At 37.3% G+C, this 72,089-nt stretch overlaps 1 protein-coding gene and 1 long non-coding RNA gene across 4 annotated transcripts; both read left to right on the plus strand.

Moving 5' to 3' along the window:
• Positions 1-11,597: 11,597 nt before the first annotated feature.
• On the plus strand, positions 11,598-12,294 carry LOC107828747 (uncharacterized). The gene is made up of 2 exons (XR_012701456.1): positions 11,598-12,024; positions 12,115-12,294. It is a non-coding gene; the product is annotated as an uncharacterized LOC107828747 (long non-coding RNA).
• A 22,450-nt stretch (positions 12,295-34,744) lies between these two features.
• LOC107780394 (putative F-box protein At1g47765) lies at positions 34,745-45,887 on the plus strand. Of its 3 annotated transcripts, none has more exons than XM_075234988.1 (4): positions 34,745-34,770; positions 39,522-39,890; positions 40,207-40,262; positions 44,560-45,887. In XM_075234988.1, exons 2-4 carry the CDS (start codon positions 39,644-39,646, stop codon positions 44,992-44,994), a joined length of 738 nt encoding a protein of 245 aa, XP_075091089.1. In that variant the 5' UTR covers positions 34,745-34,770; positions 39,522-39,643; the 3' UTR covers positions 44,995-45,887. The 3 variants fall into 3 exon arrangements, 2 of the variants coding, with proteins under 2 accessions (XP_075091089.1, XP_016456412.1); XR_001646809.2 differs by lacking the exon at positions 34,745-34,770 and adding an exon at positions 44,310-44,377 and having other exon boundaries at positions 39,510-39,890; XM_016600926.2 differs by lacking the exon at positions 34,745-34,770 and having other exon boundaries at positions 39,511-39,890.
• Positions 45,888-72,089: the final 26,202 nt, after the last annotated feature.

Genomic DNA, 72,089 nt, shown 5'->3' on the forward strand with positions numbered 1-72,089 from the left:
TTTGGCAATGGCAAAAAGGGATACATTCTGGGAGTAGGAAGAATTGGGAAGTCACTCACCACTCAATTGAAAATGTGTACTATGTGAACGGCTTGAAATTTAAATTACCAATGAGTTCATCAATGGTTAGCTTTTGTAGATCCTTTGCCTCCGTGATAGCATTTATTTTGCTTTCCCAGGAACCAGGTAATACGTTGAGTATTTTCCTGATAAGTTTGTTCCTTGGAATGATTTCTCCCAGGGAATGGAGCTCATTGATGATAGAGGTGAAACGAGTGTGCATGTCCTGAATGGACTCATCGTCCTTCGTCCTGAAGAGTTTATACTCAGTGGTTAGCATATCAATCTTCGACTGTTTGACTTGAGTTGTCCCTTCGTGTGCTATTTGGAGAGCTTCCCAGATCTCATTGGAAGATTAACAAGCCGAAATCATGTTGTATTCATCTGGCCCAATGCCACAGATGAGGATTTTCTTTGCTCGAAAGTTCTTCTCTATAGCCTTGCAGTTAACATCATTGTATTCCTTCCTAGACTTGGGAACTGTCACTGCTGGTTCCCAGTGGTTTTTATAGGAACGAAAGGACCGTCTCAGATAACATCCTAGAACTCTGAATCTTCAGCCATGATAAAATCATGCATCCTTGTCTTTCACCATCTATAGTATTGGCTATTGAATCTTGGTGGTTTGTAGGTGGATTGACCTTCTTCGAAGTTTGGTGGAGCAGCTATGAGGATCCTTTCTAGGTGTTAGCCTGATAGAAAGAACCTACTATGATACCAATTAATAGACACTAAGGGTCCACCAAACTTATATAGAGAACCTCTATTAATTCCCACAGAATACACTTACACAGCTGTAAGTAAATAACACAATAGAGTTTTACGTGAAAAACTCCCAGCTCACGGTATTAAAAACCACAACCTACCCTTGTAGGATTTTAACTTCACTACTGAGCAAACTTCAGATTACAAACTATTATAACCTAGGAATTAACCTCTTAATCCCTCACTAACTTGTAATAACTCTATTACAAGCCCATTTTATAATAACTCTATTACAAAGCTTACAACTCGACTAACTTTAGCCAAGACACAAACACATGATTTATGATTTTACAAAGGTTTCTTATACAATGCTTCTAACTAAGCTAAGTAGGAATTACAAGTAAATCACTTTGACAAAGATGGTATACAACTAAGGATATATGATGACTCAATGCAGGAAACTGGTCCTTCGTTATATTGCTCTTTGTTCTTGACGTCTTGAATGTCACTTGCGGGTTGGCAATACACTTGAGAGAGAGCTTGATGAATTCTAGAGTATGAAAGTGTGTTGTTTTTTACTTTGTTTCATGTTAATATTACATAAGTGACATTACTTGAATGATACAAGCATGTTTGGTACAAAAGACATTCCCCATAAAGTGACTGCTCTACTGTTTGCACTGTTGCGTGTGTGCAGAGGAACAGTTGCAGTCACTTTACAACTGTGGGGAGTTGATTGGTACTGTCAGCAAGGGAACTGATGTCGATCTGTTCCCTCTGTTGTTTCTTGGACTCTGAATGTTAGAACATGTTCCAAACTTGAGACTTATTGATCTTTGAGCACTCAAAGGATGTGGAACATGTTCCCCATTTGGTTCTCAACAAAGTTTGTTAAATCATCAAAACATAGTAAGACACATAACTTATCATTTAACCAACATATTTTAAATTTTTAGCAAAAGGTCCTATTTCCAAAACTTTTCTTAACGAGGTCAAATTATAAATAGTAAACTAAAAAAATTTCCACGCTATTTCTTTGGGAGACTCCCGCGAAGGTCCAAAATAGAGAACCAAAATAAGATAGGGGAAAAAGAATACAAAAGAATCTTGTTTACTGAATTTAATGCCTAGACATTATTTTAAAGAAAAAAAAGGGGAAGATTTTCACTAAGTTTTAAGAGATGAAAAAAAAAGGAATGTTTCTTATAAGTATATTGAAAATGTTTGTCCTTTTTTTTGCCAGGTATAAAATACACGAAGACCCCAATAAACTTGTTCAAAAAATAGGTTTGAACACTTAAACTAAACGAGCATTTCTTTACCCCCTAAACATATTTGGAGTGAATTATTTTCTCCCATAATAGTTGACGTGGCAAAAAAAGAAAAGAATTTTTTTTAAGCGCGCACATGATAAAAAATATGAAAAGGTGGGCCCTTTTCCTTTCTAACTTCTCCTTCTTCAACCACTCCCCTTCGTTCTCCTTTTCCCCCTTTCTTCTTCAGTTTTTGTTTCTTTCTTCTTCTTTTTTTCTAAGTTCTTTTTTTCATTAAACATAGTAGAATATTTTGAATTAATGTGCAGACTTGTACTAAACTATAAGACAAAAGAATTAATATGACCTATTCATATTTTGAACCCAACATTTTCACTCAGCTCTGTAAATGACGAAACAAGAGAATGAAGCCGCAGTGAGGATTAGCGCTACAACAGAGGTCGTCGTAGTCGACTTACCTCACTGCAATAAATCATTTAACATCTTCAACAATAAAATGTGGCGGTGTCTCACACAACGGGTGGAAGTGAAATGGAAAAAAATTAAAGGAGCATTTCGGATATGAATTGAAAGGAGAATCGATTGGAGACATATCTGTAGGTTGTGTGATTGTTTTGCTGAAGAAAGAGAAATAGATTGAGATTTTGTTTGAATCTAAATTTTATACTCATTTGATTGAAGAGAGAGATGTTGGTTATATTATTATTCAAGTATTTAAGTTGTTAATTGGGATTATTAGTGTAAAAATATAAGTAACAAAAAAGAAAAAAGAAAAAGAGTAAAAATTACCAAAGATTGAAGATTTCTGATGTGGCGCTGACATGGTGCTGACGTGGAGCGCATGCGTGAAGCATCTTATATTATGAGACTGATATTAGTGCTTCATGGGGGGAAAGTAATTCACTCCAAATATGTTTAGGGGTAAAGAAATTATCGGTTAGTTTAAGTGCTCAAACCTGTTTTTTGGACAAGTTTAATGGGGACTTTATGTATTTTGTCTTCTTGTTATGAAAAAGTTGACCAGAGCTCACAGTAATATAAGGCATAAAATCGTCACTTGAAAATAATATTTAGATAGTTAAAACGAATGTTTTAAAAGGTGGGGGCGTGAGGCGAGACGTTTTCGAGGCGAGGCGTAAGCCCTGAGATATGGAGCGAAAGTCCCACGGATCTTTAAATTTTACTAATTTCAAGAATTTTAAAATAGTACTCCCTCCGGTCCATAATAAGTGACAATTTTACCTTTTTATTTTGGTCCAAAATAAGTATCCATTTACATAATCAAGAAGGAATTAATTTTATTTTTTCAAACTTTGCCTTTATTTACATATTACAATGTGTCAAGATAACAATTAATTATGGTTAGTTTAGTAATATATCTTTTTTTCTCTAGGAGTTCGTATTTTCTTAATAGGTGTGCCAAAGGTAAAATGATTATTGATTGTGGACCGAAGGAGTATAAAATAAAAAATAATTATAAAAATTACATTAAAATTACAAAATTATAACAAATAATCTATTTAAATATTTATAAATTATAATTCAACTATGAATAATACGAAAAGTATGACATATATCATAATATGCAAATTAGCTGCGATGTCGTTACAATTCAAACATCAAAAGTAATATATTCGATGCGAAATCTTATATGTATCTCTTAAGGAGTAATGAATTTTGAAAGAATTTCGATATTATAATTTTGATATTTTTTTTTAAAATACTCCTTTTATTTAATATGCTTTTTATTTAAAAAAGAATTTATATAAAAATATAATTCACAATTTAAATATGATTCTCTAGCATCATTTATTTTTAAGTTTCAATAGGTTAATAAAGTGACACATAATTCACCATACTATACCATGATAACTAATTATTTGTAAATAGTTGCTAGCTAATACTGAGCTATTAAATTAATAAGTATTGTATCTCGTAAACGTGAAAAAAAATATTTAGAAAAATAATTATTTAAAAATTTATGGACTATTATATAATAAAGACATAACAAAAGTTAATAAATAAATACTTTTAAATGAAAGATTTATTTAAAATTTACTATTATAGCAGTCTTATTGGGTAACGTGCAATAATTTTTATTTTAATTATGACATAAAATACTCTCAACTTAATGATTTATGATTAAGAAAAAAATAATTCTTAATAGTCAACGATTTATTAAGAAAATTTGTGAATTTACAATGTTAGTTACACACAATTGTATAAAGTTCTATTAGGCGAGCCCAGTACGCTAGGCGTTGGGCGTGTCCGGGGCGTAAGTCTCACGGAACTAAGCCTCACACATAAATTCAGGGACGTTTTACGAGTGCTCCGTCCCAAAGCGAGCCCAGGCGAATCCCAATTCTGTCTTTTCAAAACAGAGGTTAAAACTACACGCAAGTCATTAAAAATTTAAAAATATCCTGGTCTCATAGTTTTAGAAGTACTTTTAAGAAGTGTTTTGACTTTCTTACAATTGACTTTAGGAAATCGTAAGTTGGGATTGGATGAAACAGGTAGATTGCACCTATTATCAGTCACATTTATTTGTTGTCTCATCAATAGTGCCTTCATAATTAATACTAGCACTGACTCACAATCTTTGACAGTGTACAAAGAGTTTCACACTATGATTTTGTCACTGCAAAATATCTTTTCTTTTTGTCCTGCTTTAAGGCAAGCCTTTTGATACACAATTTTCCATAAGTTACAGCGGTGCATTAAATGACATTTCCCTTTTTTATTAGAATTTCTAACATGGGAAACTATTTCTCACATGCCAGATCAGTATATATTCAAAAGTACAGAAATGAACGCATATTAGAAAGTTAGTGACAATTTCAACTTTCTTAGCAGGCGTTTTGACATAAAAATTATAATTTTTTTTTTAAAAACTGATATTTTGAATTAAGTTGTTAAATAATATTTAAAATTTAAAATTATATTTTGATATATTTTTTACTGAAAAAATATTGCACTTTTGTGAGTAGAGAGTTCTTTTTTTTTTTTTGGAAAAACTCATTTTCGAAAAATTTCTAAAAACTTACAAAATTTCATAGACAAATAAATTTTTGAAAAAAAATATTGTTAGGATCGGGAACCCGGGTAGTGCGAAATTTAGCCAAATAATGGTATAATGACAATAACAAAGACAATATAATAAAGGGAATTAAAGAATATAAAGAAGACACAAATTAAATGTGGTTCGGTCAAGGTGACCTACGTCCACAAGCGGAGATGAGCAATTCCACTATACCAACAAGAGTACAAAAGAGAGTACAAAATTAGAGTACATACTCTAATTAATCCCAAATACCCAAAGACAATAACCTCACAAGATCACTCCAAAGAAAGGGTTCACACAAGTGTTTCCCAACACTCACTCTCTTGCAAAATACTATATAATGAAATAAAGGAGGAGAAAGAAAGACAAGAGTGAAAAACTCTTGAATTGATGTGTTTTCAAATGAGAAACTCCTCTATTTATAGCAAGAAATTCTTGGCCTAATAATGGATATTATGTCATGGCAAATGTCATGATCCACAAATTTGTTATAATGAATATTATGTCATGGTAAATGTCATGAACCACAAATTTGTTACAATGGGTATTATGTCATGGCAAATGTCATGAAAATTTGGTCATATTACAAATCTCCACATTGGCCTAATTTCGACTTATATATAGTAAATTTGCTCCACATTCTCCGCAAAAACCCTAATGGGCAAAATCATTCTTCATAAATGCCAATCAAGTTCAGGCAAAGCTTGAACTTGGACACTAGAAGAGGTTTTGTGAACATGTCAGCAGGATTGTCTCTAGTATTGATCTTCTGAACAGAGACTTTTCTTTCAGCAATGGTTTTTCGGATGAAATGATACTTTATATCAATGTGCTTCGTCCTCTCATGATATATTTAATCTTTAGTCAAGTGAATGGCACTTTGACTATCACAAAAAATGGTAATACCATTTTGGTGTAAACTGAGTTCCGCAATAGACCCTTCAACCATAAAGCTTCTTTGATCGCCTCGATCACTGCCATATAATCTGCTTCGGTAGTAGATAAAGCTACTACATGTTGTAATGTACCTTTCCAACTAATAGCGCAACCACCGATGTAAAATACATAGCATGTGAGTGATCTTCTTTTGTTAGGATCACCTGCATAATCTGAGTCTACAAAACCAACCAAAGTGTTAGTATTTCTCCCAAACTCCAAATATGTGTTTGAAGTACCTCATAAGTATCTGAGAATCCATTTCACAGCATGCCAATGTGCTTTACCAGGGCAAGCCATATACCGGCTTACCACGCTCACTGCTTGTGAAATGTCTGGACATATATAAACTATTGCATATATAATACTGCCGACTGCACTGGAATAAGGAACATGTGCCATGTACCTCTCTTCTTCCTCTGACTGCGGGGATTGAGCAGCTGATAACTTAAAATGAGTAGCAAGAGGGGTACTAACTGGTTTAGCATCTTTCATGCCAAATCTCTCCAATACTTTCTCCAAGTACTTCTTCTGGGTCAGAAATAGCCTGTTGGCTTTTCGATCTCTTTTGATCTCCATGCCAAGGATTTTCTTTGCTGCTAACAAATCTTTCATCTCAAATTCACTTTTCAGCTGACTTTTCAAGTTGTGAATTTCTGTTAAATCCTTAGCAGCAATGAGCATGTCATCAACATATAATAATAGGTACACAAATGAACCATTATTTAACTTCCGAAAGTAAAGACAACTATCATACATGCTCCTCGAATAACCATGACCCAACATAAAGGAATCAAACCTTTTATACCATTGTCTTGGAGACTGCTTTAATCCGTACAAAGATTTATTCAACAAGCAAACATGATCTTCTTTTCCTTCAATTTCAAATCCTTCGGGTTGATGCATGTATATTTGTTCCTCAAGTTCACCATGTAAGAAAGCTGTCTTAACATTAAGTTGTTCTAATTCCAAATCATACATGGCAACGAAGTTAAGCAAGACACGAATAGAGTTATGTTTAACAACATGTGAGAAAATATCATTAAAATCAACTCCTTGTACCTGACTATAGCCCTTTGCAACTAATCGTGCCTTATACCTCGCATCTTCAACCACTGGAATGCCATCCTTTTTCTTGAAGACCCATTTGCAACCAACAATTCTTTTTTCTGATGGCGGCTTCACAAAAGATCAAGTACCATTCTTGTGGAGAGACTAGATTTCTTCATTCATTACAATTAGCCACTTGGCTGAGTCAACACCAGAAACTGCTTCTGAATATTTTGATGGTTCTCCAATTTTTTCAGTTTTCTATGCAACTGAAAAAGCAAATGCAACATAATCTACAAACCTTAATGGTTGTTTACCTTCTCTTCTTGGTCTATGTTTGGCTATAGAATACTCCTCTTCTTCTGGTTCAACTTTAGGAGTCTCAACTTCAGGAATTTCAGCTTCTGTCTCAACTTCAGGAGTTTCAACTGTATTTTGCTCCAAAGTTGATGAGCTTGGTTTAGAAGGAATGCCAATCTCAATCTCCACCTGGTTCTGTGTACACTTTCTTTTATCTGTATCACAAGAACTAGAAGACTCTTTTCTATAATGTAACATAGAGGATTCATTAAAGGTTACTTCTATGCTAATTATAAATTTTGGTGCCATGGAATCAGGATACCATAGTCGGTATCTTTTCACCCCAGATGCATACCCAAGAAAAATGCACTTTTTATCCCTTGGCTCTAATTTTTCAGCATTTACATGCATGTATGCATGGCAACCAAATATATTTAAATCAGAATAACTAGCAGGAGTACCTGACCATACTTCCTCTGGAGTCTTAAAGTTCAAAGGTGCAGAAGGAGCTCGGTTGATAATATAACAAGCTGTAGAGATAGCTTCTGCCCAAAAGGCGTTTGTCAGCCCAGCATTTGAAATCATGCAACGAGCCCTTTCCAAAAGAGTTCTATTCATCCTTTCTGCCCACACCATTTTACTGAGGTGTCATTCTCACAGTACGATGTCGAGCAATTCCTTCATTCTTGCAAAATTCGTTGAATTCATCATTACAAAATTTCAAGCCATTATCCGTTCTAAGCCGCTTAACCTGTTTTCCTGTTTGCTTCTCAATCAAAAATTTTCATTGTTTGAAATTTAAGTAAACATTACTTTTATTTTTCAGGAAATAAACTCAAACTTTCCTTGAATAATCATCAATGAAAGTTAACATATACCTGGCACCACCTTTTGATGGGGGTACGTGAAGGACCCCAAAGATCTGGATGAATGTAATCCAAAGTACCTTTTGTTCTATGAATCGCTGGAGATTTGAAGTTGACTCTTTTCTGCTTTCTGGACACACAATGTTCATAAAACTCCATATTTCTGGTACTTTAGCCACATAAGAGACCTCTTTTGCTGAGGATGGAAAGACCTTTTTCACTTATATGCCCCAATCACATATGCCACAATTTGGTGATGTCAGAATCTGATTTATCTGATATTGAAACTCGCAGCAATTGTAACAGTAGATCCCAAAAGAGTATACAACGTACCAGATCTGCGTGCTTTCATGATCACAAGAGCACCATAAGAAATTTTCAGAACTCCACCTTCACCTGTATACTTGCACCCAAGAGATTCTAGAGTGCCCAAAGAGATGAGATTTTTCTTCAAGTTAGGAACATGTCTAACATCGGTGAGAGTTCTCACCATACTATCGTGTATTTTGATTCGGACTGTACCTTTTTCAATAACTTTGCAGGCAACATTGTTGCCCATCAAGATAACTCCACCTCCAATAGATTCATATGTGGTAAATAAATCCCGGCTGTGACACATATGATAAGAACAACCCAAATCTAAAATTCACTCATTGTTAGATTTGAAACTATTATTAGTTGCTAAAAAAATAGTTCCCTCAGTCTCATCAGTAGCTACACTTGCTTCGGCAGTGTCAATATTTTTGTGCTCATTTTTCTTTTCTGTATGCGTTTCTTTGTTTTTCAATTTAAAGTATTCAGAAATAATGTGACCTTTCTTATGACAATATTTGCACATGACATTTCTGTATCTGGATTTTGACCTTGATTTAGGTTTCTCACTACTTGAATCTTTCTTATTGGATCTACCTCTTATGAATAAGCCTTCCCCTTGGTTCCCACTAGTTTTCCCAGTAATATCTCTATTTATTTTTTCTTTTGATTTCAAAATAGATTTGATATCTTTATAAGAGATATTATCCTTTCCATAAAGCACAGTATCTCTTATATGTTTAAACGATTGGGGTAAGGAAACAAGCAATAACACAACTTGATCCTCATCTTTGATTTCAGCATCTATGTTACTTAAATCCATAACAAAAGAATCAAAAGTATCAAGATGAGTAAGTATAGAGGTACCTTCAGCCATACGAAAAGTGTAGAGTTTTTGCTTTAGGTAAAGCCTGTTTTCTACTTCTTTTTTTTTTTTTTTTTCTTCATATATAGGGTTTTAAGCTTTTCCCATATGCCTTTGGCTGAGCTTTCTGCTGCAACTTCATGCAAAACCTCATTTGAAAGATTTAAAATAATACATGTTTTTGCCTTTTTGTCTATGACGGCAAACTCCCCGTCCGTCATTTTATCCGGCATCTTCTCCTTTCCTTGCAGTGCCAAATCTAAGCCATCCTGAATTAGGATAGCTTTCATCTTTAATTGTCACATTCCGAAGTTTGCACTTCGGTCAAATTTCTCAATATAAGACTTTGTTAGAGTCATTTTGGCTATTTAAACTAACCCGGTTAGATCTGGCTCTGATACCAATTTGTTAGGATCGGGAACCCGGGTAGTACGGAATTTAGCCAAACAACGGTATAATGACAATAACAAAAGACAATGAAAGTTGATAATAACGACAATTAAAGAATATAAAGAAGACACAAATTTAACATAGTTCGGTCAAGGTGACCTACGTCCACAAGCGGAGAGGAGCAATTTCACTATACCAACATGAGTATAAAAGAGAGTACAAAATTAGAGTAAATACTCTAATTAATCCCAAATACCTCAAGAGATTAACCTCACAAGATCACTCCAAACAAAGGGTTCATACAAGTGTTTCCCAATACTCACTCTCTTACAAAATACTCTATAATGAAATAAAGGAGGAGAAAGAAAGCCAAGAGTGAAAAGCTCTTGAATTGGTGTGTTTTCAAATGAGGAGAAACTCCTCTATTTATAGCAAAAAATCTTTGGTCTAATAATGGATATTATGTCATGGCAAATGTCACGATCCACAAATTTGTTATAATGGATATTATGTCATGGCAAATGTCATGAACCACAAATTTATTACAATGGATATTATGTCATGGCAAATGTCATGAAAATTTGGTCATATTACAAAAATATATTTTTTTTTATGGACGAACGAGTCCTTAAATACAATCCAAGAGCAAAATGAGAAAATAAGTTACTCAAAAAAATAACGTTTGAAAACAAGAGAGTTCACTCAAGAGGTTAAAGTGTGGAGGTAGATGTATCATATGGTGCAAGAGCAAGAAGAGTAAGAGCAGTCTCTAAACATTTCAGTTCAAAACATACCGTGGAATCATCTTAACAAAATTATCATATAGATTACCCTATTAGTTATTTAGTTATTATGCATTATCTATATATATACGAGAGCACAATAATAATCAACGATTCGACTCGATTAATATTACAGACTTCTTATAGAGGTTAGTTTGTTTTACGACCAAAGCAAACAATATGAAACTCCAATATAATTGCGCGAGGAAATAGGGTGGCAATTAGGAGCCAGCTTTTAAGATAGACTAGAAAAATTGCAAGTCTTGGATCTGCCAGAATGAAATAATTATGTGTTGTCTGTATATATGTACAATCCCTTTAGTATATTGTTAACTCCCATGTGAGTTGCTTTATTGATATGCATAGAAAACTATGATAGTTATAGCAAAGAGGAAAAAGACCAAATGTTTCTTGGCACGAATTGTAGGTATGTTATTATAAATGGGTGAAAGATCATTCATGACCACGAAAGTTGAGAAATTCCTTGAACATAGGAATTAATTTGTCATAACTTGATATGTACACATATACATGTGTTGATAATGACTTATCTATAGCTTAACCAAAAGAAATAGACTAATGACTGTTAACGATTGTACTCGTTATATCATATGTGAGTTATGGACACTAATTTTATGTGGATGCCAAAATATTGGTTCCAATTCCTCATGTTCCCTATTTATTATCAATCTGATTGTCAACTAATTTATGTCCAAAAGATCACTTAGGCCAATCCTTTGCCAGAAAATTATATTGTGTTTGTAAGGTTAATTTTTCTTAATATACAGATAACAATATGGTAAATTTCTTTAGTTTCATCTTTTAGTGTTAATTTTTCTTTCTCGCTAGGTAAAAATTCTAACTCCGTCGTTGCGACCATCCAGCCACTAAACACCAAGTCCAACCCCATATAACATATTGATATTGTAACACCAAATATGAGCCTCAATATTTATAATGATACAACCCACGTCCACTTTCTCCTTTTCCACTCTCCATTATTGCATACGTCCATACACGTCTTTATCATGCATCATTCCTTTTTATATTCTTCTCTAAAATCTTGTCTCCTTTTTATATATGTACCCCTCACTTTGAATTAAAAGAAATGCACACCATGTCTGAAATCTCATTATCTTCCTCTTCTCCATGTTCATGGCAAGATGAAACTGCAATAATTTCCTCTCCACTGAAAACTCAGTTGGTTTCTAAGTCAGTATCAGAAAGGCTGCTCTCAAAGTTTTCTGATTTATCAGAGTTTGATTTTGATTATTCAAAGAGCGGTTTGTGGTCTCCTCCAATTCAAAGAAGTCATGTGTTATTGAGCTCACCAGCTGCCCAAATTCTATCACACAGAGAAATGGCTGCTAAGTTAAATAAAGTCTTGAAAAGACATCAAAGAAGAAGGCGTTGCTTCAATGTATGAATCTTCATTCTTTCTCCCTTCTCTGCTTTAATGGTATGTTGTTGATAATTTTCTATTAATTTTTGGTTGATTTTCTATTTGTAGGCGTGCTTATGTTCTCCAAAGAGATTTTGATCTCAATGTCAAAAGAAGTCCTGCAAGGTCTTCGATTTATTGAGAGTTTAAGAAAATGCAATGAAGATCTCTAATTTCTAACTATTATCCAATTCAAAATGTACATGTGTGTGTGTAATTATTATATAGAGGAATGGTTAACTTTCCAGTTTTCGTTGCTTAAAGACTATTTTTTTATTTTTTTTATTTTGTTGGGAACGGGAATTATGATTCTCCATGCATAAAGCTTTAAAAAGAACAAAAGGAAAGCCAGAAAGAATTATTAAAGTGGGGATATTTAGACTATTTTTAGCATATAGAACTGTTCCATTACTTGTGAGTTGTGAATAAGTTTTCTCCCCAAATTTTTTACCCCAGCAATTTGGTCTATACTCTATACACCATCATTATCATTAAAAATTAAAAAAAATCATAAAAGGTCTCCCCACACTTTTAAGAATAATAAACAAACCCCTAAAATTTTCTCGGATTTGCAATAACCCACTTGTACGTTCTTTGCAAGAGTTCTGTTACCCCCAAGATACAAGTATGTAACTGTAAATCCAAGATAAGTATAAAGGGCTCTTATGCATTTTCCCAATAGAAAAAAAAAAGAAAGGCTTGTCACTTTTACTCGTCAGAAATTATTTACATTCGGTAATAAAAAATATGTATAAAATTTTGTATAATTTAAGAGAAAATTCAAAAAAAAAATATATATATATATATATATAAATATACGTGCATCGTCCGTTTTAGGTTGTGATTTAACTTACTATAAAATAAAAATAAAAAGCCTTTGTCTTAGAACCAACATGAAGGGACATATAAAATTCTAGCTTTTGTTCAATAGAACTCCGGCAAAATAAGTATACTATGTAACTGCAAATTCAAGACAAGTTTAGAGGGATATTTATGCCCTTTCCGAAGAAAAAAAGCAAAGGCTTTGACGCTTTGTCTGGAGACAACATGAAGGTGCATTTAAAATTATAGCTTTTGCTCAATTCCACATGCAATTCCAAGAACTTTGGCTCTTATTCCACATGAAATTCCAAGAAGTAACAAAAGCAATTAATTACTACAGACATGTATGTTCTGGAGTTCCAAAGCTCTTCTCCGCCAACGGACAAATAAGTGCTGGTGTACACTGCATATAACTCCTAGATCAGGATTCATGGCTTCTTTGCAAAATTTTCCACAGTTTTGCAGATAAAACTCTGTTGTATTTTGTCGTTTATATTTATTGAAAGACTTACATTTTAAAAAGTGAACATCTCTATTTAGCCAATGAAGAAATTAAATAACTAGTGTTAGTATGCAATCATTCTCTCGCCAAAAGTACAAATGTTTTCCATTATTCTTTCCTACTTGTATCATATCTTAATTTTCAACTCAAGCTTGTTTTTTTCCTACTACTATCCTGTATTAAATTGACAACTCATACTCGTGGGGCAACATATGCATGTGCAACTGAATCAACTTTTGAATTTTTTACCCCCAGATTCTGTGGTGATCGAGCTTCAAGCAGATGAGAAAAAATTTAACTAGTACTATTACTTCTGTGAAGATTCGAAACTTGTTTTCCAAGCTTAATACTCCAACTGTTCAACCCAAAATTTAAAACTTCAATATATGTATACGGTATAAACTGATTTCGGCTTTCATACGTCTGATCGAGATCGAAACATAATGGATCGAAAAAAATCTTCATAATATCAAAGATGGGATCCGAAGAAGGTACGAACGAGCTTCGATTTTTGGGGACAGATCAAACACCGAGTTCGAAGTCATTATCGAGCTCGGGTCCGAATCGAACTATGATGAGATGTTATGAGATCGAGCTTAAGGGGCAAAGGCCAACCGATACTGAGCCCGAGTCATTACCAGACCCCGAGTTAGCATCGAGCTCAAGTCCGCATCGAGCTCTAAAAACAACACCGACCAACACTGAGTCCGATCAAGCTCGAGCTCACAGACAAGAGCCGTTATAACCGCACTAAGGGAGAGAATCTCGGCGGGAATTAGGAAAAAACTGATTTATCATGGGCTCCCCAGTATGTATTTTTAATTATATCTAAACTAGGATCCTCCACTATAAAGAGGATGACTACATGTCTGTAAAGGACAGGTTTTGCTCACATTGTAACTAAAACACCATACACTCCTATATTGAAGAGTTATTCCTTTTAAGCTTCATAAATTGATTCATCTTGCTTAGTCCTCAAAATCATCTTCTTTCCAGTCTTGTTTATTTTGCATTCTTTGCAATCCGTATTTGATATTTCTATTTGTCCTTATGATTTGTATTAAATTATACCACATATCCTTAGAACTATGTACAAATTCAACTCTATCCGTTTTTCGGGTAAACAGTTTGGCGCCCACCGTGGGGCTAAGGATAACAGTGGTTGTTTGATACGAATCTACAAAAACACACCATTTTGCGCTTGTTTCCGGAAGTGTCTTTGATTTCGGATTAGCAGCGACTAACTATCGATTAAGTGGCCTTACCTATCGACAATGAAGCTGGTTTTCAAAATGAGAACAACAACTTGATACCCAGTATCGAAAGACCGCGTGTCCACGCCGTCAGAGCTCAAATCGAAGTGCCAATAGACATTAATTCGCATGTGGCCATCGAGGCGAACCTACATTCTGAACCTGAAAATAGTATTCATGGGGGCACTCGATCTGCAGCTCGAGACACCCATAACGTCGAGGAAAACAGTGTCATCTTAGTTATGATTTTCGAAATGTTGCAAACTCAACAGGCAACAATAGCTCAATTACAGAGTCAAACCCATATACCAAGCAGGCCAGAACCCAGCTAACCTCGAGAAAATGCCCATGCAGCGGAACCAGCTATAATAAGATCAAATGAGCAAGAGTCGGGGACTAATACCGAAATTGCTAAGATGTTCGAAGAACTAACCAAACGAATAGAATCGGGAGAAAGAAGGATCGAAGCAAACGACAAAAAGGTAAAAACATATAACTCCAGGATTGATCAGATCCCGGGGGAACCACCGATATTGAAGGGCTTAGATTCTAAAAAATTCATACATAAGCCTTTCCCCCCAAGCGCGGCTCCTAAACCGATCCCAAAGAAATTCCGCATGCCCGAGATTCCTAAATATAATGGAACTACCGACCCAAACAAACATGTCACCTCATACACATGTGCCATCAAAAGGAACAACCTTGAGGATGATGAGATCGAATCCGTATTACTGAAGAATTCGGTGAAACCCTGTCAAAGGGAGCAATGATATGGTATCATAATTTACCATCTAATTCTATCGATTCCTTTGCTATGCTTGCAGATTCCTTCGTAAAAGCTCACGCCGGGGCCATAGAAATTGAGACAAGGAAGTCGGACATATTTAAGGTAAGACAAAAGGATAACGAGATGCTAAGGGAGTTCATATCTCATTTTCAAATGGAACGAATGGATCTGCCACCGGTCATAGACGATTGGGTTGTTCAGGCTTTCACTGAATGTCTGAACGAACGAAGTTCGCCGGCTTCACGACGGTTGAAGCATAACCTGATCGAGTACCTAGCTATTACTTGGGACGACATGCATAATCGGTACCAATCAAAAATTAGAGTCGAAGACGATCAGTTGGGGTCGGAACCCGCTACTCGAAGGGATATCAATCGAGAACAAGGTCCGATCAGGGACCGATACCGACTATATAATGGGAACCACAGAATCAATGAATCGAGACGTAACCCCGGACAAAGCAACAAAAGAAGTGATCGAGGTCAAGGATCTTGGGGGATGATGAACAGGAATGGGTTCGACAGGCCTACCCGATCTAAAGTAGCACTACGATTATCGGAGTATAACTTCAACATCGATGCATCCGCCCTCGTGTCGGCTATCGGATGCATCAAAGACAGTAAATGACCTCGACCCATGCAAACCGATCATGCCCAGAGGAATCCCAATCAAATGTACGAATACCATAGCACCCATGGCCACAGAACGGAAGATTGCAGGCAACTAAGAGAGGAGGTAGCCCGGTTATTTAATAAAGGGCACCTTCGAGAATGTTTAAGCGACATGGTCAAGAACCATTTCAAAAATAGGGATTTCGGCAAAAAACACGAACAAGAAGAACCATAACACGTAATCCACATGATCATCGGCGGCGTCGATACCCCTCAAGGGCCATTGCTTAAACGCACTAAGACATCGATTGTAAGAGAAAAGCGACCTCGAACTCAGGAATACGCACCCATAGAAACTTTGTCCTTTAACGATGAAGATGCAGAAGGAGTCATGCAATCTCATAATGATGCACTAGTAATACCTATACTTATGAATAAAACTAAAGTTAAGCGTGTGTTAATTGATCCAGATAGCTCGGCCCACATTATTAGATCGAAGGTGGTAGAACAACTCGGTCAATAGAACCAGGTCATACCCGCAACCATGGTTCTAAACGAGTTCAATATGGCATGTGAGACCACCAAAAGCGAGATAATTCTGTCGATAAACGTGGTCGGGACCATCCAGGAAATGAAGTTCCTCGTAATCGAAGGCGACATGAGGTACAACACCCTTTTTGGAAGGCCATGGATCCACAACATGAGAGTTATACCTTCGACCCTACACTAGGTTCTTAAATTCCCAACACCGAAAGGGAGTCAAAATAGTGTACGGAGAACAACCGACCGCGAGGGAAATGTTTGTAGTCGAAGAAGCAATTCCAATATCCTCACCTTCGTCAACAAAGGGATCAGACTCAAAAGGGGAACGAGATGCCAAATAGCAATCACAGACGTCGGCTTCAACCCAAGCAGAAAATCAGAAGGTCGAGGTAGATGATGATCAAAGGATCCCTAGATCTTTCGTGGTTCCCGATGATTTCGACGCTACCCAATTAACGATTGAAGAATTGGAGCAAGTCGTACTAATCGAGCATTTTCCCGAATGAAAGGTATACTTGGGAACGAGATTAACCCTCGAACTCAGGAAAAGGCTTATTCAATTTCTTATCGATAACATAGACTATTTTGCTTGGTCCCATTTAGATATAACAGGGATCCCACCGGATATAACGACGCATCGGCTAAGCATGGACCCTAGGTTTATACCGGTAAAGCAAAAGAGAAGACCCCAGTCCGAGGTAAAGCACACATTCATAAAGGACGAGGTAACTAAACTTCTTAAAATAGGGTCTATTCGGGACGTAAAATATCCCTAATGGTTAGCCAATGTAGTTGTAGTCCCTAAAAAATGGAACAAACTTAGAATGTGTGTAGATTATAAGGGTTTAAATAAGGCATGCCCCAAATATCCTTTTCCGCTGCCTAACATCGATTGCATGATCGATGCCACGCCAGGCCACGAGGTCCTTACTTTTCTCGATGCCTATTCCGGGTATAATCAAATCCAAATGAACCCGAAAAACCAGGAAAAGACTTCATTTATAACCAAGTATGAAACATATTGTTATAATGTGATGCCCTTCGGGCTAAAAAATGCGGGCGCTACTTACCAACGCTTAGTAAATAAAATATTCGAAGAACAAATAGGTAAATCAATGGAAGTTTATATTGATAACATGCTAGTTAAGTCCCTACGCGCAGAGGACCATTTGTCTCATTTGCAGGAAACATTCGAGATTTTGAGGAACTACAACATGAAGCTCAACCCCGAGAAATGTGCTTTCGGGGTTGGGTCGGGCAAGTTCCTCGAATTCATGGTATCAAATCGGGGAATCGAGATCAACCCCGATAAAATCAAAGCCATTGAAGACATCGCCATCGTGGACAATGTAAAAGCAGCCTTTGTTACCCCTAGGTAGAGTGAGTCTACTTAGCGAACTGGCAGGACGCGGAGATCTATTGATCAATATGAATCTTGAGAGTGGATGGTTGATTGCCGCCTCGCTTCATGGGACGGACTTTCGCAGTCCTCCTCCATCTAATCTAACCCTACCTCGTTCGCCCAGGCCTGCCGGCACAATAAGAGAATGATTTTTTGGGAATCTGCTCCCATGTTGTGGCTACCTAAGGAAACTCCGATTCGATCCGCCCCCTCGGTTGGGAGGCATCTACCTCATCCCGATCACAAGGAGAGGTGCCCGACATCGTCACGAGTAAGCCCCCTTTCTTTTTCTTTTTTTTATGTTTTTCAATCGCCTTTGTTTATTGTGAATCCGTTATTACAACCTTCTTTTTTGATGTCAAAGACCAGAAGCTACGCGCAAATTCTCTTCTTCCACTGAGTGCTCGGGGGATAGAAAGCGAGTTGTCGGCAAGCGTGACGAGAGGGCGAGGTTCAAAGGAGGAAAGGCTTAGGTAGATTGCCGGGTATGAATTCGATTCTAAGTCGGAGAATGCTCCGCCCGTGTAGGAGTTTAGGAAGGCCAAAAGTAAACAAAGAGCGGTAGAAGAGAATAAAGTGTTGCGCCCATTCTTTTCTTTCATAGCTGGAGCAAATAGAAGGAAATGTCGTGCAAGCCGAAGACTTTGACAGGTGTCGGTAATCAGATGTTTGGATGTGAGCTATACTCCGCGAGGAGCCAAACGGGCGTATGGCCGACAGATTCAGTGGGGCACCCCCCTTATAGCAGGTATGCAACCAACCCTTCTTCTGAAGACTATCTATAAGTAGTATTCAAAAGAAGAAATTGAGGTTTGATACCATTTGTGTTCAAAACATAAGGATCCAGAATATTAAAATATACTGATCACTGACCAGGATCATATAAAGCCCGGTATTCCCAGAAAGGATAGTCGTGCAGAGGCTAACGAGACGGATTGATGATTTAGGCTGATTCATTTCAAGGTCGTCAGATCGAAGTCATAATTTTTTCTCTCTACTAAAAAAGAAGAATGATTTCGCTTGGACTCCGGAATGCCAACAGGCATTAGAGGAATTGAAGCTATATCTATCGAGCCTACCACTGCTTCATACTCCAAAAACAGGCGAAAAAATTTGCTTGTACTTGGCAGTATCAGAAATTGCGGTAAGTGGTGTCCTAGTTCGAGAAGAGCAAGGTACGCAATTTCTCGTTTATTATGTAAGTCGAACCTTAGGAGAAGTAGAAACTAGATATCCACACTTAGAGAAATTGACACTTGCGCTGATAAACGCCTCTAGAAAGTTAAGACCATACTTTCAATGTCACCCCATATGCGTATTAACCACGTACCCGCTTCGTAATATTTTGCATAATCCGGAACTATCGGGCCGATAGGCCAAATGGGCCATCGAACTCAGTGGGTACGATATCGAATATCAACCCCGTACGACCATCAAGTCTTAAATTTTAGCGGTCTTCGTGGCCAATTTCACGCCTACCCTCGTACCCGAAGTCGAAAAGGAACTCTTGTCGAAATCGGGTACATCATCGGGGGGTATGGATCCTTTTCACGGATGGGGTTTCGAACGTGAAGGGGTACATGCTAGGCATCATTTTAAAGCCGCCTACGGGTAGCACTATTAGGCAATCTATCAAAACTATTGGAATGGCTAACAACGAGGCCGAGTATGAGGCCATGATTGCAGGTCTCGAGTTAGCTAAAAGCTTGGGAGCAGAAGTCATTAAAGCCAAATCTGACTCTTTACTGGTGGTAAATCAAGTAAACAAAACATTCAAAGTTCGAGAGGATAGAATGCAAAGGTATTTGGACAAACTGCAAGTCACTTTGCACCATTTCAAAGAGTGGACTTTACAGGATGCACCTCGAGAACAAAACAGTGAGGCCGATGCACTTGTAAATTGGGGATCAACAGTCGACGAAGACGAAATCAACTCGGCTACTGTCGTTCAACTCTCGAGATCCGTAATCGAAGAAGGTCATGCCGAGATAAATTCTACAAGCTTAACCTGGGATTAGATGAATAAGTATATTGATACTTGAAGAATGGAAAGCTCCCATCAGACCCTAAAAATTTGAGGTCTCCGCGAACCAAAGCTGCTCGATTCACATTGGCTGCAGATGGAACGTTATACCGAAGAACATTCGATGGGCCATTGGCAGTATGTTTAGGTCCTGGAGACACCGACTACATCCTACGTGAGATTCACGAGGGTACTTGTGGAAATCACTCCAGTGCTGATTCATTAGTCCGAAAAATAATTAGGCAGGGTATTATTGGATCGATATGGACAAAGATGCGAAGGAGTTTGTTCGAAAATGTGACAAATATCAAAGGGTTACACCAATGATCCATCAGCCCGGAGAGCAACTTCACTCAGTCCTATCCCCATGGCCATTCATGAAATGGGGAATGGCTATCGTCGGCCCTCTGTCGTCATCCCCAGGTAAAGCTAAATTCATTTTATTTATGAATGACTATTTCTCTTAATGGGTTGAAGCACATGCGTTCGTAAAAGTAAGAGAGAAAGAGGTTATAAACTTTATATGGGATCATATCATATGTCGATTCGGAATACCCGTCAAAATAGTGTGTGACAATGGAAAACAGTTCATTGGAAGCAAAGTGACGAAATTCCTCGAAGACCACAAAATAAAAAGGATATTATCAACACCGTATCACCCTAGTGGGAACGGACAGGCCGAATCAACGAACAAAACTATCATTCAAAACCTAAAGAAAAAGTTGAACGACGCAAAGGGAAAATGGAGAGAAACCCTACCCGAAGTTCTTTGGGCATATCGAACAGCATCAAAATCTAGTACGGGGGGCAACCCCGTTCTCCTTAGTATATGGCTCCGAAGCTTTGATTCCGATCGAAGTCGGGGAACCCAGCGCCAGGTTTCGATATACTACAGAAGAGTCAAATAACGAAGCTATGAATACTAGCCTCGAATTATTGGATGAAAAATGAGAAGCTGCTCTCGTCCGATTGGCCGCCCCAAAACAGCGAATCGAAAGATACTATAATCGAAGAACCAAGCTTCGTCATTTTAAACTCGGGGACTTAGTGCTAAGGAAAGTCACCCTCAGCACCCGAAATCCAAACGAAGGAAAATTGGGTCCAAACTGGGAAGGACTGTATCAGGTTCTCGAAAATGTCGGAAAAGGATCCTATAAGCTCAGTATTATAAACGACAAACCACTATCAAATAATTGGAATGTGTCACACCTAAAACGATACTACTACTAAGGTACGACTCTCCCATATTCATTTATATTTCGAAACTAACCCTTGCATGAATCCGATCAGGAGCAAGGATGGATCCTACAATACGATGCCCTAGGTCTGAAAGCACGCATTGTACTCTTTTTTCCTTAGACCGATTTTTATCCCAAATGGGTTTTTCAGCAAGGTTTTTAATGAGGCAACCATTGATCGTGCTAACTTAGAAACAATTCGACAGTATCCGAGGCCTCTTTACAATCGACCTCGAATACTGTGGGGGAATTATATATCAAGTTCGATGCAAGAAAGTTACTTCATAACAACAGGGTCCCGATAGAAAAAATTGTAACAGCTAAATGGTCAAAGCGAACCATGCTCATATAGTTAGCCCGAGCCCTAACACAAAACACGAACACATGTATAATGACTTACAAAGAAAATTTTCTTCTTCACCGATATCTTATATCCAAGAAAAGTTTCTCTATTTTGATATTTATTATGCAAATAGGCTTAAGGACTGACCATTATCCCTTAAATCGGGGACTGCCAACCGAAAATCAACGAGTTCGAGCAAGCACTCACTCAATCACTAAGCCTACGGGCGACTCTTACTTTGAGTTCGAAAAATCACTCACTCAATCATTAAGCCTATGGGCCACATTACTTCGAGTTCGAAATCACTCACTCGGATACTAAGCCTACGGGCTACTCTTATTTTGAGTTTGAGAAATCACTCACTCAATTATTAAGCCTACGGGCCACATAACTTCGAGTTCAAAATCACTCACTCGAATACTAAGTCTACGGGCTACTCTTATTTTGAGTTTGAGAAATCACTCACTCAATCATTAAGCCTACGGGCCACATAACTTCGAGTTCGAAATCACTTACTCGAATACTAAGCCTACGGGCTACTTTTATTTTGAGTTTGAGAAATCACTCACTCAATCATTAAGCCTACGGGCCATATAACTTCGAGTTCGAAATCACTCACTCGAATACTAGGCCTACGGGCTACTTTTATTTTGAGTTTGAGAAATCACTCACTTAATTATTAAGCCTACGGGCCACATAACTTCGAGTTCGAAATCACTCACTTGAATACTAAGCCTATGGGCTACTCTTATTTTGAGTTTGAGTAATCACTCACTCAATCATTAAGCCTACGGGCTACATTACTTCGAGTTCGCGCAAAGCACTCACTCGACTACTAAGCCTACGGCCTACTCTTACAGAGGCTATATGGGTCCAACCTAAAAGAACCTAAGGGCCAATACATTTAGCGTTCGAGACGTTGTTCTCACTCAACTCGAACCTAAGGGTTCAACTAGGCCAAGTTCGAAATAAGGTTGACTTGAACTTAGCTCAAGGATCCGCCATAAAACCCCAAAGGGTATGTTACTGCGAGTTGAAAATTGCCTATTATTTGATAAAAAACCTAAGGGTTTATTCTATCATAAACGTACTCGAACTTAATTATGAAAACGGCGCGGTCATGGAATCGATCAAGCCATCCAAAATCTCGAACATGGTATTGAACTCGGGGACTCACCCGGGCGTACCTAAAAAACCTAAGGGTTTTGTCCTAAATCCGAACTAGCGTTCACTCGATTACAGAAGCTGCAACTACAGAGTTTTTACAAAGCAAAAGCACAAAGCACATTTGAACAGAGAAGACATTAAAAAGAAGTTTCCTATTATATATCGATAGAAGAAATTATATATAAAAGACCGATAAGGGTCGTACCAAAAGGGAAACTAAGTCCTAACTACGACCGGTTTCGACCTCTTCTTCCGGAACAACTTCTCCTTCAGGACCCTCATCGGATCCGCCTCGACTGCCTTCTTCATCATCGTCCTCGTCATCGAAGGAGACAAGCTGCTTGGCTTCGGCCTCAAACACCTTGGCTCGGGCTATCTCCTCAGAGATGTCAAAACCTCGAGTATCAATTTCCTCGAGGGTTTCTCTCCGGGATTGACACTTTGCCAAGTCGGCAACCCATTGCTCTCGGTAAGAAGCCTCCCTTAGCTACATCTAAGCAGCCTCATCATCAGACCGGTACATGGCAATAGACTTATCCGTCACGATTAGGGCTGGCAAGTGAGCCGGTCCCGGGCCTAAACGGGCCAAGTGGGCCGGTCCAAACGGTCCCGGGCCTAAACGGGCTTTTTGTAGGGACCGAGCTCGGGACCGTTTAGTCCCGGGCTAAACGGTCCCGGCCCGCGGGCTAAACGGGCTAAGTGGGCCCAACATATTTTTTTTAAAAATAAAATAAATAGATATTAGAGACAAAAGGATGTTAAAAAAATATCTAAGGCAATGCTTTATAAATTTTATTATAGAATTGTGACCTAAATTTTATTTAACATCCTAAATTTTAATATTCAATATTTAATATCGAATATATATAGTATATAAGATGTATATATAATATATCGATATTATAGTATATATATATATATAAGTAATAAGCTATATTCGATAAGCTATATATACATCTTATATATAGTATATAAGATGTATATATATTATATATATACATCTTATATAGCTTATATACTATACACTTAGTATATATATACTTTTTAGTAGTAACATGAAATGACCAAAGTATGGTACTTCTTAGCTGGTATAAATATGGAATGATAGAAGATCAAGTTTTAGCTCAACTCAGATTACAGTTCAACTAAAACTGAGTTGAGCTAAAACTTGATCTTCTATCATTCCATATTTATACTAGCTAAAAAGTACCATACTTTGGTCATTTCATGTTACTACTAAAAAGTATATATATACTAAGTGTATAGTATATAAGTTGTATAAGATGTGTACAACTTGTTGAAAATTGATTATCGTTGAAGACTTCAATTCACCAACTTCACAATTATTTCACAAATTGTAACAATAAAGTAAGCAATAGTAGCAATTATAGAAGAAAATTAGAGAGAGATTGTGATAGATTGATGATTTTGTAAGAAAAAATAAAAGAATGATGGGGTATTTATAGTTGAAAATAGGGAAAAAGTATAATTATAAAAAGTTTGGGATTAAAACAAAGTTGGGGGGTTAAATGGCTATTTTATAAATAGCCAACGGCTATTTTTGACAGCCCAACGGTTATATATATATACGGCTATATTTTTTTTTATAAAAAAAAATAGCCGTTGGGACCGTTTGGCCCGTTAAGGGACCGGGCCGGTCCCGGGCTCTGGCGGGCTAAACGGTCCCGGGCCTGACGGGCCCAAATCATAGGACCGGCCCACGAGACCAGCCCAGACCCACTAAAACCGGGCCAAACGGTCCTGGCCCGTTTAGCCCGTTTGGCCCGCGGTCCTGGGCCGGTCCCGGGCCTGGACCGGCCCACTTGCCACACTTAGCCACGATTTTTGTCTTCTCAACCTCCACCTTGGCCTCAGCAAGCCCAGTTTCGAGTTCTTCGATCCTCTTGGCTTGGGCTGAACTTTTCTCTTTGGCACCCCGAAGTCGAACTTCGGCTGATGCAATCTGGCCAGGGCAGTTTCTTTCTCTACAGTCAGGCGGTCCATGTTACCCTTCCACCAATCACTATCGGCCTTGATCTGATCGACTTCTCCCCGAATTAACTCGATCATTTCAACCTTTTGCTGCAGTTGAGACAACGAAGTGTTAGCTTCCACAGTTGGGTCAAGTCTTAACTCTATTAAAAGGGTGCTCACCTGCTTATCTAGCTCAACCTCTTCCTCACGAGCCTTGGCCAAATCCGCTTGAAGATCCTTTATAGCCTCATATTTTTGGCCACAAAGAAGCTTCACAGCATTCTTCTCCTCCGAGACCTTTTGGAGCTCGGTTTCACGCTGGCTGAGGTCGGCTCGAAGCTTGACAAAGGCCTACACAAAAGGTAAAAAATTAGCTTGGCAAAGGTACACACAGGTTTGGCGAAAGCCTACACATTAGATTCTTACCCGAGATAAGAGACGATGGGCTTCTTCTTAAAGGATTGAAGCGTCACTAAGATTAGAAGCATCATCGACTCTAGTAAAGCAGTCCCGAAAGGGATCCCCTACACCGGAGCCTCCGCTTATATCGGAGGCCTTCAACTCTCGAGCTTCCCTTAGCGCCTCCTCAGAAAAGGACGGAAGAGGGCGATTGTTTTTCTCCTCACCCTTCGAGGTTTGGGCTTGGGGCCCTAGGACTGCAATACCGCTTTCCTCTTCTTGTCTTCCCCCGGTTTCGGAACAGGGGACTTGTTTCCTTCCTCTCCACTTGAGGGCCTCAAAATGGCATCCTTGGTCGGGCCTGCATGAAAGAAAATTAGTAACAAATGAGGTATAAGAAATGATTCAGAACATAAAAAGAGAGATCCTTACCATGATTCTTGGCCTCCCACCTGCCCTTTGCCAAATCACGCCATGCGCGTTCGACGTAGGTAGAAGTCGAGGCTAACTTCTGAACCCAATCTTCGAGGTCTGGTACCGCATGAGGCATCCAAGGAACAACTGCACATCGAAAGGGGATATTAGGCAAAATCGGAGAAGGTTCGAAGAACAAAATTGAAAAGAATCACTTACGATTGGGGTTCCACTCCTCACGGAACGACATCTTCTCTTCCGGGATAATATCACGGGTCCTCACCCGTACGAAACGGCCCATCCAACCCCGATCCTTGTCCTCATCGATGCTTGAGGTCAAGGCCTTCATTGCCCGACGTTGGAGCCTGATTAGTCCTCGATATATTCGAGGCCGATACAACCGCATGAGGTGACTTAGAGTAAACTCTAGTCCCTCAGCCTTGCTAGAGTAGGAGCGTAATATAATCACTATGCGCCATAGAGAGGGGTGAATTTGGCCAAGGGTGACCTGATACTTTTTGCAATAGTCGATAATCATCGGGTCAAGGGGACCCAATGTGAAGGGGTAAGTGTAAACACTTAGAAACCCCTCCACATAAGCGGTGATACCCTCTTCGGGAGCAGGAATATGCACCTCGACCTTGGGCCCCCAGTTGCAGTCCCTCTTCACAGCCTCGAGATGGCCCTCCGTTATCGAGTACATGTACATCGACACATCCTCACATCGGCCCGGGATCGAGGAAGGATTTTCGATCTTGAAATCGAATTTCAAAATATACGGGCCGGGAACATACTCGTGGGGAAGCGGCTCCACCGGCGCCTTGTCACCGGACGACCGACCAAAGGAGCTAGAAGCTTTCTCCTTCTGCGGTACAGTCTTTGAAGTTTTCACCATTTGAATAAGTGAAGAAGAGCAAATAAAGGTGAAAAGACTGGTGGTTTTAGTACTAACGAAGATGGCTCTACAGGTGGCGAGATGGAGGAGACGAAAAGAATAAGAAAGATTTAGAGGTTTGATTATAGCAAAAGTAGAGTTTGATTCAAAAAAGGAACGAGTATTTATAGGTTCACGGCGACGGTTCGGTGGTGCTAGTGGCCGACCACTAACTGACATGCATTTAATGCCTTGAAAAGATAAACTGACATGACAGCTATCACACACGTCATGATCAAGCTCGATGCAAATGTCAGCTTTTATCTGATTGAGCCATTGAGAAATCATATCGTTTCTCGCCACATCCTTCCCGAGAAACGAGGGGACTATCTGTATACGATCGAAACTTATTTCGGCCTTTCGTACGTCTGATCGAGATCGAAACATAATGGATCAAAGAAAGTCTTTATAATATCAAGAAGGATCCGAAGAAGGTACGGATGAGCTTCGATTTTTGGGGACAGATCAAACACCGAGTTCGAAGTCATTATCGAGCTCGGGTCCAAATCGAACTATGATGAGATGTTATGAGATCGAGCTTAAGGGGCAAAGGCCAACCGATACCGAGCCCGAGTCATTACCAGACCCCGAGTCAGCATCGAGCTCAAGTCCGCATCGAGCTCTAAAAACAACACCGACTAGTACTGAGTCCGATCAAGCTCGAGCTCACAGACATGAGCCGTTGCAACAGCACTAAGGGAGAGAATCTCGGCGGGAATTAGGGAAATCCTTATTTATCATGAATTCCCCACTATGTATTTTTAATTATATTTAAAGTAGGATCCTCCACTATAAAAAAGTTGGCTATATTTCTGTAAATGACAGTGTTTGCTCACATTGTAACTAAAGCACCATACACTCCTATATTGAAGAGTTATTCCTTTTAAGTTTCATAAATTGATTAATCTTGCTTAGTACTCAAAATCATTTTCTTTCTAATCTTGTTTATTTTGTATTCTTTGCAATCAGTATTTGATATTTCTATTTGTCCTTACGATTTGTATTAAATTATACCACATATTTTTAAAACTACGTACAAATTCAACTCTATCTATTTTTCGGATAAACAATATAGATGATTTTACCTCAATTTATTTTGGCAGTTGGGAAAGTTCTGATACCTCTGATTCATACAGAAACTCTTTCTACACTAGCTGTACATTTACATTTTGAAAGAAACAAAAATAGAATCTGTTTGTAGTAAAACTAGGTAACTTCAGTATTAAATGTCATTAACAATAGGGCATTTTTTCTTGGTGCCTAATACCTAGGCTGCAGTAGCCAGTAGCTCATGTAGTCACACCACAAATCACAAGAGTTGTCTTTTTCTTACAGCTTTGAGTATTTGAATGAGAATGACTTCATCACAGGCTCTGTGCATTCTCTATTTTTGTCTTCTACTTCCAAGGCCTGCACTCAGATCTATGGTAAATTTTCATAAACAAAACATACCTTCATTTGGTGAAACGTGTAACTCATGTTTCACTCACTCTTTCTTTTACCCTCAGCATTAAAGTTCTACCCCATAGGGTAAAATCCTCCAGACAGCACTGAACTTCAACATTATAATAAACTCAAATATAATTTTGGTTACCTTTCTTTCTTGCTCGGATATTATTATGCGGCCATATTCAGAGGCGGATTCAGGATTTAAATCCTATGAGTTTATATCTACTATTTTATAATTTTAATAAATTTTTACATACAAATTTTTACTCAGCGTCAAAAGTTATGGGTTCAGTTGAACCCGTAATCAGTACACTATATCCGCCTTTGGCCATATTACCTGTCACCTGATACATAGCAATGGGAGCATCAGATTTGGATGGAAGGACCAAATTTTAGCCACAGTTTTAGACATGTCAAATGGACGAGAAAATTATCAAAATGGTCCTTAATTAATTTATAGGGGTTGACTATTTTGATCATTGATATATACCACTTAACATAAATGGTTGTTAATGTATGTAAAAAGTTGAAATTTTTAACGGTTTCAAAAAAAAAAAAAAATTATCGTCAAACTCTCACAATCTCACGTACTAAACTGAAACTATGGTGCTCGTACTCTTCAAAAATATTGTTGGTTGTGTTGGATATGCCAAATTTAGTATATTTTTGAAGGATTCGACATGAATACAGCAGCACCTTTGGAGAGTCCGGGCAACGTGAAGCGTAGTTTCCATTCTTTATTTTGCTCTCTTCTTTGTCTCTCCCCCCTCCACCCCTCTCCCAAAAGGCCAACCCAGATCATGACAAAAAAAAAGCGCCCGGCAATCCCTATGACTTACAAAGCCAACAACCTATACTATTAATTCTATTACTACTAACTAGATCTTGAGGAAAAAAGCAAAAATTCTGGTTTCATTGCAAGACATTAAAGACACAAGCACATCAAAGAACGGTACATCTGTGATTCCACTAACCAATATATCTTGAAGAAACACTTGCTAAATCATATTGAATTGGTGTGCCAAAACTAGCAACTGTAAACCCGTTACCAAGCCACAATAGACAGAGAGAAGATGAGCTGGGAGAGATACTTCTTATCGAGATCAACAACAACAACAACCAGTCTGGGAGGGTAGTGTGTACGCAGACCTTACCCCTACCCTGGAGTAGAGAGTCTGTTTCTGATAGACCCTCGGTTCCCTCCCTCTCTCCATGAACTCACACATTGCTCTTGGGGTGACTCGAACTCACAAGTTCTTGATTGAAAGTGAAGGGTGCTTACCAGTAGAGCAATTCACTCTTGTCAAGATCAATCTTCGTCAAATAGGAGGAAGCTGGATCATGAATAAAATTTTTAAAAATAAGCATTTGTTTTTAACACCTATAGTCCAATCTTCCTCAATATTCTCCCTTTAGCAGCTACTTTGAAACCATGGTTTCAAATATGTCCAAGAAGAGAGTGAAGTCTCTATCATGGATGCGAAACAGAGCCTTTTCTACTAAAATTCTCATCCATGATTACTCTCGTTTCCATAGAGGAGACGCCATTGCAACCATGTCAGATTGGCAAGAAAGAAAGAGCTGGAGAATTGCCTTATACGTAAGAGAGTACGGAGAAATTGAAATGAAAAGCATACATTGGAAAAGGTTAATTCTTCGACAGATCTATATTTTAAAAATATACATACACGGCTGCAAGATCTTTAGAGGAGAGAAGAGTATTATTACACCTTAAAGAAAGAGCAATAGAAGAGAAGAAAGTCACATTAAAGAAAGAGGAGATCCAATATCACAAATCCTCTTGTTCCTCAAGTCAAGTTTAACATATTTTGTGGTAAAATCGTCAGTTTTAGGGTGTAGGACTAAAAGTGTCAACTTTTATCATACATTAAGGAATATTTTGTTAAAGAGACAAAAATAGTCCAAACCATGAATAATTTTTTTGGTAATTAACAATTTTATTAATCACCCATGAAACATTACAAGAAGCCATAGCTTAGCTTTAAACACAGTTGAAGATAATTTTTGAATGCTCAAATGACTGTTGTCCATATATTACTACTACACTAACCAAATTTACTAAGACCATTCCAAATTACAAGTAAAGAAACTATATCTCATCGAACAATCACCGGAACATCCACTGTCACGAATGAATTTCACCTATAGGTCATGATGACGCCCAACACTACGGCTAGGCAAGCCAACTTAATAAATCATACATTCATTGACAAAATTTAAAATCAAGAGAAATAATAAAACCCAAATTCTATCAATGTGTGTGCCAAGACCTGGTGTCACAAGTGTATGAGCATCTAGTAGATTATACGAAACCTCAAATACTGTCTGAAATAAAAATAGACAGAATGAAAAATACAAAGAGAGACACTAGTAGCTGCAAAACGGCTCAGAAAGTGCAGCTCACCACTATGCCCCTAGATAACGTGGGTGTAAGACGATAGGTCCCCCACTAGTACTTGCCTCAGGTCCTGCACAAAAATATGTGCAGCAAGTGCAGTATGAGTACGAAAACAACGTGTACCCAATAAGTATCAAGCCTAATCTCGAAGTGGTAGAGACGAGATAGCCGACTTTGACACTCACTATGGGTCAATAATAATAATTGAAATACAACTAGGATATTTAAATCAGCATGATTTACATAATTTAAAATAATTTATTTAATCAACGGAAATAATCAAATTCCTTCAAATGCAACAATTCTCAATATATTAATTAAATTTCTTCAATTCAAATAATTTCTAATTTATCAATTAAATAGCATTTACAGGAATAACAATAAATTCTTTAATAAGCAAGAATAATAGTTCATTAAATTCCAATGATTTTTCAATTTATCAATTAGCTTCGCAAGCTGAAATAAATTATTAAAGTATCGTATGATTATTATTATTATTAAGCATGATTTCTGACGAGGACGTACGACCCGATCCAGAGTATCGTGTACACTGCCGAGGGACGTGCGACGCGATCCATAGATGCATCTATCCTGCCGAGGCGTTCGGCCCGCTCCACGAGAAAGGAAGACATTTTCTTATGTACCTTCGGAATGAGAGTATTTTTATTATAAGATAAATTCGGGAGGAGAATAATTTTTTTTTAGCAATTAATTGATTTAAACAGAAAATCAAGCATATGAGATTTCTATCCTTTAATATCTTTATCTAACAATTCACAATATATTCATATATATCAATTAATATTAATTAATCAAGGAATATAATTTATAAAGTATTTCATGCTTTGAGTCCTAAACTACCCGGACTTTAGCATTTATAGTAGCTACGCACGGACTCTCGTCACCTCGTGCGTACGTAGCCCCCGCAATTAGCAACAATATTCAATTTAATCTCTATGGGGTAATTTTTCCCTCACAAGATTAGACAAGAGACTTACCTCGTCTCAAAGTCCACTTTCCGATTATCGCGTCACGTAAAATTCTCGATTCGATACCGAAAAATCCGAAACTATCAAAAAGTTATATAAAATAATTAATATATATTCAATAATTCGAAATTCATCTATTAAATAAATTACCCTATCCAAAATGATAAAATTCCTAAAATTTACCCCGGGCCCACGTGTCCAAATTCTGGAAATTTTTGGATGGAAACGTTGCCCATAATCTCAAGAACTCAAATATATAATTTCTATCTAATTCCATAACTATTTTCGTGGTTAAAATCTCATTTTTATAAAAATCTAGGTTTTTCACCTAAACGTTTGATTTCTAAGATTTACTAGTTATAATCTAATTATAATCTATGTATTTAACTCAAGAGGTATAGAATTAACTTATCTCCAAGTTGTTAGTTGAAACCCCCCTCTCAAAAGCTCTTAAATCGCCCGAAAATGGAGGAAAAAATGGGCTCATAATGTCTGAGCCCCGACTTTTTAACCATTTTGTCCAACAGGCATTTCCGCACTCGGGACCCCGGGGCCCCGCCCGAACATACCAACAGGTTTGAAATCGTAAAACGGACTCGCTCGAACTCTCGGAACTCGTAAAACGACATCAAATCTAATAATCATACCCTAAACCAAAATGATTCAAACTTAAGAATTTCAAGTTCTTCAATTTACTTCCAATGCGCCGAAATATACTTAAACTACTCGGAATGACACAAAAATTTGTGTGCAAGTCTTAAATCACTATACGGAACTATTCCCAAACTCGAAATTCCAAACGGACTTCAATTACTCAAAATCCTACTCCAAACCAAAATTAAAGAATTTTAAACTTTTAAATAGTTGATTTTTACTATTAAGCGTCAAAACGCTCCCTGGTTATCTAAAACCCGTTTCGGACATACGCCCAAGTCCAAAATCATCATACGAACCAATTGGAACTGTCAAATCCCGATTCCGGGGTCATTTTCTCAAAATGTTGATCGAAGTCAAACTTGTCCATTTAAAGCTAACTTAAGGAACCCAGTGTTCCGGTTTCAGCCCAAACACTTCCAAATCGCAAACCAACCATCCCCGCAAGTCATAAATCATTAAAAGCACATACGAAAAGTTTTATTTTAGGGAACAGGATTCTAAAAGTTAAAATAACCGATTGGGTCATTTTATTCTCCACCTCTTAAACAAACGTTCGTCCTCGAACGGGTTTAGAATTATACTTGGAGTGCTGAATAAGTGTGGATATCTGCTCCACATGTCTTCTTCGTCCTCCCAAGTCACTTCCTCGACTGGTTGGCCCCTCCACTAGACCTTTACTACTGAAATCCTCTTGGACCGCAACTGGCAAACTTGTTTATCAACAATGGCAAATGGCTCTTCTGCATAACCCAAACTCTAATCTAGCTGAACTGTGTTAAAGTCCAACATATGTGATAGGTCAGCATGATACTTCCGGAGCATATATACATGAAAAATCGGATGAACTCCCGATAGACTGGGAGGCAATGCAAGTTCATAAGCAACCTCCCCAACTCGTCTCAACACCTCAAATGGCCCTATAAACCTTGGGTTCAACTTGCCCTTCTTCCCGAATCTCATAATTCCCTTCATCGGCGAAACCTTCAAGAGAACTTTTTCACCTACCATAAAGGATAAATCACACGCTTTCTGATCCGCGTAACTCTTCTGTCTCGACTGTGCTGTACGAAGTCGCTCCTGAATCAACTTCACCTTTTCCAAGGCATCATTTACCAAATCAGTACCATATAACTTAGCCTCACCGGGCTCAAACCATCCGATAGGTGAACGGCATCGACGACCATATAAAGCCTCAAATGGAGCCATCTCGATGCTGGATTGGTAATTGTTATTATAAGCAAACTCGGCCAAAGACAGGAAACGATCCCACTGACCTCCAAAGTCAATCACACATGCCCTGAGCATATCCTCCAAAATTTGAACTGTCCGCTCTGACCGCCCATCGGTCTGCGGATAAAAGGGTGTGCTGAGCTCTACACGGGTCCCTAATTCACTATGTACTACTCTCCAGAAATGTGACTCGGGCCGGTGCTATCCCCCGGCCTCTGCCTCTAGCAACAGAGGGAGCAGCTCCTCCCGGGTCCGGAACATCTGCCGTGCGTGTTCTCACCATCTGTGAGGGAGTAAGAGAAGAAACTTAGTACACCATCAACTGCACGATAGGAGATGAATAAAGAGTAGTTTCCTAACACCCAATAACCTCTCGAAGATAAGTACGGACGTCTCCGCTCCGATCCGCAAGACTCTATTGGGCCTACCTATAACTTGTGAGACCTACGTGAACCTAGTGCTCTGATACCATGTTGTCACAACCCAATTTTATGTTAGACTGTGATGGCGCCCAGCGCCATCGCCAGGCAAGCCAACAGTGAGCAAACTATGTGATTTCTTCTTTTTAAAAGATTTTTTTCCCCAAGTAATCAAACTTTCTTTAAATTTACGAGATTCAAGAAGTAATAGATTTAAAAATAAATAACACGAAAGCTAATATGTGCAATCATGACCATGAAATGAAACCAAAACCAAGAGTCTACTAGTATGTGTGCCAAGACCTGGTATCACAAGAGTATGGGCTAGTAGTAGAATATACAAAAGATTTACTACTCTACCGTCTGAAATACAATAGACAGAACAATAACAACAGAAAGACTTTGGCTGCTGCGGAACGGTTCGGAAGGGAAGCTCACCATGTAGTCTCGTACCAGGAGTCAAGCGTGTGCGCTGGACTGATATCCAGATGCACCTGCCTCAGATCCTGCGCATCAAGTGCAGAAGTATAGCGTGAGTACATAAACAACGTGTACCCAGTAAGTATCTAATCTAACCTCGAAGAAGTAGTGACGAGGGGTCGACTTCGACACTTACTGTGGGCCAACAATATAAAAATATAAATTTCTAATTAAACATGATACATAAAAATGATAATAGAACTCCGAGCAGAAAGCAAATAAACAATTCCTTTTATCGCGAGTAGGAACCAAGTCATTTCCCTCATCTAACCATTTCACCTCTCAACCCCATGAAACAATATTAAATATATATGAGGGGCTTCCAATATCTTTACGCACGAATTATGTCGTGGACGTACGACCCGATCCAAATATACATATACATATACTGTGCATTGTCGAGGGTCGAACGACACGAACCATAGATGCATCTATTAACCTGCCGAGGCGAACAACACGCTCTAATGAGAGTAGTAGAAATTTATCCCGCTTGCGGAATATACTTGCGACGCGGTTGAACATAGATTTTCTCAATTATCATAATATCTCTCAATTCTTTTCGAAATAAAAAATTCAACTAGAAGCTTCTAAAGTATTGAAATCCTTAACCTCAGCTTTATACTAGACAATTAATAAGCATAAACAAGCAGTGGTATCAACAAAGTATATTGTGAACCTAAATCTACCCGGACATAAGTATGAATAGTAGCTACGCATGGACTCTCCTCACCTCGTGCGTACGTAGCCCCCATTCCCACAAACAGAAGTGCATATTAATTAAGTTCACCTATGGGGTTAATTCCCTCTTATAAGGTTAGAAAAGAGACTTCCCTCGCCTCAAAGCCTACTTTCCGGTCCAAGATTATGCTCAAACCCTCGATTTGGTGCCGAACAATCCAAAGCTAATCAAATAGTATATAAACTAGTCAATACATTCTCAAAAGTTCGTATTCCAACTATTAAAGAGGTTACCCAACCCTGAATGTAAGATTCCTAAAATTCACCCCCGGCCCCACGTGCCTGGATTCCGAAAATATTTGAAGAAAGTTGTTACCCATAATTTCACGAACTCAAATATATAATTTTTACTACATTCCATAACTAATTTCGTGGTCAAATCTCTTTTTTATCCAAAACCTAGGTTTTCATCTAAACCCTTGATTTTATCAAATTTTTATATGTTAATTTACCCATAATCTATGTATTTAACTCATGTTGTGTAGAAATTACTTACCTCAAAATGCTAGGTGAAAACCCACATTTCAAGAGCTCCAAAATCGCCCAAGAGATGAAAGAAAATGAGCTAAATGGCCTAAGTCCCGCATTTAATAAGGCTGTATACAAGTCACAGATGTCGCATTTGCGACACCTGGTTCGCAAATGCGAAGGTCGCAAATGCGAACCTGGGCTCCCACTGCCAAGGTCGCAAATGCGACCAAGGGGTCGCAAATGCGAACACTGCCGAGGTCGCAAATGCGACCAAAGTGTCGCAAATTCTAACACTGCCCAGCTCAGGCTTCTTCGCAATTGTGAAGCCTTCCTCGCAAATGCGAACAAATTCTCGCATTTGCGAGACCTGCAACAGCTTCCAAGAAACACCAGAAAAACTGAAGTTTTTCTCATCCTCCCGAACGCCCGAAACTCACCCGAGTCCTCGGGGCTCCACACTAAACACCCACACAAGTTTAACAACATCATACAAACTCACTCGAGTGATCGAAATACTGAAATAACATCAAAAATCATGAATCGGACGCTAAAACGCATGGATTAACTCATGAACTCAAAAACTTCTAAAAATACTTTCGCACGTTCGATTCCTATCAAATCAACTCGGAATGACGCCAAATTTTGCGTGCAAGTTTTAAATCACCATACGAAACTATTCCCGATCTCGAAATTCCATTTGGACCTCGATATCACCAAAACCTTTTCCAAACCATATTTAAAGAACTTCAAAAGCCTTCAAGGAATCAATTTCACTATTTGGCGCCTAAACGCTCCCGGGTCATCCAAAACCCGATCCGAACATACACTCAAGTCCGAAATCATCATACGAACCTATTGGAACCTTCAAATCCCGATTTCGAGGTCGTTTGCTAAAAATATTGACCGAAGTCAAACTTAGCCATTTTGCCAACCTTTAGGAACCAAATGCTCCAATTTCAATCCGAACCCTTCCAAATCCCAAACTAACTATCCCCGCAAGTCATAAAACAGTAAAAACACATACGAGGAGTCTTATTTAGAGGAATGGGGTTCTAGAAAGCAAATCGACCGATCGGGTCGTTATACCTAAATATAATAACAACAAAAAAAAAACTCGTAAAGCTAATATAAAATAAGTATTCGTGAACTGCTCGGAATTCACACCATAAATCTAAATAGAGTTTGTACAAAGGAATCCAATTAATAACATGATTTTTTTAGATCAAAGTCCTAAGTTTAGGAAAATAATTAAGTAATTATTCCTAAATATTAGAATATTAATTAAATGACTATTCCTACAATTTAGAAAAATAACTTAAATTACTATCTTGTCCAACGTGAAAGCTAGTTTTAAAGGGTAAAAAAGACGAATGACATTTTGCTAAAGGCTTTCGTGCTTTTAATATAGTACTAGACTCTATACTCGTGCGTTGCACGAATATTTTACGTCAAGTATCACATAATTTGTGCAAAAGATAGTTAAGCATTAGTAACACTTGTTAGAGTAATAAAGTGGATATTAACTAATGTATATAATAAATTAGCATTTTTAGTAAACTAATATTTGAATTCAAAATGTAAATGGTCACTGCTTGTCCCTCCAAAAATAAGTTACATGCAACCTGTAATTATTTGAAATTTTTTATCCTGTTTGTTCTTAATTTTTAAAAAGTGTGATACAACTAGTTTGTCTTCCCTCATATACTTTTTTGTTAATTAATTTTGGAGAAATTATTTTTTTTCTTAAAAGAGTTCCTTAATCCGGGCACCGTCGTATACGGTATATCTGATTATTCCGGCACCTTTGAGCTTTATCACCATCGTCCGTGCATTCACAATTTTAGGAACTATGTTTTGCCACTCCCATATATCCATTTTAAAGTTTTCTGGCAATGTCTTCTCTCCTTTCAAAAAATTAAATTTCCACTCTAATTCGTTCTGTTCATTCTTCCATAAGAGTTCAAACAAAAAGAAATTCCCGACTTATTGCATTCACCATAGGACCAATTATTACTTTGAAGTGGTCTTGCACTATTTCTTATGCCCGTTGCTTTTAGACCTTATTTCTTAAAGCTCCCGATTTTGCATTAGAAATTTGGTAAAATAACCTATTTACCCTCAAGAGCCATAAAAAAAAGTCATATAGAAGCTTTCGTAAGTATACATAAAGTTCAGCATAATCAAAGAAGAATTTAATGGATACATAATAAGAAACAACTGCACAATATATTAATATCTACTGATCATCAAATTTTTATATCCTTTTTACACGAACTGTTTAGTTCTATGATTATGTAGGAGAAATTGATTTGTCCGATGAGCTCAAACATAGTTGACGATATGAAATTTTCAAAGCTTGAATGCTATTGAAATAGATACGTAGAATAATGTTTGAGAGAGAACTCATACAACGAAGAAAAATTAAATCTAGCCATAGGAACGATTTATTTAAAGTAACATATATAGGTTGTACAAAGTCGCCTTATTCTTGTGAAATATGTTTATCAAAGTGCTTGTTTCCATGTACGAGACGTAAGTCGGATACATAACATGAATCTTTAAGTTAGAGTCCTTTACAAATTTGACATATGATTGTTGCTTTAACAGAGTTTGAGTTGATTTAGAGTCCTAATTATTAGATGAAGTGCTTAAGATTACTATTTTATCCTGTATGGAATTATTCTTTTGAAGATAAAATTTAATTTTGGAAGGATATAAAAGTTCATCAATATTTGAGAAATTTTTTCGTCATTCAACACTTAACGTAAATTATTTGTGCTTTAATAATAATATAGATAGATAGATAGATATAGATTAAATGTTGATATTTTCCAAACAAAAAGAGAAAATGGAAGGAGAAAATGAAGAAGCAAGAAAAACAACAATAATTAAAGTGGAAAAAACCTCATATGATAAACTGAGGGTCATTTGGTATGAGGTATAAAGAAGGTATAGTGCTGGTATAAAAATTTAATACCAACTTTATACTTTGTTTGCTTAGCAAACTTGGTATAAGTTATTCCGGGATTAAAATTAATACCGGAATAATTTATACCTTATAGATGGTGGGGTAATTAGTGTCGGGATAACTTATACCTTCTTCTTATAAATTATGCAATTGTCATTTTTAATACAACATATCAAACAGTGGATAAAAAATAATACCAGAATAACTAATCTCAACATAACTTATCCCAACATAACGTATCCCGGCATAAGCCGTATTCAAACCAAACGACCCCTTAAAGTGTCGTCCCGTCGAAGGGTTGAAGCTTATGAAATTTAATTATTTACGAATTAATAATTGACAGTTAAATAGCCCCAAATTGGCATGTTAAAAAGATGATTCAATTTGATGAAAGTCACTTGGTTGACCACTTTTTAAGTCGGCTATTAGAGTTTAGCCATATTTTAAATTGAATTGGTAAAGTAGTCATTAAGCCAGTTAAATTAACGATTTCATCCCCAACTAAAGTACGGAACACAACCCCATCGATCGTCATTGGAGTTCGAAACTTTGTGGAATCCCTAGTAAAATAAGCTAGAATTCATAGATTTGTTGAATTTTCAAATCCATGGACAATTCCTAATTTTTGAATATTTACTGGTGCAAAATTTAGGAGCGATTCCTGATTTTTGAATTCATATTATATTTCAGCAAATTTAAATCTTTGCTAGTGCAAAATTTAAAATCCAAGATAAATTACTGGTTTTTAAACTTTTACTAGTGCAAAATCCATGAACGATTTATGATATTTTTGATTTCATAATATAATTTAGTAATTTTTAATCTTTAAATATAAAATTAAGGATATATTACTGATTTTTAAATCTTTATTAGTATAAAATCTAGGAAAATCAAGGAATGATTCATGGTTTTTGAATCTTCAGTTCATTCAAACTTCGAGAACAATTCCTGAATTTTGTACTTATAAATATTCAAAATCTAGTAGTCGTTCTTGGAGTTCTTCCGTGTTTTAGATATGGTTATTTTTGTTCAAATTCGTAGTTTTACATTACTGAGTGGCTACTTTGCCAAAACTAATTTAAAATATGGCTAAATTGTAATAGCCGGCCCAAAAATGATTCTCACGTCAATTCGAGTTGCAACCCAAATTGATCCGGTAAGAAAACATAACTGACCCAACCCGTTAAGATCCGGTTGAGGTGGACGGGTTATACAAATATGGGTCAGATTTGACACCACCGCAGGCGTAAATGGAAACAACAATAGAAATCCTAGGAATTCCAATAAAAATCAATAGAGAAGAGGAGCTTCACAAAAGGCGAATCTTTTGAATCAATCAAAGCAAGAGAGAAGAGAAGCTCCAAAGATGAGACGGAAGTCAAATCGCCAAGACAAGAAGAAAATATCAGTAACTTCCGATCGCCATGGAGAAGCAAATAGAGAAGAAGCGACACAAAGGGCAAGTCTTTTCGAGCAAAGCAATAGAGAAGCGACGCAAAAGGCAAATCTTTTCAATCAAATTAGCATTAGAGACGCGACACAAAAGCTTTGTCTTTTCAGATGCCAACAGAAGAAGAAGAAGAAATCAGTACCTCCCAATCAAATTCGCAAAGGTATTTGCTAGTTTCTTTCTGCTGTTTCTCTCTGTATTTTCTGCTTTTTTCGATAGTATGTGTGTGGATGTGGGTTTATTTTGCATCTCGACTAAGTCTATCCTAACTTTGCCCGCCAAGGTTTATGGGATGTGAAAGGAACTAATTTGTTTTTTGGTTTCCCACTCGTTTCCAACATATACCTGCATTGAGCCCTGGACTAATCAGGATTCTCACCGGGGAAAGAAGTAATTTCCCCCCATCCATTGCACCCTTGGTGCTATTCTGCTTGTGTTTTATCGTCTATATGGGATCTAACAACAATTTGTAATTGCAGGGAAGAGAGTTGTGAATCAGTCGAAGTATACAAAGCTGATGGATATTGACGATCAGGTGAGTTCTTTCATCCCATGCCATCTGATCAGGCTGTTGGAATTTAGGTGTGTTTACTATGGCTAAAAAGTCCCCTTTTTCGCGTAAAATATATGTGTTTAATTAACTTATGTTGTTAAAGTGTTTTAGACCCAGTGGGAAAATTTGGATGAACATGGTCTGCGGTGTTTGGTGATAAATACAATGGTAAATAAGAGGAGTAGGAAAGAATGGAAAGTGAATTAGAGCCCGTGTTGCTTAGCTGAATTTAAGCAGTTTTGAAGCACCAAATGCTGAAAACACTTTTTAAGTGTTGGAGCTGAAAATAAGTTGTTGGTGTGTTTGGTAAAAAGTGCTTACTTTTGCTGTTAAAATGATTGAAATATCTTAACAATGTAAAGGAGCTAATTATTACAAGTTTTTAATTCTAAACTGATAAAAATAAAATTAATTTGTTTGTCAATCCACTTTTAGTTCTAAATTGATTTAATAAGGTAATTTTAATAACTATAAATTATTTATTTGAATAAGATATAAAAATTGACGTTACATCTAATACATTGATTTATGTACCAGTCTACTTTTGCTATCCAGTGGCATGGAAAAAGAAAAAGGAATCTGGTCTTGGTATAGAGATGCATAATCTGGGGAGTGGTAATGGGGTTGGAGCTAACAACATTACAAAAAATTATGATCAACGGACTTTTAGCTTCTAATTAATGTGCATAAAAGAAGAAAACTGGGGATGATTATTAAGAAATAGGTGAGAAAAAGAAAGCCATAAAAAAGAAAAAGAACAGAAAAAAATTCCAAAGCTTGTGAATGTGGTACACAAAATAAGAAAGAGAAAAATATAACATACACCTAATGAGCTAAGGCAAAGATGAACATGATGGCAGTTGGCAGAGATGGAAAAGAAATGAGTAGAGTTAGGGGCTTAGGGCTGTTTGTTGTAAAGGTATTATGGAAATTATAAATGTAAGGGGTAATAAAGTAAATTAATCTGTCAAACTCAAATAGCTTTTAAGTTGAAAAAAATATGATGGGGTTACCCAACTTAAGGCTTTTGTCTTGTTTTGGCTTAAAAGCTGCTTTTTTAAACTTGCCAAAAAAGTGTTTTTAAGCCAGTTTGACCAGCTCTTAGGTCCATCCAAACACCCGCTTAGGCCCATTGAGGACTATAGTTGTTTCTCCCCTCTGTTGTGTAAAATATTTTCCAAGGTTATGATTAACATTGTCAACCAAATCATTAAAGAAAACATTTTTCAAGAAAAATATTGTGGTTAGCAAACAACGCAACTTCGGTATATTCTTTCTCATACTCATGCTGAAAACTGTTAGAAAAGAGCCTCATTGGTTTTCCTGAGCTGAATTAGTTTGTAGTATGATTTTGTGATTGAATGAGCTATGGCCTGCAAAATGTATGAAGAAGTGAGGGAGTATGCTCTCTGACATTAAGCCACCTTACCATTAAGGCATTAACTTTGCATTAATTTGAGAAATTACCAAGGCAGCTGAAATCTAAAAATCGTGAAACTCCTCAGAAATTTTGTGGGAAATTGAGAAACAGATAGGATCATTGTTTTAGATATCCTGAATTTCCTAGGTCATACTAGTTTTGACAGCACATAGTGTATGATCTTATAAGATTCTAAAGTTTAACTAATTTTCCCTCCACTTCTCCCTTTTGTCCTAGCCTTATAATTTCGAATATCTCTTATGTTGGGGATATAGTGCCTTGAGCTAGGATAGATGATTCTACTTCTTGGTGGAAATTTTAATATATGAAAGTGAATATCCTAGGACATCATGAAATTACCAAAAATTGGAGAAGGGGAATTGAAAAGAAGGGTTTATTTGGTTAAGGCACAGGGTTGAGGTCAGTAAGATTAGCTTCTTTGCGAGGGAAGACACTAATTGATTAACATAGATGACGTTGGTGGAGAATTACGGTGAATGATGATCATCTTGTCAATATTATCTGATTTTTGACTTTATTATTCTTGTGGACTGGTACGCTTCATTCTCATTTTAGGTTAGTCAACTCTTGTTCTTGAAACATGGTTTTTAGTTTGTCTTTTGGTTTAATCAAGTTTAGAGCTGTGGTTGAAGCTTATCTCCTTCACCAAATGTTATTGGATATTTTTTGATAAGGTAAAAGTTTATTAATAAGGTACCAAGATGGTAAAAAATAGTACAAGAGGTAGCCCAGATAACAACATATCTCATACTATCCTCTCCCTCCTAACATTTCCAAAAAGTCAATACACTGATTCTGATTTGCTAAATTACCATAATTACACCAAAGGTACAGATTATGAAGATATTGAGATTGCCAAGCTTCTATAAGACCCCTTACTGTTTGAGGCATCACCCAAGAAATGCCACAAATGCCGAAAAATAGATCCCAGCATTGCCTATATACTTTGCAACGGAGGAGAAGGTATTTACTGATTCCTGTTCTTCTTCAAACAAGTAACATCTATTACACAACCGGAAACCTCTTTTCTGCAAGTTATCCCGAATCAAACAAGCCTCCCAAATAGCTATCCATCCAATGCATGCTACCTTAACTGGAGCTTTGGTTTTCAAAATCATCTTCCAAGGCCTATTAGCATCTCTGTGATTTGACTTCTTTATGATCATGCTATAACAACTTTTCACTGAATAAGTTTTATTCCAGCTGATAATCCAGGACAGAGTATCCACCTTCCTCTGATCAATTGAAACAGATTCAATTTGTTGGAGTAGGTGACACAAATCCTCAAGTTCTCGGTCATCCAAATTTCTTCGAATAATAATTTTCCATCCTGTACCTGAGTGGAAATCAGCAATGGATCCAGCCTTATTGACAGAATAGTTGAACAAATTAGGGAACTTCATTTTCAGGCATACATCCCCTATCCATTGGTCTGTCCAAAATTTAATTTTCTGACCATTCTCAACTCACAACTTAATATATTCTAATAACTCTCCCCATAATCTACTTATGTATTTCCACATACCCCCTCTTGCATTTAAGTGTAAGGAGAGAGGTCTCCACCCTTCCTTATTACCATAAATAGCATTGATCAGGCTCTTCCAAACTTCATTAACTTCCAGCATGTAGCTCCATAGCCACTTGAAAAGTAGGCTTTTATCGTGCATTTTCAAATTCCTTGAAAAGTAAGACATGATTAACACAATATATCATTTTAGAACTTGCAATGTTTTACTAATTTTTTAATTATAACGCAAGCACATCTTTTGAATAATATTTATTGTTATTTTTAAAAATAAGGGATACGTGCAACAATGTATCCTTATATTCAAAACAAGAGCTAAGACTAGTTACAGTTAAAAGACAAAAATGGTCAAAAACTTGACTTCTCAATGTTCAAAACAGAGCTAAAAGTTAGTTTTTTTTCAAACTACTATTACTAAAATTTTCAAAGTCGCTGGTCGTCAATGTCATCTGCTGGTGCTTCTCCCCGTTTCTTTCTTTTTCAAAAGGCTTCTCTGGTGTTTCTTCTACAATCTCTTTTGGTATGACTGCTGACTTGGTGCTGCTTAATGGTCCAGTCACTGGAGTTCACTGGAACTTTAGAGCACATCCGTCTCTTGCTCTGTTGCTCACTTGTTGCCACTACCAAGTACCAAGTAATTTATTCCACTAGAAATCTTCAATTGTTCTATTTGTTAGCAAATAGTAGAGGGAAGGAATCAAGAAATTTTCGGGTCCATCTTTTCTTAACTCCTGAAATAATTTTCTAGTTCTTAATTGAATGAACGAATGAGTTTCTAAAGAAAGTTGAACGATCACTAAAGGAATAAAATAAATTAAAAAAGGAAGTATTTATTTGTCTTTTTTTAGAGAACAACAAACTTAGTCATGCATTGAATGCCAAACTCCTACTTTGGTTTCTTTTAGGATGTGGATTAAAGAAGTAATCACCGTAGGAATCAAATGTTATTTCTACTAGGGCAAGAGATTCTTTTTGTCCTTGGACTATGTTATAAATAATAGTATACTTTCTAATAAAACACAATCACTAGATCAATGCAAAACTCTAATGTGAAAATCCATAGGTATTCTTTCTTTGAAACAACAAAAGTAGCAGTCGTTGGCCTTGGCTGGTCTTCTCTACCAAATCAAGGTAAGCCGTACATGCCATACTTGAAGATTTGTTCTCCAACTGTTGTAGTTTCTTTTTAATATTTGATCTTGAATTTTGTATATATATATTTTATATATATATAAAATATGTTAGTATGTGCGCCTGAGAATTTAACGTCTTCAACTTGTGAACTACTAAAGCTCTTTCGTTGTCTTATCTAGGACATGGAAATTCACTTCCAAGAGGAAATCATTATGGACATTCTTAGCAAGTTACCTGTGCAGTCTCTTCTTCGATTCAAATGTGTTTCACGATTTTGGAAGAAATTAATTTCTGAGCCTTACTTTATGATGAAGCATCTCAATCATGCCAAGAATAACCAAAATTCTCAAAAATTTCTTGTTTGCCAACTATGCCCTAAGGATGGTATGATTTCCTTTTACTGTTCTTCTTTATCGTCAGTTCAACCGGTCGAGGACGTCCAAAGACTTGATTGTCCTTCAGACTTTAAACCATGGCGATGCGGAATCTTTTGTTGTTTCGATGGCTTGTCTCTTATTGGGGTTCATGATTATCCTGACATAGATCTCATATGTTTGCTATGGAACCCCTCCACAAGAGAATCAATAGTACTTCCCATGCAGAATGTCCAGTGAAGGGAAATCATGCTTACGGAATGGGATATGACTCAACTAGTGATGATTATAAGATCCTTAAGATTGACGTTGACATTGATGATGGTCGCAAAGTATCTAGTGAAATTCTCGCGCTGAAAAATGTCTCCCGGAGAAAAATTGATAGACATCCTAGCGACATTTGCTATGTGTTGTCTGGTGGGAACTCTTTGGCATTTGTACATGGAGCATTTCATTGGCTGGGTTTTTCACAAAATTATTCAATGGTTTCATTTAGTATTTCAAATGAGGTGTACAAAGAGATACAATTGCCGGAGCAAATTTGTTTGGGATCGATGTACAACAAGTTTGACGTTTCAGTATTGGAAGGAATGCTTTGTGTTTATTCTACTTCTATTCGGAAGCAGAGCACCTTTTCGTTTTGGCTAATGAAAGACTATGGTGTCAAAGAATCTTGGACTAAATTATTTACTATACGAGATACCGAGATTTATTTAGCCATACCAAAATATAGGTTTGCCGATGGTGAAGTGTTGCTTCGCTGCATACACGCTGAGAGTTGTGGTCCTTTATTTAGGACATCCAAAGGACCATTTGGATTGTGGCCTCAAGGTGATATCTTTCAGGATGGATTCGTTTTTACGGAAAGCTTGATCTCTCCAAAATTACTTACCTAGTATTTGCTTGTCTGTTTGGGGAGTATTTGCTTATTTATGATCGGGACACTTTTCTCCTTTTTCAGAAATCATGTTACATCTTGTTATTCTTATAAGTTTATGTATTGCTAGCTAAGTTTTGGTACCAAAATGTAGGGTGTCAATGGTTATCTGAAAACGGATCAAACCGTTCGACCTGATTGTTAGGTTTTTCCAATGAAATTGTAGGTTTTAATATAAATTCATAATTGTACCAAACTATTAGGGTAAGTTTTTTTTTTTTTTGGGAAAAAGAATACTTGAAAGAAAAATCGAGCTGAATCGAATAAACATATATGTATTAAAAAATAATGAAGCGTTACATTTTTTTTTTACCTTTACAGTTTTTCTTATAAAAAGATTTACATTGGGCTTTTGATGGATTGAGATGGAAACGACGACAGGTAACGTTCAAGTCTACTTTGCCACAACAACAACCCAATATAATTCTACTAGTGGGGTCTGGGGAGGGTAGTGTGTACGCAGATCTTACACCTGCCCTGAGGTAGAGAGGCTGTTTTCAAATAGACCCCCGACATCCTTCCCTCCAGACCTTACACCCCTACCCTGGGATAGAGAGGCTGTTATTCCACTAGTGGGGTTTGGGGAGGATTGTAAGTTTGAGATAAGCATATTAGCTATTCTAGGCTTTTTGTTTGCACCGGATTACACCTTACATCTCTTTTGTAAGCTTTTACTTTAACAACAACAACGGCCGAGTGTAATCCCACTAGTGGGGTCTGGGGAGGGTAATGTGTACGCAGACCTTACACCCGTACCCTGGGGTAGAGATGTTGCTTCCGATAGACCCTCGGTTCCCTCCTTCCAAGAACTCCCCACCTTGTTTTTGGGGTGACTCGAACTCATAATCTTTTGGTTGGAAGTGGGTACTCACCACTATAACAACCCACTCTACTTTGCTACAGCTGAAACAAAATTGGTTCTATGTTCAATAGCAAGTCACAAAGGTAGGTTTTCTCCTTTCTTTTTTAGGTTCCCTTCTATATCTTTGTGGTAAAATATCAAGTCTATCTTTTGCAAAATTTTAGTGACGCTACACGTTATTTTTTTTGGACTTTTATCTCATTAACAATAAATTTTTGGTTTGTGAGTCAATCATCGTTCTAAGAAAGAACAATATTTATTAAATTAAAATCTTACTTGAGCATTGCATTTATACAAGTTCTTGTAGTTAAAATTATTCTATAAAAACATACAATACCTTTAGTCTATAATTTATGGGTTCGTTTGACATTTGGTACGGGTATAAGGGATAATTAATCCCGTGATTAAATTTGATATGAGTTTATCCCATGTTTGGTTTTGATAAAATTGTGGTATAACTAATCCCGGGATTAGTTATCCCGAGATTGTAGTATTTTTTTATCCCCATGAGAGGATGAGATAATTAATTCCGGAATAATTAATCATGAAATAACTTGTTTTCCGACCAAACGACCCCTATGCGTTATATTAAGTCATAATTTTACATATCAAATGAGACATTCTAACAACAATGTGACTCTTATGTGATGTTTTAAAAATAAAAGTACCGAATATTAATCCGATCTCACCGATATCGGAAAAAAATTGAGATGGTTGAAAAGCTTTTGAAAAGTCTAGTATAAATTTGTATGGTATAAATTTTTTAAAATAACTTGACGAACGGAACCATTGACACTCCTATCACTCTACCGCAATGTATTTACCAGATGTGTCAATCTGCTTATTTCATGTTCTCAGATAAGCGACCGGAGTTTCTTATTGCTAAGAAAGCCCCTCTTTTTTTACCTATTATTGCTCGTCTAGTTGTTGTATATGTATACTGATTGCTACGATCAATGCAATTTACAAATTATATACTAAAGCTTGTTTTTCCGAATTTTGCACATGCCATACATCTGATATTTCTTAATTGCCTAAGGATATATATATTGATCAATGTAGAAAATGATTCTGTTTGATCATCTGAAAATTACGGTGAAAGGCCTTTTGATGTTTTGCAAAAGATATTCCTCAAGTAAGCGTGCTTCTCATGAATGTTCAGGATAATGATATTTATGTTATCGATATAGTGACAAGTAATATTCGCCTGGTGAAGTGCGGCAATAGCCATTTTTAAGCTCGCTATTTAAAATATATCAACAATTTATAATATATTTAAAGATTAGCCAATTTACCCCAATTTTAGGACTAAGTATCCTTAATTTGGAAATTCAGGACTTAGCTAGCGTTTGAACATAGATTTGGTTGAAACATGAAAAAATGAGATGAAAAATAATTTTTGAAAGTTAAAATTTTGTTTGGACATGCATTTTGCTTGAAAAGAACAAAACTTCAAACACTTCAAAAACTACTCTAAAGTTGTTTTTGGGATTTCAAGATTTTATTTTCAAAATCTGCCAAAAAATGATTAAAATCTATTAACGAACAAATATTTGAAAACACAATTTGAAAAAAAATTCCCAAATTTTATGGCCAAACGGGTGCGTAGTGTCCTAAATTTTTGAGCTGCTAATTTGTGTTCTGAATTTCTGAACTACTCATTTAAAATTCGGGATATAAGATTCGAATTTCTTGACATAATTTTCGAACTTTAGGACACGATGTCCTGAAATTTAAATTTTGAGGTTTAAACTCTAAGACATCGTGTTCTGAAGTTTGAGCGAAATTGGCTGATTTTTAAATACATTGTAAACGTAAATATATTTTAAACAATATGCTTAAAAGTGGTTACCTGATGTCATTTCCGCAAATATATATAGGGTAATTGTCACGTTTAATACGGTATCATCATCACAATTCACATGGATAAGGAAATCCTTTAATTTTACATTGTCATGATATGTAGAAGATGCAAATGCAACTGGTAATAGTTAGAAGCCCAGAATATATCATTAATATCCAGAGTCCAGATATTATGCTGTATGCTATAAAATAAAGACTGTTAAGTAAAGACAAGTATAGAGAGAAACTGATATATTATTCAAATTTCAAACTTATGTACATAATGAATTGAAAACTCCTCTATTTATAGAAGAAAAGAAGCAGTTGCGAGACTTTTCAGGAAGCAACTGCAAGGCTTTTCTTTAGCTACTTGTAAGCTGTCTACATGAGCTGCTTGCAACCTGTCTGTTTAATAAGAAGCTGCTGCAAATCATTTCATTGAGCTGCATGCATCAGCTGCTTGTAGATAAACTTCAACAGAGTACTAAATGAATAATCTTCTTCAGAAAAATTATCTATAGCGGAGTAATAAATGAACATCCACAATATAACTATTTTCATAACACTCCCCCTTGGATGTTCATTAAAAGGTATTGTGCCTCGTTAAAACCTTACTAGAAAAAACCCAGTGAAAAAAATCCTAGTGAAGGAAAAAGAGTACACATATTTAGTAATACGCATTTCTAGCTGCCTCATTAAAAACCTTATAAGGAAAACCCTGTGGGAAAAAAACCTTAGTAATAAAAAAGAGTACATCGCGTATTTTATTCCCCTTGATGAAAACCTTGTTTCAAATATTTGAGTCTCCGCATTTCAATCTTGTATACCATTTTCTCAAAAGTTGAAGTTGGCAAAGATTTAGTGAATAAATCTACCGGATTGTCACTTGAACGGATTTGTTGCACATCAATATCACCATTTTTCTGAAAATCGTGTGTGTAGAATAATTTTGGTGAAATGTGCTTCGTTCTATCTCCTTTTATAAATCCTCCCTTCAATTGGGTTATGCATGCAGCATTGTCTTCGTATAAAATTGTGAGTCTTTTCTCACATTCCAAACCATATTTTTCTCGAATAAAATAAATTATTGATCTCAACCATATGCATTCCCTACTTGCTTCATGAATAGCTATTATTTCAACATGATTTGAAGAAGTAGCAACAATAGATTGCTTTGTGGAGCGTCATGATATGATAGTACCTCCATATGTAAACACGTACCCGATTTGAGATCTATCTTTATGGGGATCAGATAAATAATCTGCATCTGCATAACCAACAAGACCTGCACTATTTTTGTTAGCATAAAACAAACACATATCAAGAGTTTCCTTTAAATATCGCAATATATGTTTAATCTCGTTCCAATGTCTCCGTATAGGAGAAGAACTATATCTTGGTAGTAAATTAACAGAAAATACTATGTCAGGCCTTGTAGCATTAGCAAGATACATTAGTGCACCAATTGCACTGAGATAGGGTACTTCGGGACCAAGGAGTTCCCCATCCTCTTCTGGAGGTCGGAACAAATCTTTATTCATTTCAAATGATCGAACAACCATTGGTGTACTCAATGGGTGCGCTTTGTCCATGTAAAAGCGTTTTAAGACCCTTTCTGTATAGGCAGATTGATGGATACAGATCTCGTCTGCTAAATGTTCAATTTGCAGACCAAGACAAAGTTTTATCTTTCCAAGATCTTTCATCTCAAATTCTTTCTTAAGATATTCAATTTCCTTTTGGAGCTCTTCTTGAGTTCCAACAAGATTTATGTCATCAACATAAACAGCAAGTATAACAAATTCTGAAGCCATTTTCTTTATAAAAATACATGGACAAATAACATCATTTATGTAACCCTCTTTCAGCAAATATTCACTGAGGCGATTATACCACATGCGCCCAGATTGCTTTAAACCGTACAAAGATCTTTGTAATCTGATTGAGTACATTTCCCGAGATTTTGAATATGCTTCAGGCATTTTAAATCCTTCAGGGATTTTCATGTAAATTTCATTATCAAGTGACCCGTACAGATAAGCTGTAACCACATCCATTAGATGTATTTCAAGCCTTTCACGTAAGGCTAAACTGATGAGATATCGAAATGTTATGGCATCCATAACAGGTGAATATGTTTCTTCATAATCGACTCCAGGTCATTGTGAGAATCCTTGTGCAACAAGGCAAGCCTTGTATCTTTCAACTTCATTTTTATCATTCCTTTTTCGCACAAAAACCCATTTATGACCAACTGGCTTTATACCAGCAGGTGTTTGGACTACTGGTCCAAAGACCTCTCTTTTAGCAAGTGACTTCAATTCCGATTGAATTGACTCTTGCCATTTTGGCCAATCAGATCTTTGTCGCATTCTTCGACAGATCGGGGTTCAAGATTCTCACTATCTTGCATAATGTTAAGTGCAACATTATATGCAAAAATATTATCCACCACTATTTCAGATCGATTTAAATTAATCACATCACCAGTAGAACTTATTAAAAGTTTCTCACTCACTTGAGTCTCGGGTTCATTGATTTCTTCAGGAATCTCAGAACTAATCAGATTTTGAGTCTTTTCAGGAGATCCCTTCATAATATTATTTTGATCATTTGTCGATTTTCTTTTTCTAGGATTTCGATCCTTATAACCCAAAGACCTACCACACTTCAGGCGTGCTTTAGGTTCACTAGCTCTCATGCTAGTAGATGGTCCTCCTGGGACATCAATTCGGATAGGCACATTCTCTGTAGGGATATGTGACTTAGTTATCCTTTTCAAATCAGTAAATGCGTCTGGCATTTGATTTGCTATATTCTGTAAATGGATGATCTTCTGGACCTCTTGATTACATATATGGGTACGTGGATCAAAGTGAGATAATAATAAAACTTTTCACACAATTTCTCTTTTGATTTCCTTTTTCTCTTCCCTTAATTGTGGGAAATTTGTTTCATCAAATCGACAATCTGCAAATTGAGCAGTAAATAAATCTCCCGTCAATGATTCAAGATAGCGAATAATAGAGGGTGATTCAAACCCAATATATATTCCTAATCTTCTTTGGGCCCCCATCTTACTGCGATGTGGTGGTGCTACTGGCACATATACATCACATCTAAAAATTCGTAGATGGGCAATATTTGGTTCATGACCAAAAACTAATTGTGACGGAGAATATTTATTATAATGTGTCGGTATGAGACAAATAAGTGATGTTGCATGCAAGATAGCATGGCCCCAAACAGTAGTGGGCAATTGTATTTTCATAAGTAGTGGTCTTGCTATCAATTATAGGCGTTTAATAAATGACTCTGTAAGGCCATTTTGAGTATGAACATAAGCTACAGGATATTCAACTTTTATCCCAACTGATAGACAGTAATCATCAAAAGCTTGAGATGAGAATTCTCCAGCATTATCAAGGCGAATAGCCTTTATAGGATAATCTGGGAATTGTGCCCTTAATCGAATTATTTGGGCTAATAGCTTTGCAAACGCCAGGTTGCGAGATGATAGTAGGCACACATGAGACCATCTTGAAGATGCATCTATTAGGACCATAAAATATCTAAACAACCCACTTGGTGGGTGAATAGATCCACATATATCCTCATATATACGTTCTAAAAAGGCAGGGGATTCAATGCCAATCTTCATTGGTGATGGTCTAGTGATCATTTTGCCTTGATAACAAGTATCACAAGAAAATTCATTATTTGTAAGAAGATTCAGGTTCTTTAATGGATGCCCACTCGAATTTTCAGTAATTCGTCTCATCATTATTGATCCAGGATGACCCAAACGGCCATGCCAAAGCACAAGAGTATTTGAATCCGCAAACTTCTGGTTTACGATAGAGTGTGCTTCAACTGTACTAATTTTTGAATAGTATAAGCCAGAAGATAAAGTTGGTAACTTTTCTACAATGCATTTCTGGCCAGAAATATTCTTTGTAATACAAAGATATTCCGCGTTCATTTCATCTATCGTCTCAACATGATACCCATTTCGGCGGATATTCATAAAACTCAACAAATTTCTTCGAGACTTGGAGGAGAATAATGCATTGTCTATAATAAGTTTTGTTCCCTTAGACAGAAATACAGTAGCTCTTCCGGAGCCTTCAATCAAACTTATATTACCAGAAATTATAGAAACATTTGCTTTTTCCTTATGCAAATAAGAAAAGTATTTCTCATCTTTGAATATGGCATGAGTTGTTCCAATATCAATTATACACATATCTTCATGATTGGTCTTTGATCCAAACATAATTTGAGGATTATCCATATTCTTCAAAATGACATAAATAAAATAAATATGATAGTAAACATCATTATCAAAGCATAACTTTTATTTATGTACAACTATTACATAACCATACTATCTACTACAAACAACAAAAATTAAAATATTTACATCTCTACAGATTCATCACCGATCACATGACTTGTTTCTCCTTCTGGGAGTGCAAAGTAATCAGCTACATCCAAATGCATAAAGTCTAAATTATCTTCAGAAATAAAATTTGCTTCAGCATTTTTCTCTGTCTTCTTCAGGGAGGCTTAATACAGCTCAACCAGGTGCTTTGGCGTACGACATGTACGTGACCAGTGCCATTTTCCTCCACATCTATAGCATGCATTTTATGGCTTTGCTGTTTGCACCGCTTCATGCTTTTGTTCTTTCCTTTTCCACTGCTGGTGGTGATGAGAGTTCTTTGGTGCACTATTATTACCATGATTAGAGTTTCCTCCCCGATCACGGCTATGACCACGACTGGGGCCACGTCCTCTTCCACGCTTAGCTTGGTGGACGTTCGTCTCATTCACTTCAGGGAATGGACAAGAACCAATAGGTCGGCTTTCATGGTTTTTCATTAATAGCTCATTATGTTGTTCGGCTACAAGAAGATGTGAGATAAGTTCAAAATATTTTTTGAATCCCATCTCTCGATATTGCTGCTGCAGGAGCATATTCGAGGCATGAAAAGTGGTGAAAGTTTTCTCCAACATATCATGATCAGTAATATTATCACCACATAGTTTCAATTGGGAAATAATTCTGAACATAGCAGAATTATACTCACTGATAGATTTAAAATCTTGTAGCCTTAGATGAGTCCAATCATAACGTGCCTGTGGAAGAACGACCATCTTCAGGTGGTCATATCTATCTTTCAAATTATTCCACAGTATGACTGGATCTTTAATAGTAAGATATTCCATTTTCAGGCCCTCATCAAGGTGACGACGTAGGAATATCATTGCTTTGGCACGGTCTTGGTTTGATGCCTGATTTTTGTCTTTGATGGTGTCTGCCAGACCCATCACATCAAGATGAATTTTGGCATCAAGCACCCAAGACATGTAGTTTTTGCCCGATATATCCAGGGCTACAAATTCAAGTTTAGAAAGATTTGATATTATTTAGAAAAAGAAAGTTTGTACCTGTGATACTTTCAAAGTATTTACTAGAGATGGCAGAGTCTCGTGCTGATAACGTGTTCTAAAATAAAGATTGTTAAGTAAAGACAAGTATAGAGAGAAACTGATATATTATTCAAACTTCAAACTTATGTACATAATGAACTGAAAACTCCTCTATTTATAGAAGAAAGGAAGCAACTGCGAGGCTTTTCAGGAAGCAGCTGCAAGGCTTTTCTTTAGCTGCTTGTAAGCTGTCTGCATGAGCTGCTTGCAACCTGCCTGTTTAATAAGAAGATGCTGCAAATCATTTCATTGAGCTGCTTGCAACCTGCCTGCATCAGCTGCTTGTAGATAAACTTCAACATAATAATCTTTTTCAGAAAGATTATTTATAGTGGAATAATAAATGGACATTCACAATATAATTATTTTCATAACACTGTGTTCATTATTGACGAGCAGTTGGAGGGTTCATTTTACGTTAAGTTGAAAGCCGAATTTGTTAATATTATGGTTGATAATTAGTCACAGACTTGAATTTACGTTGCTAATGCCCAAAGGCAATTCACAGATAGTGTGACATCCCATCCTATATATGCAAATAAATTAATAGGAGAGCTGAAATTACATCTTGGTTAACAAAAAGTGTGGTGGGAAGAATAAAGGATAGTTTGAATTCATGGAATTCGAAGGGTAACTCAGCTCTTTTAAGTGGTACTGGTCTTAATATACGCAATTTGCGCGAGTAAAAAATATTTAAAAATCACATAAATACTATTAAGAAAAGTGTCTCGAATTATAAAATTAAATGAAATAATATATTTTCCTAAAAATAATAAATGTTGATTCTGTTTAGCTAATTCTATAAAGAAATAAACATTATGCCACAGAAATCTCCATGTGCCTTATAGTAATTCTGATACATGAATTTTATTTTTAGTTTAGAAGTCCAAGCAAATAGGTATAATGTATTAATTTGTACTAACAATGCTGACAACAACATTTTAATTTTTATATAACTCTTAAAATTCTTTAGGAAACAAGTTAAAAAGGTAAGTCTAAACTTCGAATACTACCTTTTTCATCTTGACTTTAATTTTCAAACTAAGGATATACTTTAGTTTAACCTATTATTCCATTCACTGTAAAATAGTTTTATTATTATATATGTATATTATTTTAAAGAAATAGTACATAATTAAAGGTTAAGATTTAAGAGGATATGTCAACGTTACAATAATAGGGACATCCATAAATAATTGTTTGAATTATAATATTATTTTTTTTTATAGAAAATTCACATTAAAAATAATTTTATACAGAAGTAAGGTTGGTTCTTTTCTTATATGGAATTAAAAGTAAACTCATCACTTCTAAGAAGAAATTAAATTGTGTTTAAAGTAAAAGCACAACATTTCTACAATTCAAAAGATAGATAAAAAGGGGGTTAAAAAAAAGTCCCTAATTTCGTTCGGTAATCAACTAAAGTTTTTCCACAACAAAAGTTAGAATTTCCTCTTTAAGTAGAATGTTTTTATTTAGAAATATTTGAGTTTTCTGCATGTTTGATAAAAGACAAATGGTGACTCCAGCTAGCTGAGTAATGATAGAAATCTTGATCGTTGAAGTATTCTGATACCTTATTGTGTTATGAGGACTTCTATGAGAATATCTTATAAAAATTATTGTTATTTATAATATATATGAAAGACAAACCAATAACATAAAAATTCTTTTATTAAGATTTGTTAAATAAAATAAATCAAAAAATTAATTAGTTTAATCATTTGGGAATAAAGATGTTGTCCTATAGCTCATAAAAAATTGATAGGTGACAATGTAAAATTTATGAATGACTAATGTTGATATAATATTTAACAATAAATAGTTAAATTTATAGAAAAACGTAGAAATTTGTCATTTGTTAGAATAATTGGAGAAAAACTTAATGACGTTTAGTTTACAATTGATTTTGTCTAAATTTGGATATATTTTTCTATTAAAATTAGGGCATAAATAAATGATGATACCTTTTATTGGTCTACAAAGCAAATTGCAATCTTTTAAACCTTAAGTTTTCTTTTTCTCCAAAAGAGGAATTTGTTTTTAAGTCATAGCATGCGTGAGTCCTATATATTAGGACTAATTACATATAATTTCGAAAAAGGAAAGATATAATATACAAAAATTTAATTGATCTAAAGTCCTAAATTTTAGAAAAATATGAAATGACTATTTTGTCTAGTGTGAGATTTATTTTTTAAAGGGTAAAAAAGGCGAACGATATTTTACTAAGGACTTTCGTGCTTTTATATGCCTAGTCTTAGGGTACGCGCTTTGCGCGTGTAGCCTATATAAGTGAATATACAATCTTAAAAAATTAAGTAATTATTATTAAATAATGTGTTTGAGCTGTTGAACAAAAATTAAAAGAAAATATAAGTTCCTAAAATTGATAAATATTTATCCAATTTAGCTAGTTCAATAAATAAAAAATACTGCCATGTAAAAATTCTTATATACTTTATTGTGATTTTTGATGACTTATGTAGGAATATATGACAAAAAGTATTTTTTTTGGTTACCTAATACCGAAAATAAGTAACAAATAATACTATGATATAGCTAATTTTGCTCTGTTTTCTAATTTTTTTCACCGCTAGTGCTCTTCTTGTGGAAATAAATTTACGTAACTTAGGAATTTTATCAACATAAAAAATAATTTTACTTACATGAAGATTTTGAAAAAGAATTGAATTAGATTCTTTTTCTATTTAGTTAATTCAAAGTTTTTTTTTATTGCATTGGGACTTTGTGTTGTTAAAATAACTTAGAAAATCTAGGTAATTTTTAACTCCATTCCTATTCGAACAATAATTTTTCTATTAATTAATTTTTGAATAATATTTTAAAATTACATTCAATAATTTAAAAATATTTAATTAAGTACATACCTCTTACTTTTAATAGTTACAATCTATAGAAGTTTTCCCTTATAAGAATAAGTTTCCTATGAGAATAATGAATGTCTAAACATTTTTTATATGGAAATTGTTGTGAGAAACTATAAGGAAACGAAAAAGTCTTACATAATACGTAGTTCATACACAAAAGGATAGTAGTTCAAATATAATTAAGACAATAATTTTAATTCAAAATAAGTAAAGATTTAATAAGAGAAAATTTTAGGTAATTTTAAAGTCCTAAATATTAGGAATAAAAACTAACTTGCCATTTTGTCTATTGTAAAAACTATTTAAAAGAATAAAAAAGATGAACGATATTTCGCTAAGGGCTTTCGTGATTTTAATATAGTATAGATATAGATATAGATTTATTCATGCACAAGAATTTCATATGTTAATTACCCTTATAAACGGAGGATGTATGATAGTCTCATTATGCTAATTGCTTTGAATAGACAACGATACTAATGAAGAAAACATATGGAGCATGGAGACTGTATTTCATTAAGCTATTATATTCCTATTTTATTTTACAGTCCTTGTGTTATTTTTTTTTAAATAAGGAAGGTTCATAATTACACAAAATTTAGTTGATTTCGAATTCCTAAATATTAGGAAAAATAATTGATGTCTATTGCTAAATATTAGAAAAATAACAAAATAACTATTTTACCTAGTGTGAAACTTATTTTTAAAGGGTAAAAAAGACGAACGATATTTCGTTAATGACCTTCGTGCTTTTAATATAGTATAGATATAGATAGATAATACCTTTAAAACTTAGACATCTTTTATTACGTGCATACTAACTATTTTTCCCCCTAATTACCCCTAAATTTGACACTTTTGGCATTAGCCCTAATTACCCCTAAATTTGGTTTACCTTCATGTTCCTTTACAATTTATAATTTAAGAAAATGACATTTTTAGATCTCTTATATGTAAAATACAGATCTTTTACGTGTAAAAGTAAATCTCACATGTGTAAAAAAAGAGGCAAGGTCATAAAATTAAAAACAAGTTTGTAAAGAGCCACAAAACCAATTGACCCATTTTTTTTTTTGTAGATGCAAGATGCTTATTTTAACTGTGTAATTGCCTTTTTCGTGCGAAATCTGCCCACAAAAAAAAAAGAACTGGGCAAGAGCTCCATTATTTTTAGCCAAATAAAGTTTTATCCAAAATAATGGAGCTTAAACAGTTTTCTATTCATTTCTTCTTTAGACGCAACAACTATTTATTTCAACGATGAATTTTTTCTTATTTTTAGCCAAATAAATTTAAAAAGGTAAATATATATATTTTATTATTCAAAACTAAAACATGAAAAAAAATTATGTAATAGCGAGTATATCGTACCTCCTTAGGCTAAGGTCATTCAGGGAGTGAAGGCTATCAAAATGTTAAATTCAAGGTTATTAGGAATAAAAATAGTTTAGGTGTGCACCAAATCATCTAGTTTAGAGGGTTTCGAGATATTATGCCTAAGAAATCTGCAATTTTTAACAGAAGAAAAAAGAAACTAAATATATGCAATTTTGTTCTTTTGTTAGAATGGATGGTTTAAAGGCATAGACGTGAGCCGAAGCACTTTAGCTAAACCGAATGATGCGTAAGGCCTGAGACAATATAAGACTCACAAATCTTTAATTTTACTATTTTATAAATTAATAAAATAAAAATAAAAATAAAATTATATTAAAATTGCAAAAAATTTTAAAAAAATATATTAAATCGGTTATTTTATTAAGCTGACAGCTATTTAAATCAAAGAAGTTGGAGAAGTTGGGGAGTGAACTTCTCATTGGGCATTCCCAAAAAAAGAAAAGAAAAAAAGGTTTCACTGGGCATAGCAATTTCCGTTAAGAAATAAGAGTTGCCGTTACTGACTAGCTCTTTCCCGTTAAAACAGAAAAAAATTCCATGAGCGACCAACGGTGTCTAACTTGAGCAAATTTAAAGGACCGTTGATCCTCCGGGTACTATATAAAGGACTCTTTCCAAATTTGAAAGAGTTTGGAAAGAGTCTTTACCCAAATTTTGTCGACTCCAAATCATCCATGGCATCTTCATCTTCCAAAGAAGAGTCTTTATGCTTTCCCTGCTCATTGCAAAGTGCGAAGTCCAAGTGCCAAAGTGAATGTACTCTGGGCAGATTTTTTACTCGGTCCGAACAGAAGCATTTCTACGAGCTATGCGAATTTTTCGGTTCCCAAGAAACATTGAAAGATAAACTGGACGAAATTGCTGATGACCGGAAGCAAGAATGGATACAGAATCGCTTGTTTGAAATTACTTTTCATAATAAGGATGCGGTTGGCGGATGCGCCAGGTATTAAATTAAGGGGTTACAGTTAGAGTTTGTGATTAATTGCTAATTTTTTATTTTCTTTGGAAGTTAGGGTCAGGTCAGGATCAGGATTTGTGAGTAAGAGTTGCTAATCTCTTTTTTTTTTTTTTTTTTTCTAAAGAGAAATTACGGATAGAGAATCGCTTGTTTGAAATTACCTTAACAAGAATTCAGTTGACGAATGTGTCTGGTATTAGATTAAGGGGTTAGAGTTAGGATTTGTGATTAATTGCTAATCTTTGATTTTTCATGGGAGTTAGGGTCGGTTTAGGATCATGGTTTATGTGTAAGAGTTGCTAATCTCTTTTTTTTGTTTGTTTTTTTTTCTAAAGAGAAATGACGGATAGAGAATCGCTTGTTTGAAGTTACTTTAACAAGGATTCAGTTGACGGATGCGCCTGGTATTAAATTAAGGGGTTAGAGTTAGGATTTGTGATTAATTGCTAATCTTTGATTTTCCATGGGAGTTAGGGTCGGTTCAGGATCATGGTTTATGTGTAAGAGTTGCTAATCTCTTTTTTTTTTTATTTTTTTTTTCTAAAGAGAAATGACGGATAGAGAATCACTTGTTTGAAGTTACTTTAACAAGGATTCAGTTGACGGATGCGCCTGGTATTAAATTAAGGGGTTAGAGTTAGGATTTGTGATTAATTGCTAATCTTTGATTTTCTTTGAGTCAGTTGGGTCAGGGCTTGTGAGTAAGAGTTGCTAATCTCTTGTTTTCTTTCTTTTTTTTTTTCTAAAGAGAAATTAAGGATAGAGAATCGCTTGTTTGAAATTATCTTAACAATGATTCAGTTGACGGATGCGCCTGGTATTAAATTAAGGTGTTAGGGTTAGGCTTTGTGATTAGTTGTTAGTCTTTGATTTTCTTTGGGAGTTAGGGTCGGTTCAGGATCAGGGTTTATGAGTAAGCGTTTCTAATCTCTTTTTTTTCTACAGAGAAATTAAAGATCTAAAAATTCAAGCTGAAGATTGGAAGGCGCGAGCTGACAAGCTAACTGAGAATGCTGTTACCGAGCACTTCCGTATTTAGGATGCATCTATTGATTGGCCTCCAGTTCTTGAAGATATGGTACGATAAATTGAGCTCGAGCAAGAAGTTGAGAGGTTGAAACTAGAAAAAGAGAAGCTGGAATTAGAAAAAGCTGAATTGATTGAGGAGCTGAAAATAGAAAAAGTTAAAAGGTACCGTCAATTGTCAGACATTTACGCTGACCCGAGATCTTTGGTTTTGGATTAAGTTTCTTTTTGGATTATAGACTGAAATTGGACTATATGTTGTTCTTAGTCTTTAGCAGTAAGAATCTGAAGATATTCAAATTGTTTTGTTTCTCCTACTCTTTTGGGCTATACAATTGTTTGAAGTTGTAGCATGCGAAGTTGGAGTATCTGTTGTTTCTATTATCTTTTAGCAATACGAATTTGTAGATGTTCAAATTGTTCTTTGTTTTCCTACCTATTTGAAGTTGTATGTGTTGTATGTGAAGTTAGTATATCTGTTGTTTCTTTTGTCTTTTAACAATACAAATCTCTAAATGTTCAAATTGTTCTTTGTTTTCCTACCTGTTTGTCGTAGTATGTGTAGTGTGTGAAGTTGGTATATCTGTTGTTCTTTTGTCTTTATGCAGTACGAATCTGTAGATGTTCAAATTGTTCTTTACTTTCCTACCTGTTTGAAGTTGTAGTATGCGAAATTGTTATATCTGTTGTTTCTTTTGTATTTTAGCAATACGAATCTGTGGATGTTCAGATTGTTCCTTGTATTCCGACCTTTCTGGACTATACAATTGTTTGAAGTTGTAGTACGTATAGTAGCAAAAAATAGAGAAATTCCAAGAAATTAGGGAAAACAAAAAAGAAAATATCCCCAATGTAACTTCTAGAAATTTTGAATACAACTAATATCCCTAAACTAACTCTCAGTGATATGAACCTAACTAATGAGTGATTAGCTATCAATAAAGTCTTATTGTGGAGCGTATTGTTACTTTAGAAGCTGCAAGTTTGTTTCCTTACATCGATCTCTGATTTTTGCTCTAAAAAAATATTTCTGTGATATGTCAGTGTTGGCTTCTTTAATGAAGCTTGCATTCTTAGGCTTCTGCTAGCCAAAGGGGATGGGTAAAGGAGAGGAAATCCCTGACTATACCACTTTGCATTTTCGGTATAGGAAAGTGAAGTAAATATGATCTTTAAAGTCAAAGCATATGTTATTCAAAAATGTCCAATGATGTTTGGGAGTAGATGACGTCCTGGTTCTAGTGTTTAGGACCCCTAAAAAGTGTTTTGAAGCCACTAAAAGGGAATGTGATCTTTTAAGTCAAAGCGTATGTTATTCAAAAATGTCCAATGGTGGTTGCGTTGGGAGTAGATGACATCCTGGTTCCAGTGTTTAGGACCCCTTAAGAGAGGCTTTGTCACCAGATGAAAATCGAATATTAGCTTGCATTATAATGAGATTGTGTTAATTGTTATACTCTGATATGCTCATAGAGGATGAAGGCCTTTTAGTGAAAATAACCTTTGATATCTTTCCGCTTTCAACCTGGTGGATGTAATGACCCAATCGATCATTTTAATTTTTAAAACCTCGTTCCCTAAAATAAAACTTCTCGTATGTACTTTTGATGATTTATGACTTGCGGGGATAGTTAGTTCGGGATTTGAAAGTGTTTGGATTGAAACCGAAACACTTGGTTCCTTAAGTTAGCTTTAAATGGACAAGTTTGACTTCGATCAATATTTTGAGAAAACGACCCCGGAATCGGGATTTGACGGTTCCAACAGGTTCGTATGATAATTTTGGACTTGGGCGTATGTCCGAAACGGGTTTTGGATAATCCGGGAGCGTTTTGACGATTAATAGTAAAAATCAACTATTTGAAGGTTTAAAATTTTTTAAATTTGGTTTGGAGTAGGATTTTGAGTAATTGAAGTCCGCTTGGAATTTCGAGTTTGGGAATAGTTCCGTATAGTGATTTAAGACTTGCATGCAAATTTTCGTGTCATTCCGAGTAGTTTAAGTATATTTCGGCGCATTGGAAGTAAATTGAAAAATTTGAAATTCTTATGTTTGAATCAATTTGGTTTAGGGTATGATTATTAGATTTGATGTTGTTTTACGCGTTCCGAGAGTTCGAGCGAATCCGTTTTATGATTTTAAACCTGTTGGTATGTTCGGGCGGGGCCCCGAGTGTAAACCGGACGAGGCTCAGATCAATCTTGAAGTTTTGAAGAGGAGGTGAAGCATTATGCTTCTGGTACGTTCGCACCTGCGCTTGGACAGCCGCAGGTGCGACTCTCGCAAATGCAAGGTTTACGCGCAGAAGTGAAAAGGGAAGGGAGGCCTGCCATCGCAGGTGCGAAATCTCGGGCGCACCTGCGAATGCGCAGGTGCGAGAAAAAGAGCGCAGATGCGGAAACTGGGCAGTCAAGCTAAGCTCGCATCTGCGAGGCTTTTCCGCATGTGCGAAAGTCACAGGTGCGGAAATGCCTGTTGGATAGAATGGTTAAAAGGTCGGGGCTCAGACATTTTGAGCCCATTGTTTCCTCCATTTCGGGCGATTTAAGAGCTTTTGAGAGGGGTTTTCAACTAACAACTTGGAGGTAAGTTAATTCTACACCCCTTAAGTTAAATACATAGATTATAAGTAGATTATAACTAGTAAATCTTAGAAATTAAAGGTTTAGGTAAAAAATCTAGATTTTTATAAAAATGAGATTTTAACCACGAAAATAGTTATGGAATTAGGTAGAAATTATATATTTGAGTTTTTGAGATTATGGGTAACGTTTCCATCCGAAAATTTCCAGAATCCGGGCACGTGAGCCCGGGGTGAATTTTAGAAATTTTACCATTTCTGATAGGGTAATTTATTTAATAGATGAATTTTGAATTATTGAACGTATATTAATTATTTTATATAACTTTTGGATAGTTTCGGATTTTTCGGCATCGAATCGAGAATTTTACGCGATACGATAATCGAAAAGTGAACTTTGAGACGAGGTAAGTCTCTTGTCTAATCTTGTGAGGGGGAATTACCCCATAGGGATTAAATTAAATATTGTTGCTAATTGCGGGGGCTACGTACGCATGAGGTGACGAGAGTCTGTGCGTTGCTACTATAAATGCTAAAGTCCAGGTAGTTTAGGACTTAAAGCATGAAATACTTGTATAAATTATATTCCTTGATTAATTAATATTAATTGATATATATGAATATATTGTGAATTATTAGATAAAGATATTAAAGAATGAAAATCTCATATGCTTGATTTTCTGTTTAAATCAATTAATTGCAAAAAATAAATTATTCTCCTTCCGAATTTATCTTATAATAAAAATAATCTCTTTTCGGAGGTACATAAGAAAATGTTCTCTTTTCTTGTGGAGCGGGCCGAACGCCGTGGCAGGATAGATGCATCTATGGATCGTGACGCACGTCCCTCGGCAGTGTACACGATACTCTGGATCGGGTCGTACGTCCTCGGCAGAAATCGTGCTTAATAATAATAATCGCACGATACTTTAATAATTTATTTCAGCTTGCGAAGATAATTGATAAATTAGAAAATCCTTGGAATTTAATAAATTATTATTCTTGCTTGTTAAAGAATTAATTATTATTCTTGTAAATGATATTTAATTGATAAATCGAAAGTTATTTGAATGGAAGGAATTTAATTAATATATTGAGAATTGTTGCATTTTAAGGAATTTGATTATTTTTGCTGATTAAATAAATTATTTTAAATTATATAAATCATGTTGAGTTAAATATCCTAGTTGTATTTTAATTATTATTATTGACCCATAGTGAGTGTCAAAGTCGGCTATCTCGTCTCTACCACTTCGAGATTAGACTTGATACTTACTGGGTACACGTTGTTTTCGTACTCATACTGCACTTGCTGCACATATTTTTGTGCAGGACCTGAGGCAAGTACTAGTGGAGGACCTATTGTCTTACACCCACGTTAGCTAGGGGCATAGTGGTGAGCTGCACTTTCTGAGTCGTTCTACAGCTACTAGTGTCTCTTTTTGTATTTTTTATTCTGTCTATTTTTATTTCAGATAGTATTTGAGATTTTGTATAATCTACTAGATGCTCATACACTTGTGACACCATGTCTTGGCACACACATTGGTAGAATTTGGGTTTTATTATTTCTCTTGGTTTTAAATTTTGTCAATGAATGTTTGATTTATTAAGTTGGCTTGCCTAGCCGTAGTATTGGGCGCCATCACGACCTATAGGTGAAATTGGGTCGTGACAATATGGTATCAGAGCACTAGGTTCACGTAGGTCTCACAAGTTATGAGCAGACCTAATAGAGTCTTGCGGATCGGTACGGAGACGTCTGTACTTATCTTCGAGATGCTATAGGGTGTTAGGAAATTACTTTTCTTCATATTCCATTGGGCAATTAATGTAGTACTAAATATACTTCTCTTATTCTCTCATAGATGGTGAGAACGCGTTCGAATGAAGTTCCAGACCAGGGAGGAGCTACTCCCCCAGTTGCGCCGAGGCATAGGCCGAGGCCGAGGGAGGGCTCCAGCCCGTGGTAGAGGGTGAGGATGTCCCAGAATTGTTCCAGTTAAGCTGCCAGTGGGTCCAGCAGAGAACCCCATTTTTGAGGAACATGATGAGGTGCCTGTGGCAGAGCCAGCTACGGTGGATTTCATATCTGCACCGGAATTTCAGGATGTCATGGGTCGTATGCTGCGATTCATGGACAATATGACTCAGGCCGGTTTATTTTCGGTAGACCCAGCCATTTCTCAGGCGGGCGGGGGAGCACAAACCCCTACCGCGCAGGCTCATGGACAGACAACTGGCCCAGGGTGCACTACCCGTGGGTAGAGCCCAGCCAGTGGCAGCAGCTACACCTGAGCTCATCCCAGCTGTAGCCGCCGATCCTAAAAAACTATTGGACAGATAGACTAAACTACATCCTCCTGTCTTTGGGGGTGAGCGACATGAGGATCCACATGACTTCATTTATCGGTGCAAGGATAGACTGTACAACATGAGAATATTGGAGTCTTATAGGGTAAACTTTGCTACTTTCCAGCTAGAGGGCAGAGCCCGTAGATGGTGGCAGTCTTATGTTCTTGGTAGACCAACAAATTCTCCTCCCATGACTTGGGACAGGTTCACCCGTATCTTCCTGGACAAGTATATTCCACCCTCCCAGAGGGAAGAGTTGTGGTTTTAGTTTGAGTAGCTCCAGCAGGGTCAGATGTCAGTGACTGATATGAGGCAAGGTTTTCTGAATTATCTCGCCATGCACTTATGATACTCCCTACTGAGGCGGAGAGAGTGCGGAGGTTTGTAGCCTGTTTACATACTAGTATTCAGGCCACTATGGCTCGAGAGGTTGAGATGGGTACTTCTTATGAGCGAGTTGTGGAGATAGCCTGGAGGATTGAGGGTGTGCATCAGCGGAGTCGAGAGTGCGGAGGTTTGTAGCCTGTTTACATACTAGTATTCAGGCCACTATGGCTCGAGAGGTTGAGATGGGTACTTCTTATGAGCGAGTTGTGGAGATGGCCCGGAGGATTGAGGGTGTGCATCAGCGGAGTCGAGAGAAGATTATGAGAGATAAGCGGTTCAGTTACTCTGGAGAGTTTAGAGGTGCTCCGTCTGGGGGCAGAGGTCAGTTCGTGAGGGGGCAGTCCAGCAGATCCCCATTTCCAGCACTACCACCTCCTCAAGGTGCTCCAGTGTGACCTTATCTTAGTGCTATTCCAGAGAGTTCCTACCGCCCACCAGCTATTCAGGGTCCTCCCAGTGGGTATTCAGGTCCCCAGGGCCAGACTCTTAGTCAACAGCCCATCGCAACGAAGAGTTGTTATGAGTGCGGGGATCCCAATCACATGCAGTGGTTTTTCCCTAGGCTTTGGGGTGGACCAGTATAGCAGGGTCAGCAGCCTATGCTTACCGGACCAGTTGCTCCACCAGTAGTCCGACCACCAAGAGGTGAAGGATAGGTGGGTAGGGGCCATCCTAGAGGTGGAGGTCATCCAGGCGGAGGCCAACCAGTTAGTGCTCCAGCTCGGTTCTATGCTTTTCCGACTAGACCAGATGTAGAGGCCTTAGATGCTGTGATTACAGGTATTATTTCTGTTTGCGGCAAAGATGCCTCAGTATTATTTGATCCAGGATCCACGTATTCATATGTGTCATCTCTATTTGCTCCATTCCTGGGTGTTTCTTGTGAGTCCTTGAGTACTCCTGTTTATGTGTCCACTCCTGTAGGCGATTCTGTTATTGTGAACCAGATCTACCAGTCTTGTATTATTACATTCTGTGGTTATAAAACTAGAGCAGATCTCTTATTACTCGAGATGATCGATTTAGAAATTATTCTGGGTATGGACTGGTTATCTCCATATCATTTTGTTCTAGATTGTCATGCCAAAACTGTTACCTTAGCTATTCCTTCTTTGCCTAGGCTGGAGTGGAAAGGTTCATCGGTTAGTTCATTTAATCGGGTTGTTTCTTTTATAAAGGCTCAACACATGGTTGAGAAGGGTTGTTTGACTTATCTAGCTTATGTACGGGATACTACTGCAGAGACTCCGGCTATTGATTCAGTTCCAGTAGTTCAGGAGTTCTCCGATGTATTTCCTTCAGATCTTCCAGGTATTCCACCTGATCGTGATATTGATTTTTGTATTGACTTGGCTTCAGATACCCAGCCTATATCTATCCCACCGTATCGCACGACTCCGAAAGAATTGAAATAATTGAAACATTTGTTCAAGCAGAGGGACCTAAATTTGAGGCAACGTAGATGGTTGGAATTACTAAACGATTATGATATTACTATCCTATATCATCCAGGTAAAGCAAATGTAGTTGCAAACGCCTTGAGTAGAAAGGCAGAGAGTATGGGTAGTTTGGCTTTCATTTCAGCAGAAGAGAGGCCATTAGCTTTGGATATCCAGTCCTTTTCCAACAAACTTGTGTGGCTACGAGGTGGTGCCAAGGAAGTTACTATTGGTGAGGATGGTGTTTTGCGACTCCAGGATCGTCTGTGTGTTCCTAATGTGGATGAATTGAGGAAAAAGATCCTGGAGGAGGCACACAGTTCTCGGTATTCTATTCATCCAGGTACTACGAAGATGTATCGTGACTTGAGGCAGCATTATTGGTGGCGACGAATGAAAAAGGACATAGTTGAGTATGTAACTAGGTGTCTAAATTGCCAGCAAGTTAAATATGAGCACCAGAGGCCAGGTGGCCTACTTCAGCAGATGACTATACCAGAATGGAAATGGGAACGGATTACTATGGACTTTGTAGTTGGGTTGCCGCAGACCTTGAGAAAGTTTGATGCAGTTTGGGTGATTGTTGACATGTTGACCAAGTCGGCACATTTTATTCTTGTTGTGACTACGTATACTTCAGAGAGGTTGTCCCAGATTTATATTCAGGAGATAGTTCGATTGCACGGTGTGCTAATTTCCATCATATCAGATAGAGAGGACGTCCTAGAGTTGCCCCAGTTGCACCACCAGCGGATTCAGTGGAGGATCCCATTATTGAGGAGCAGGGCGAGGTGCCCGCAGCAGAGCCAGCCCCAGTCGATTTCATGTCAGCACCGGGCTTTCAGGAGGTCATGGGCCGTATGCTACGGTTCATGGATTCTATGACCCAGGCTGGTTTATTTCCAGCAGACCCAGCCACATCTCAGGCAGGAGGGGGAGCACAGACCCCTACTGCTCAGGCTCTTGGGCACGTAGCTGCAGTATATCAGACCCCGAGTGCACTACCCGTAGGCGGTGCCCAACCAGTTGCAGCAATGGCACCTGAGCCTAGACCAACTGCGACCAGCGAGCTGCAGAAGCTTCTAGATAGATGGACCAGGCTTCACCCTCCTGTCTTCGGGGGTGAGCGACATGAGGATCCCCAGGACTTCATTGATAGGTGCAGGGATAGACTGCACAACATGAGCATATTGGAGTCTCACAGGGTGGATTTCACTACCTTTCAGCTGGAGGGCAGAGCTCGTAGATGGTGGAAGTCTTATCTTCTTGGCAGACCAGCAGGTTCTCCTCCCATGACTTGGGACCAGTTTACACGCCTATTCTTGGACATGTATATTCCACCCTCTCAGAGAGAAGAGTTGCGGTTTCAGTTTGAGCAACTCCAACAGGGTCAAATGTCAGTGACCGATTATGAGGCGAGATTCTCTGAGTTATCTCGCCATGCACTTATGATACTTCCTACTTAGGCGGAGCGAGTGCGAAGGTTTGTTGCGGGGTTGCACTCAGGTATTCAGGCTACTATGGCCCGGGAGGTTAAGATGGGGACTTCTTATCAGCTAGTAGTAGAGATAGCTCGGAGGATTGAGGGTTACCGTCAGAGGGGTAGAGAGCAGATGCAGCAGGACAAGAGGGTCCGTTATTTCGGAGAGTTTAGAGGTGCCCCGGATGGGGGCAGTGGGCAGTTCACGAGGGGTCAGCCCAGCATGCCCACATATCCAGCACCGCCGCCTCCTCGGGGTGCTCCAGTGTGACCCTATTTCAGTGCTATGCCGGAGAGTTCTTATCGTCCATCAGTTATTCAGGGTTCTTCCAGTAGGTATTCAGGCCATCAGGGTCAGACTTCAGGACATCAGATATGAGTGCGGGGACCCTGGCCACATAAAGAGATTTTGTCACAGACTTCGGGGCAAGGCAGTGCAGCAGAGTCAGCAGCCCATGATTTCAGCACCAGTAGCCGCACCAGCTATCCGGCCTCCCAGAGGTGGAGGGCAGGTGGGTAGGAGTCGTTCTAGAGGTGGAGGTCAGGCAGGCGGAAGCCAGCCAGGTGGTGCTCCAGCCAGATTCTATGTTTTCCCGGCCAGACCAGATGCAGTGGCCTCAGATGCCATGATCATAGGTATTATTTCTGTCTGCGGTAGGGATCCTTCGGTACTATTCAATCCAGGGTCTACCTATTCGTATGTATCATCTCTGTTTGCTCATTTCCTGGATATTCCTCATGAGTCCATGGGTACTCCTATTTATGTGTCCACTCATGTGGGCGATTCTGTTGTTGTGGATCGGATCTATCGGTCCTGTGTGGTCATATTCTGTGGATACGAGACTAGAGCGGATCTTCTGTTGCTTGATATGACCGACTTTGAGGTTATACTAGGCATGGACTGGCTATCCCTATATCACGCTATCCTTGATTGCCATGCCAAGACTGTTACCTTGGCGATGCCAAAGTTGCCTAGATTGGAGTGGAACGGTTCGTCTGTCAGTGCATCTAGTCGGGTTATCTCTTTTCTGAAGGCTCGACATATGGTTAAGAAGGGGTGTTTGGCTTATCTAGCTTATGTCGGGGATACTACCGTAGAGTCTCCGGTGATTGATTCAGTGCCCGTAGTCCGGGAGTTTTCGGATGTGTTTCCTTTTGATCTTCCAGGCATGCCATCAGATCGTGATATCGACTTTTGTGTTGACTTGGCTCCAGGTACCCAGCCTATATCTATCCCACCGTACTGTATGGCTCCGAAAGAGTTGAAGGAGCAGCTTGAGGAGTTACTAGCAAAGGGGTTCGTCAGACCAAGTGTATCACCTTGGGGTACACCAGTATTATTTGTGAAGAAGAAAAATAGGACTATGCGGATGTACATTGATTACCGCCAGTTGAACAGAGTTACCATTAAGAACAAGTACCCGTTGTCGTGTATTGATGATTTGTTTGACCAGTTGCAGGGTGCTAGGGTGTTCTCTAAGATCAACTTGAGATCGGGGTACCATCAGTTGAAGATTCAGGACTCGGATGTTCCGAAGACTGCTTTCTGTACTAGATATGGCCATTATGAGTTTCTAGTGATGTCCTACGGCTTGACTAACGCCCCAACAACGTTTATGGATTTGATGAACATGGTGTTCAGGCCATACAATAACTCGTTTGTCATTGTCTTCATTGATGACATTTTGATCTACTCATGTAGCATGGAGGAGCACGAGCATCATTTGAGAGTGGTGCTTCAGACCTTGCGGGAACAGAAGCTATATGCTAAGTTCTCCAAGTGTGAGTTTTGGCTAGATTCTATAGCATTCTTGGGGCATGTTGTATCAGGCGAGGGTATTAAGGTAGATCCCAAGAAGATTGAGGCAGTTCAGAGTTGGCCTCGTCCTACTACGGCGACTGAGATCAGTAGCTTCTTGGGGTTAGCAAGTTATTATCGCTGGTTTGTGGAGGGCTTATTATTTATTGCAGCACCTTTAACTAGATTAACCCATAAGGATGCTCCGTTCCGTTGGTCCGACGATTACGAGGCGATCTTTCAGAAGCTCAAGACAGTTTTGACTACAACACCAGTTCTAGTGTTACCTTCCGGCTCGGGGATGTATACTATGTATTGCGACGCTTCACGCGTTGGTTTAGGTTGTGTATTGATGCAGGAGGGGCAAGTTATTGCATATGCTTCACGTCAGCTGAAGCCCCATGAGAAGAATTATCCTGTGCACGATTTTTGGACTTGGCCGCGATTTTTCATGCTCTTAAGATCTGGAGGCATTATCTTTATGGGGTGTCCTGTGAGCTTTACACTGATCATCGCAGGTTGCAGCATTTGTTCAAATAATGGGATCTCAATTTGAGGCAGCGCAGATGGCTTGAGTTACTGAAGGATTATGACATCACCATTCTTTATCATCCGGGCAAGGCGAATGTAGTCACGGATGCCTTGAGCAGAAAAACAGAGAGTATGGGTAGCTTGGCCTTCATCTCAACGGAGGAAAGGCCACTAGCCTTGGACATTCAGTCTTTGGCCAATAGACTTGTGAGGCTGGATATTTCAGAGCCCTGTCGAGTTCTTACATGCGTCGTTGCCCAGTCTTCACTATTAGAGAAGATCAAGGCTCGACAGCTTGATGATCCGCACTTGTTGGTCCTCAGAGAGGCTGTACTACAGGGTGGTGCTAAAGAGGTTACTATCTGCGAGGATGGTGTTCTGCGACTCCAGGGTCGTCTATGTGTTTCTAATATCGATGGCTTGAGGGAGAGGATTTTAGAGGAGGCACACAGTTCTCGATATTCCATTCACCCAGGTGCTACGAAGATGTATTGCGACCTGAGGCAGCATTATTGGTGGCGGCGGATGAAGAAAGACATAGTTGAGTATGTAGCTAGGTGCCTAAATTGCCAGCAGGTTAAGTATGAGCACCAGAGGCCAGGTGGCCTACTCCAACAGATGACTATACCTGAGTGGAAGTGCGAGCACATTACTATGGATTTCATAGTTGAGTTGCCGCGGACCTTGCGGAAGTTCGATGCAGTTTGGGTCATTGTCGACAGGTTGACCAAGTCGTCACACTTCATTCCGGTTGTGACTACGTATACTTCAGAGAGGTTGGCCCAGATTTATATTCAGGAGATAGTTCGGTTGCACGGTGTGCCAATTTCCATCATATCAAATAGAGGCCCTCATTTTACTTCACATTTCTAGAGAGCAGTACAGAGTGAATTGGGGAACCGTGTAGAGCTCAGCACAACCTTTCATCCGCAGACCAACAGGCAGTCGGAGCGGTCAGTTCAGATTTTGGAGGATATGCTCAGGGCATGTGTGATTGACTTCGGAGGTTATTGGGATCGTTTCTTGCCTTTGGCCGAGTTTGTTTATAACAATAGTTACCAATCCAGCATCAAGATGGCTCCATTTGAGCCTTTGTATGGTCGGCGATGTCGTTTGCCCATCGGATATTTTGAGCCCGGTGAGGCTAAGTTATATGGTACTGATTTGGTGAAGGATGCTTTAGAAAAGTAAAGTTGATTCAGGAGCGACTTCGTACAACACAGTCCAGATAGAAGAGTTACGCAGATCAGAAGGAGCGTGGTTTATCATTTATAGTGGGTGAAAAAGTTCTCTTGAAGGTTTTGCCGATGAAGGGAATCATGAGATTTGAGAAGAAGGGCAAGTTGAGCC

This window comes from Nicotiana tabacum, chromosome 17 (genome assembly GCF_000715075.1).
Source record: "Nicotiana tabacum cultivar K326 chromosome 17, ASM71507v2, whole genome shotgun sequence".
Lineage (NCBI taxonomy): Eukaryota > Viridiplantae > Streptophyta > Magnoliopsida > Solanales > Solanaceae > Nicotiana > Nicotiana tabacum.

What these genes read in the sequence shown, in the direction of transcription:
- LOC107780394 (XM_075234988.1), top strand. Translation starts at nt 39,644, where the DNA reads ATGAGACGGAAGTCAAATCGCCAAGACAAGAAGAAAATATCAGTAACT. An exon ending in TCCCAATCAAATTCGCAAAG is followed by an intron (nt 39,891 to 40,206) that starts GTATTTGCTAGT and finishes TTGTAATTGCAG; the next exon opens with GGAAGAGAGTTGTGAATCAG. An exon ending in TGATGGATATTGACGATCAG is followed by an intron (nt 40,263 to 44,559) that starts GTGAGTTCTTTC and finishes TGTCTTATCTAG; the next exon opens with GACATGGAAATTCACTTCCA.